At 48.7% G+C, this 60,948-nt stretch overlaps 2 protein-coding genes, 1 long non-coding RNA gene and 2 pseudogenes across 5 annotated transcripts; 3 read left to right on the top strand and 2 right to left on the bottom strand.

The window, feature by feature from the left end:
- The first annotated feature begins 18,448 nt into the window (after nucleotides 1-18,448).
- Nucleotides 18,449-22,281, top strand: APOBEC3A (apolipoprotein B mRNA editing enzyme catalytic subunit 3A). The gene is made up of 5 exons (XM_043441108.1): nucleotides 18,449-18,558; nucleotides 18,890-19,034; nucleotides 20,056-20,344; nucleotides 21,302-21,417; nucleotides 21,944-22,281. Exons 2-5 carry the CDS (start codon nucleotides 18,897-18,899, stop codon nucleotides 21,956-21,958), a joined length of 558 nt encoding a protein of 185 aa, XP_043297043.1. The 5' UTR covers nucleotides 18,449-18,558; nucleotides 18,890-18,896; the 3' UTR covers nucleotides 21,959-22,281.
- On the top strand, nucleotides 20,629-20,724 carry LOC122424110 (annotated as a pseudogene).
- A 4,169-nt stretch (nucleotides 22,282-26,450) lies between the features above and the next one.
- On the bottom strand, nucleotides 26,451-28,100 carry LOC122423759. The gene is made up of 2 exons (XR_006264212.1): nucleotides 27,895-28,100; nucleotides 26,451-27,097 (listed from the first exon to the last, which is right to left on the bottom strand). It is a non-coding gene; the product is annotated as an uncharacterized LOC122423759 (long non-coding RNA).
- Nucleotides 28,101-31,732: 3,632 nt separating this feature from the next.
- Nucleotides 31,733-32,255, bottom strand: LOC122423758 (annotated as a pseudogene).
- A 10,074-nt stretch (nucleotides 32,256-42,329) lies between these two features.
- On the top strand, nucleotides 42,330-56,759 carry APOBEC3B (apolipoprotein B mRNA editing enzyme catalytic subunit 3B). 3 transcript variants are annotated; one of them, XM_043441106.1, is made up of 9 exons: nucleotides 42,330-42,559; nucleotides 44,063-44,219; nucleotides 47,143-47,422; nucleotides 47,577-47,691; nucleotides 51,215-51,277; nucleotides 54,099-54,255; nucleotides 55,151-55,415; nucleotides 55,674-55,789; nucleotides 56,515-56,759. In XM_043441106.1, the coding sequence occupies exons 1-9, from the start codon at nucleotides 42,483-42,485 to the stop codon at nucleotides 56,524-56,526; spliced, it is 1,242 nt and encodes a 413-aa protein (XP_043297041.1). In that variant the 5' UTR covers nucleotides 42,330-42,482; the 3' UTR covers nucleotides 56,527-56,759. The 3 variants fall into 3 exon arrangements, with proteins under 3 accessions (XP_043297041.1, XP_043297040.1, XP_043297042.1); XM_043441105.1 differs by having other exon boundaries at nucleotides 55,148-55,415; XM_043441107.1 differs by lacking the exon at nucleotides 51,215-51,277 and having other exon boundaries at nucleotides 55,148-55,415.
- The last annotated feature ends 4,189 nt before the right edge of the window (nucleotides 56,760-60,948 follow it).

Here is a 60,948-nt window from a genome sequence, read left to right as displayed (position 1 = left end):
TTTTTTTTTTTAAAGACTGTAAGCTGCTTGGTAACAACCTAGAGGGGTGGGATGGGGAGGAAGGTGGGAAGGATGTTCAAGTGGGAGGGGACCCGAGTAAACCTATGGCTGATTCATGTTGATGTTTGGTAGAAACCAATACAATACTGTAAAGCAATTATCCTTCAATTAAAAATAAATAAATTTTAAAAAAGAAAAACGGAATGTAAGCTGCTAATTGGTATTTTTCATTTATTTTTGGCTGCGCTAGGTCTTCGTTGCTGTGTGAGGGCTTTCTCTAGTTGTGGCGAGTGGGGGCTACTCTCTAGTTGCGGTGCGGGGGCTTCTCATAGCAGTGGCTTCTCTTGTTGCGGAGCATGGGCTGTAGAGCCCTTTGGCTTCAGTAGTTGGGATGGGACATGTGGGCTTAACTGCTCCATGGTATGTGGAATCTTCCCAGACCAGGGACTGAACCGGCGTCCCCTGCCTTGGCAGGCAGATTCTTAACCACTGGACCACCAGGGAAGTCCCTCTGCAGTGACTTCCTGAGTACAATTTTCTCTTCTCATTCTTTTTATTTGGCTCGTTTTCTATTTTATCAGATATTGAATGCGTCGTTTTAAAGTTATGATATTTTAAGCATTGCTCACATAGGCTGCAATTATAATACAAATAATTAGTAAGTAGGACTTAAGAGCGAAGAAGATGCTCTTACAATTGACAGTGTCCACACAGGTACCAGTGTAACCTTGCCTGGCTACATGACTTTTGGGTCATAAGACCCGAAACAAGGATATTCTTTCTGCACATGTTGTGAACTTCTAAATCCATCTCGACATAGTTTCAGCTCCATCTCAGTCAATGCTCTGAGAGGTCCAAGACTTTCTGCAAGCCCTGAAATCTGGTTACGGAGTTAGAAGGTGAGCACACATCTGTCCAATAGTCACGGAGATACCAGAGGCCCCAGAGCCTTTGCAAAGCCAGGAATGACAGGGTTTGGCACCAAAGGCAGAAAAGGATCCAGACCAGGAGCCTAGAGGGGGTTGGGCTGGAGAAGCCGGTTTGGGGGCCTCAGCAGAGCTGGCCCCTAGGGGACAGAGCCCATTCCTGGAGGGGGGCAGAGGGAAGGCAGGTGGCCGTGGCTGTGTTAGCGAAGATCCAGGGAGAGGCCAGGAGAAGAGGAGCCCTCCAGGGAAGGAGACAGATTCATCACCTGGGAAATCCCCAGGATGCAGAGAAAAGATGACTCTGCCAGGAGAGGGTCCAGGTCGGGGTGGGGGAGTCCTGCCCTTCATCGTGGACTCCTCATCCTTGGTCACATCCTTGCACATAACTCCTATTTTCCTTTCTTTGCAGCTTCCTGCTCCCTGCCTCTCCTTGCCCAGGGGATCAGCCATGAGGGGAGTGGGGTGGGGAGTGTGGACTTGCTGATGTGGGAACACTCTCCAGAGCCCAGACTGAAATCTGGGTTTTACTGAAAACCCTTTGCTGGGACGGCTAACATATCCTGACTCGTCATCATTGGGGTCTAGTTTTCAGGGGCTCATCTTCAACTGCCTTGTCTCCTTTCACTGTGGGGTGGTGTGTTTTTCTTTTTAATTAATTTTTTTAAATTGGGGGACAATTACTTTACAGTATTGTGATGGTTTTTGCCATACATGAATATGAATTGGCCATAGGCATTCATGTGTCCCCTCCTCCACCCCCCCACCCCATCCTTCCAGGTTGTCACAGAGCACCGGCTTTGGCTTCCCTGTGTCACACATCAAACTCCCACTGGCGATCTATTTTACACATGGTAATGTACGTGTAATACGCTAACCTGGGTACAGGAGCGAGGTTTATTCTATCACAGCCGTGAAGCTCTGCTGTCCTGTTTCCCCTGTGGGCACTGCCAGTTGGCTCTGAACCAGAATTCCTCCTCCCAGCCATGTAATTACAGGTAGCATTTGATGCTTGGGTGGACTTTGGCCCTGGCAGCCTGAACCTGGCTCTCCCTATCTTTGTCAGCCTGCAAACCTCTTCTTCCGCAGTGACTTTATTAGCATTTAATGATTCACAAGGTGCTACATTAATGAAACAAGTCAAGTGATACAGAGATAGCTCACGGGAAAGTTTAAAGTCTCTCATCACTAACCCTCCTCCTCTCTAATCTCCCTCTTCCACAGAGGAAGAAAAACTTGTGTTTCGTTTCTGCATCATTTTATTTATTCATTTGTTTTCTTTTTTGTCTGTTCTTTTGACTAATACTGATTAAGCATCTACTGGGGGGAGGGTAGGTTTGGTCCAAGGTGTTCGGTACAAACTTGAGTAAGGTGGAGGGGACTCCAGACCTCAGGGGTAGGTGGAAGGAGACCCATGGTGGAAGGAGACCCAAAGGAAATAACAAAAAATGGGAATGGGTAAGATAATTCCAGATTGAGGCAATTGTTGGAAGGGATAAACAGGATGCTCTAATAGAGACTAATGGCTGGTGGTTCAGTTCAGTTCAGTTCAGTTCAGTCGCTCAGTCGTGTCCGACTCTTTGAGATCCCATGGACCGCAGCATTCCAGGCCTCCCTGTCCATCACCAGCTCCTGAAGTCTACCCAAACTCATGTCCATTGATTTGGTGATGCCATCCAACCCTCTCATCCTCAGTCGTCCCCTTCTCCTCCTGCCCTCAATCTTTCCCAACATCAGGGTCTTTTCAAATGAGTCAGCTCTTCGCATCAAGTGGCCAAAATATTGAAGTTTCAGCTTCAACATCTGTCCTTCCAATGAACACCCAGGACTAATCTCCTTTAGGATGGACTGGTTGGATCTCCTTACAGTCCAAGGGACTCTCAAGAGTCTTCTCAAACACCACAGTTCAAAAACATCAATTCTTCGGTGCTCAGCTTTCTTTGTAGTCCAACTCTCACATCCATACTTGACCACTGGAAAAAACATGGCCTTGACTAGATGGACCTTTGTTGACAAAGGGATATCTCTGCTTTTTAATATGCCGTCTAGGTTGGTCATAACTTTCCTTCCAAGGCAAGCATCTTTTAATTTTATGGCTGTAATCACCATCTACAGTGATTTTGGAGCCCAGAAAAATAAAGTCTGACACTGTTTCCACTGTTTCCCCATCTATTTGCCATGAAATGATGGGACTGGAAGCCATGATCTTAGTTTTCTGAATGTTGAGCTTTAAGCCAACTTTTTCACTCTCCTCTTTTACTTTCTTCAAGAGGCTCTTTAGTTCTTCTTCACTTTCTGCCATAAGGGTGGTGTCATCTGCATATCTGAGGTTTTTGATATTTCTCCCGGCAATCTTGATCCCAGCTTGTGCTTCCTCCAGCCCAGCATTTCTCATGATGCAACTGAACTGAACTGAACTCTTCGTATAAGTTAAATAAGCAGGGTGACAATATACAACCTTGACATACTTCTTTCCCTATTTGTAACCAGTCTGTTGTTCCATGTTCAGTTCTAACTGTTGCTTCTTGACCTGCATACAGATTTCTCAGGAGGCAGGTAAGATGGTCTAGTATTCCCATCTCTTTAAGAATTTCCCACAGTTGGTTGTGATGCACACAGTCAAAGGCATAGTCAATAAAGCAGAAGTAGATGTTTTTCTGGAACTCTCTTGCTTTTTTGATGATCCAACGAATGTTGACAATTTGATCTTTGGTTCCTCTGCCTTTTCTAAAACCAGCTTGAGCATCTGGAAGTTCACAGTTCACATATTGCTGAAGCCTGGCTTGGAGAATTTTGAGCATTGCTTTACTAGCGTGTGAGATGAGTGCAATTGTGCAGCAGTTTGAGCATTCTTTGGCATTGCCTTTCTTTGGGATTAGAATGAAAACTGACCTTTTCCAGTCCTGTGGCCACTGCTGAGTTTTCCAAATTTGCTGGCATATTGAGTGCAGCACTTTCACATTGTCATCTTTCAGGATTTGAAATTGCTCAACTGGAATTCCATCACCTCCACTAGCTTTGTTCATAGTGGTGCATCCTAAGGCCCACTTGACTTCACATTCCAGGATGTCTGGCTCTAGGTCAGTGATCACACCATCGTGATTATCTGGGTCATGAAGATCTTTTTTGTACAGTTCTTCTGTGTATTCTTGCCACCTCTTCTTAATGTCTTCTGCTTCTGTTAGGTCCCTACCATTTCTGTCCTTTATTGAGCCCATCTTTGCATGAAATGTTCCCTTGGTATCTCTAATTTTCTTGAAGAGATCTCTATTCTTTCCCATTCTATTGTTTTCCTCTATTTCTTTGCATTGATCGCTGAGGAAGGCTTTCTTATCTTTCCTTGCTATTCTTTGAAACTCTGCATTCAAATGGGTATATCTTTCCTTTTCTCCTTTGCTTTTCACTTCCCTTCTTTTCACAGCTCTTTGTAAGGCCTCCTCATAGAGCCATTTTGCTTTTTTGCATTTCTTTTTCTTGGGGGTGGTCTTGATCCCTGTCTCCTGTACAGTGACACAAACCTCCGTCCATAGTTCATCAGGCACTCTGTCTATCAGATCTAGTCCCTTAAATCTATTTCTCACTTCTACTGTATAATCACAAGAGATTTGATTTAGGTCATACCTGAATGGTCTAGTGGTTTCCCCCACTTTCTTCAATTTAAGTCTGAATTTGGCAATAAAGAGTTCATGATCTGAGCCATAGTCTGCTCCCGGTCTTGTTTTTGCTGACTGTATAGAGCTTCTCCATCTTTGGCTGCAAAGAATATAATCAATCTGATTTCGGTGTTGACCATCTGGTGATGTCCATGTGTAGAGTCTTCTCTTATGTGGTTGGAAGAGGGTGTTTGCTATGACCAGTGCATTCTCTTGGCAAAACTCTATTAGCCTTTGCCCTACTTCATTCTGTACTCCAAGGCCAAATTTGCCTGTTACTCCAGGTATTTCTTGACTTCCTACTTTTGCATTCCAGTCCCCTATAACGAAAAGGACATCTTTTTTGGGTGTTAGTTCTAAAAGATCTTGTAGGTCTTCATAGAACTGTTCAACTTCAGCTTCTTCACTGTTACTGGTCAGGGCATAGACTTGGATTACTGTGATATTGAATGGTTTGCCTTGGAAATGAACAGAGATCATTCTGTTGTTTTTGAGATTGCATCCAAATACTGCATTTCGGACTCTTTTGTTGACTATGATGCCTACTCCATTTCTTCTAAGGGATTCCTGCCCACAGTAGTAGATATAATGGTCATCTGAGTTAAATTCACCCATTCCAGTCCCTCTTAGTTCGCTGATTCCTAGAATGTCAACGTTCACTCTTGCCATCTCTTGTTTGACCACTTTCAATTTGCCTTGATTCATGGACCTGACATTCCAGGTTCCTGTGCAATATTGCTCTTTACAGCATCAGACCTTGCTTCTATCACCAGTCCCATCCACAACGGGGTGTTGTTTTTGCTTTGGCTCCATCCCTTCATTCTTTCTGGAGTTATTTCTCCACTGATCTCCAGTAGCATATTGGGCACCTACCGACCTGGGGAGTTCATCTTTCAGTGTCCTATCCTTTTGCCTTTTCATACTGCTCATGGGGTTCTCAAGGCAAGAATACTGAAGTGGTTTGCCATTCCCTTCTCCAGTGGAGAAGTGGAGGTCTGTCAGACCTCTCCACCATGACCCGCCCATCTTGGGTGGTCCCACGAGGCATGGGTTAGTTTCATTGAATTAGACAAGCTGTGGTGGGAAGCTGTTTAAATAGCTGGTACCTGCTGTACCGAGACAGAAAGGAGGAGGAAAAGTTAGCCCTGGGAGGACTTTGGGGGAAGGGCTTTCCAGGCAAAGATAAGTCAAGTGCAAAAGCCCTGAGGCAGGAAGAGAAAAGAAAATTGTGTCTGAGGAGCAAAGAGTTGGGGCAGGGAGGTTGTGGGAGCTGGTCATAAGCAGAAGTTTAGATCGTATACTAAGTACAAGACTGTGGGACTTGGTGGTCCAGCGGTTAAGACTCCACGCTTCCACTGCAGGGGGCATGAGTTCGATCCCTGGTCTAAGATCCCATACGCCGTGCAGTGTCGCAGGAAAAAAAAAAAAGACTATGTGTGTTTGTGTGTGTGTGTGTTGAAGGGGTAAGGAGCTGAATCAAGGTGCCTTGCCTCCTGTTTAAAGCCTCCCTCCAAGGGCTCTGAGGACGCTGATAGAGGGAGGAAGAGTGGAAGCCAGAGGTTGTCCAGTCAGCCCAGAGAGAGGTGACATTGGAGACCATGGGGGTGGAGATTGACAGGGTGAGTTTAGAGGTAACATGGATTAGCAGGACTTGGTTATGGGTTGGGCTTCCCAGGTGGCTCAGTGGGAAAGAATCTGCTTACCAATGCAGGAGATGAGGGTTCCATCCCTGGACTGGGAAGATCCCCTGAAGAGGGAAATGGCAACCCACTCCAGTATTTTTGCCTGGGAAATCCCGTGGACAGAGGAGCTTGGCAGACTACAGTCCATGGGGTCACAGAGTCAGACACGACTGAGGAACTGAGAATATACACTATGGGTTAGATGTTAGGAAAAGGAGGACTGAAGATAGGCCTTTGGGTTTCGGCGCAGTCTCACTGCTTGCTGGGTTAAGTGGTGACATCCTGTACAGAGCTGGGGAAATCTGAGAAAAGTGAGCTTTAGGGCGAAATACCCCACACAGAGTTCTACTGGGCAGGTTAAGTGTGCAGTGCCCATCAGATGTCCGAGGGCAGATATCCGGTAAGAGGCTGGTACCTGAGTGTCCAACTCGGGGGAGCAGCAGGACTGGAGATGTGGGCCGTGTGCCCGAGTGCAGGCTGTGTCTCCCAGAAAGATGGTGGGATGCATGGAGGATGGAGGATCCAGATCATCCAGGAGAAGAGGGGAACTGGGAAATAGAAGGAGGAGGAACACCATGGGACAGGATTGTTACTATAGCGGGTGAGGAGAGAGTTTCAAGAAGGCAGTGTGTTCAGCTGTGTCACTTGCTGCTGGGTGGAGGGGCAAGAAGGACAGTGAAATATACCCCCTTTCTTCCTCTTTTTCTCTTTGGGCCGTGCCGTGCGGTGTGTGGGATCTTAGTTCCCTGACCAGGGATCAAACCTGTGCCACCTGCAGTGGAAGCGCAGAGTCTTAGCCACTGGGCCACCAAGGAAGTCCTGAAATATCCCTTTCTTCTGGCAACATGGGGCTCATGGGTGACCTTGTCGAGAGCAGGCTCCCTGAAATGATGGGGGACAGGGACCGTCATTGGAGGAAAGCAGACAGGTGGCGGGAAGCAGAGCATACAGAACAGAACATGCAGAACACTCTTGGACAGGCATGTGTTTATTTACAGCTATTTTTCTCCATGAAGCAATGAAGAGAATGCAGGGAGACGTGACTCAAAGGAGATGTTTTGTTTTTCAAGGTGGGAGATATCTGAGCATGCGGTTTGCTGATGGGAATAATCCAGCAGTGCAGGGCACGATGCCAAAAACCATGGAAGAGAAATCCACTGGAAAAGGGAAGGCATGAGCCCCGGAGCACACATGGAAGGTTGGACTTTGAACGGGAAGACAGACTGTGGCCGACCACAGAGCCAGGATTCCTGTCTCTTTTTCTCAGTTAACCCCAGCCCCTAGAATAGTACATGGCGCTGGAAGGTGCTCAATAAAATTGGTGTTGGCTGAATGAATGAGGGTACCGAGGGAGGCAGGTGGGGAAGTGGGGAGGGGGCTTTCTGCTCCTGTTGGCTAAGGGAAGGTTGGAATGGGGAGGGGAGGGGGCTGACAGAGTCGAAGCGGAGCAATGGCATGGCAGAGGGGTCAGTCTCGCGTCACAGTGAAGATGCCATAAGAATTCATCTCCCGTCCAGTTGACAGCGTCAAATGAATGGTGCCCACCTTGCCCTTGGTGAATTGCCACTCCACTTTTGTCAACAACTAGGTTCCCAAACATCCTCCTTTGTGGTATATTCCTGCTCTCCATTTCTGGTCCTGGCTCACATCACATGCTTTTGATTACAGAGGCTTTATAGCTTTTCTGTTTTTTAGGATAGTGTAAGGATTACCTCATACCACTTCCCCATTTGTCCCTCACTTCTTCATTTTCAACCACATTTAGTCTGTCTTTTGGAGATAAATACCTCCCCTGCCTTCTTTTCTCATTGAAAACAAAACAAAACAAAACCCTAAGAGCTATCATGGTGATTCCGTTTGAATTTGTTTTGCATTCCTGTCTATCAGTTTATTTGGGATATTATATTTGAGTTTTTTAGTAAAACTTTTTCCTTGTTAAAAATGTAGGCTTTGTGAATTTTTTTCCTTTTTAAAAAAATTGGCGTATAATTTACAGTTAATTGCAAAATCGTAGGTTTCTAGGCAGTGCAACCACCAACCAGACTGAGGTGGGGCTGTTCCCAGAATCCCAAATGGGGGATCCCTCAGGTCCTCCCCCCAGCTGGGCCTTGTCCAGAGGGAACCCATATTGGGACTATCTATGATCATAGATTGACTTTGCCTGGTTTTGAACTTCATATAGATGGCATCAGTATGAACACCTTTATATGTGACATCTTTCATTCCATAATAAATTTGGGGGCTCATCTGATGCTCCCTGAAGGCTGGTGCTGCTGTGAGAAGTGAGGAAATCACTTTCCACAACCTGTTCCCCCTCCGGCAGCCATCCATCCACCCACGAGGACCACAGCCCCCAGCTCCGTGCCGCCTCTCACCCACATCAGCCAGGGATCCCCGCTCCCTTCAGTTTGGCCCATTCTCATATGAAGAGGTTTCCACCTCCCCATTTTGACAAAGGCCCTACCTGGATGCCCCCAGGCTGACCATGGACCAGTGAGGTCTGGGACAGCGCGGTCATCGGGGCAGCAGGGACCAGCCAGGCAGGCAGTGAGGGGACAGGCCAAAGGATAGGGTCTGTCTCCCAGAGGACAAGCTCCATGACAACCCATTGCTGAGCCTCCTGCAGCAGCCAGCATGGGCCATGGCCCGGCCCAGGCTCCCCAGGGCCCACGGGGCTGGTGGGCCTGGGGGATGAGCGGTGGGGAGGAGAGAAGCTGGTCCTATAGGCAGGCAGCCGACTTTATCCTTGGGGAAGAGAGGAGAAAGGACATCCATGGGCTGAGCTCTCCTTAGGAGCGCCCCCATGCAAGGTCAGCAGCTGGGACATGGAGATTTCCACCCCCCCCAACCAATACACAGAGGAGAGGAGAAAGGCCCCCAAAGGCACTGGGCTTGGCCGGAATGGCACAAGGACAGCTGGCTGTGGGACATATATCTGCCTCAGAGGCCCAGCCAACTATGCTCTTCCCGCCCCCTCCAGGCTTGAGGAATGTGGGGACTGTGTATTCCAGCCCCTAGCTGGCCCTGTTCGTCCCCAAGGGGCTGCCCCTTTGTCCTATTGACTTCCCATCCTGCTCCTCTCAGACCCCCAGGTCCTGGCCCTGCGCTCCCTCCCAGGGAGCTGGTTGCGCCCCGAATCCCAGCCTGGCCGCCCGCACTGAGAACCACGCTGCTCACCCCCATCCTCGGGGTGGACACTCAGCACAGCGTCGCCCTCCTCCTCGGGTGGGTGCTCCTCCTCCAGGAGGGTGCTCCTCCTCCAGGAGGGTGCCCTCCACCCCCACCCCACCCCTGGGCTGAGGCCCCTCTGTCCACTCTGTCCGCTAGACCTGGGCCCCTGGAGAACAGACGTGGTCCTCCGGGTGGTGGCTCAGCCCCCACTTTTGTGGCAGGTGGTTTCTGGGTGAGAACGGACCCGGGGAGTGGGGTGTCCTGAGCAGCACCCACGCTTGCCGGGTCACAGTCTGCACGCTGAGCAGACCCTGCGCACCCCGCGCCTCCAGTCCTTCTGAGCAGGAGATGGCATCTCTATGAGGACCCGGGTTGCAGAACCCAGGCTGGGTCCCTGAGAACAAGGTGGTCTAACAGGTTCTGAGAGCAGGACCTGGGAGGACTGGACCCTGGGAATGGGGACCCTGGGGAGATGCAGACAGGTCTGCCTGGGACCGGTGCTCTCACAGCCCGGGGTGGGGGCCCTTCTCCTAGTGTAAGCCCACCTAGTCTCCATCTGCGTGGCTCTCTTTGCCCAGAAGGACTACCCCTTGTGGATTGTTTTGGTCACTTGCTTCGAGGAATGGAGGAGGGCTGCTGTCAAGAGCCCAGGAATTGAAACCAAAGGAGATACCGGTGACGAAGTTCCCCCACCAAACATGCATGAGATGTGTCACAATCCTCTGATTTGGCTCAGAGCTGAGATAGTCTGGGTGTGCCTGGGGAACCCCAGGAAGTTTCTTTTTGTCAATTCCATGAGTAAGGGATTATGGGTGCTGTGTGTCTGAGCCAGGCGTGGCTGTGTCTCTTTACTCTGGCAAACTATGTGCAAGACCTGTTTTTCTTTTTTCTTTTCTTTTTTTGTCATTGTGTGGTTTCTGGTGTTCCAGGACATCGTGGGGGGCGGGACATGAGATGTCACCCCCAGGGATCACGGCCCAAAGATGGAGGCAAGGTGTCCAGCCTTGAGGTAGCTCGGAGGAAAGGCTGTCGGCTGATACAGGGTACATGCAGGGGTCCCGCTCTCTTTTCTGCACTGGCACATTCTCCCTCCTCAGGACCCTCCCTCTTGGCCACCCACCAGTATGTCTTCAGGGCCCCCTGTGACTCTGTCACATACCAGCAGGTGATCCTTAGAACTGAGCAAACACTTGACAAATGGCCTATATTATTGACCCTATACACTTTGCCAGTGTTCACCTGCTCCAGAGAGACACAGGAGGTCAGAGAGAGAGAAACCTGTGGATCCATCTAGCATACCTGGCTTCCTTTGCTTCTCAGAGGAGTCTGACCACACACACTCCACGTAGGAACCCCCCACCCCGCCACGCCCACCTGAGTCCTCTGAGGAAAGCACCCAGAGGCTGTTTCTTTTTCTCAGGCTCAGACAACCTGATGCTATTCCAGACAGCTGTGGCTGGCCCCCATCACTGGGCTCTAGGTGAGTGAGCACCACCTAGGGTAGAGATTGAGACCTCAGGTCCGTGAACTCTTGGATCGATTTTTGGATCCACTGCAGCTCCCTCTGCTGTGCATACAGCAGGTGCTCAGCATGTGTGCAAATTCAACACCTTGCAAAGGTTTTCAGGGGTGATGTACCAGTCAGGGTTGGTTAGCAGAAGTTGGCTTCCATCCCAGGCTCTGGGAAGGAGACGGCTGTCTGCTGATCATGACAGCGTGAGTGTACTGCACATTCACTCTGTGCCGCGCAAACGTTCTCTCTCAGGCTCTCTTCTTTGTGCCCAGAAATGTTCATTTCATACAGTCAGCAATGCTGTTGAGATTTCCAGGTCTTCCCGTGGTAAAGATTCTTCCTGCCAATGCAGAAGGCACAGGGCTTCGATCCCTGGATCGGAAAGGTCCCCTGGAGGAGGAAATGGCAACGCACTCCAGTATTCTTGCCTGGGAAATCCCATGGACCGAGGAGCCTGGTGGGCTACAGTCCAGGGGGTTGCAAGGAGTTGGACACGAGTGAGCGACTAAGCGCACACAGCAGCACGCAGTCCTGTTGGTATTCAGGTGTCCTCACCTGCTCCCCCAGCTCAGATCCCCAAGCCTAACCCCTTCTGCTGGTGTCATCAGGCTTCTGGATGACTCCCCACCTCCAGGCATCAGTCTCACCCCAGAGCAAAGCCCGGACCTTGGCACCTGTCCGTCCTTCTGAAGGATAACTGTCCTTATCTACTGTGAGGCAGCTGATGGGAAACCCATTGACTTACAGTTTCTATTCATTTTGACCCCTTCACAGATCACAGCCTTGTTATGGCGAAGGGGCTTGTGCAACTCAATGAAACTATGAGATATGCCATGCAAGGCCACCCAAGACGGATGGGTCACAGTGGAGAGTTCTGACAAAACATGGTCCACCGGAGAAGGCAATGGCAACCCACTCCAATATTCTTGCCACAAGAACCCCATGAACAGTATGATAAGGCAAAAAGATATGACACTGAAAGATGAGCCCCCCGTCTCGGAAGGGGTCCAATATGCTACTGGGGAAGAGTGAAAGGCAATTACTAACAGCTCCAGAAAGAAGTGGCTGGGCCCAAGTGGAAACAGCGCTCAGCTGTGGATGTGTCTGATGATGAAAGTAAAATCCGACACTATAAAGAACAGTATTGCATAGGAATCTGGAATGTCAGGTCCATGAATCAAGGTAAATTTGACGTGGTCAAGCAGGAGATGGCAAGAATGAACATTGACATTTTAGGAATCAGTGAACTAAAGTGGATGGGAATGGGTGAATTTAATTTAGATGATCATTATATCGACTGCTATGGGCAAGAACTCCTTAGAAGAAATGGAGTAGTCCTCATAGTCAACAGAAGAGTCCAAAATGCAGTACTTGGGTGCAGTCTCAAAAATGATAGAACAATCTCGGTTCGTTTCCAACGTAAACCATTCAACATCACAGTAATCCAAACCTATGCCCCAACCACTGATGCTGAAGAAACTGAAGCTGACTTGAAGCTTCTGACCTTGAAGACCTGCAAGACCTTCTAGATCTAACAACAAAACAAGACGACCTTTCAATCATAGGAGATTGGAATGCAAAAGTAGGAAGTCAAGAGATACCTGGAGGAACAGGCAAGTTTGGCCTTGGAGTACAAAATGAAGCAGAGCAAAGGTTAACAAGAGTTTTGTCAAGAGAACACATCGGTCACAGCAAACACCCGTTTCCAGCAACACAAGAGATGACTCTACATGTGGACATCACCAGATGGTCAATACTGAAATCAAATTGACTATATTTTTTACAGCTGAAGATGGAGAAGCTCTGCATGGTCAGCAAAAACAAGACCTGGAGTTGACTATGACTCAGATCATGAACTCCTTATTGCAAAATTCAGACTTAAATTAAAGAAAGTAGGGAAAACCAACAGACCATTCTGGTACGACCTAAATCAAATCTTTTATGATTATATAGTGGAGGTAACAAATAGATTCAAGGGATTAGATCCAGTAGAGTGCCTGAAGAACTATGGATGGAGGTTTGTAATATTTAACAAGAGGCAGTGACCAAAACTGTCCCAAAGAAATAGAAATGCAAGAAGGCAAAGTGGTTGTCTGAGGAAGCTTTACAAATAGCTAAGGAAAGAAGAGAAGCAAAAAGCAAGGGAGAAAGGGAAAGATACACCCAACTGAATCAGAGTTCCAGAGAATAGCAAGGAGAGATTAGAAGGCCTTCTTCAATGAACAACGCAAAGAAGTAAAGGAAAACAATAGAATGGGGAAGACTAGAGATCTGTTTAAGAAAATTAGAGATATCAAGGGAACATTTCATGCAAAGACGGACACAATAAAGGACAGAAATGGCAAGGACCTAACGGAGGCAGAAGAGATTAAGAAGAGGTGGCAAAGGGGGTTCAAGATGGGGGACACGTGTCCCCCCATAGCTGATTCGTGTTGATGTATGGTGAAAGCCACTACAATATCGTAAAGTAATTAGCCTCCAATTAAAATAAATTAATTACATTTTTAAAAAAAGAAAAGGTGGCAAGAATTCACAGAAGAACTACACAAAAAAGGTCTTAATGACCAGGATAACTATGATGGTGTGGTCATAACTAGAGCCAGATATCCTGGAGTGTGAAGTTAAGTGGGCCTTAGGAAGCATTACTAAAAACAAAGCTAATGGAAGTGATGGAATTCCAGCTGAATTATTTAAAATCCTAAAAAGATGATGCTGCTAAAGTTCTGCACTCAATATGACAGCAAATTTGGAAAACAGAGCAGTGACCACAGGACTGGAAAAGGTCAATTTTCATTACAATCCCAAAGAAGGGCAGTGCCAAAGAATGTTCAAACTCTGGACAATTGCACTCATTTCACATGCTAATAAGGTTATGCTCAAAATCCTTCAAGCTAGGCTTCAGCAGTATATGAACCAAGAACTTCCAGATGTTCAAGCTGGGTTTAGAAAAGGCAGAGGAACCAGAGGTCAAATTGCCAACGTTTTGTTGGATCATGGAGAAAGCAAGGGAATTCCAGAAAAATATCTGCTTCCACTTCACTGACTGTGCTAAAGACTTTGACTATATGGATCACAACAAATTGTGGAAAATTCTTAAAGAGATGGGAATACCAGACCACCTTACTTGTCTCCTGAGAAACCTGTAGGTGGGTCAAGAAACAACAGTTAGAACCTGACATGGAAAAACATACTGGTTCAAAATTAGGAAAAGAGAACTTTAATGCTATACACTGTCACCCTCCTTATTTAACTTATATGCAGAGTATATCATGTGAAATGCCAGGCTGGGAGAATCACAAACCTCAGGTATGCAAATGACACCACCCTAATGGCAGAAGGTAAAGAGGAACTGAAGAGCTTCCTGAAGAAAGTGAAAGAAGAGAGTGAAAAAGGTGGCTTAACACTTAACATACAGAAAACTAAGACCATGGCATGCAGTCCCATAACTTCATGGCAAATAAAAGGGGAAACAGTGACAGATTTTATTTGGGGGGAGCTCCAAAATCACTGTAGATGTTGAGTGTCACCATGAAATAAAAAGATGCTTGCTACTTGGAAGAAAAACTATGACGAACCTAGACAGTGTATTAAAAAGTGGAGACCACACTTTACCAACAAAGGCACATACAGTTAAAGCTATGGTTTTTCCAGGAGTCATGTATGGTTGTGAGAGTTGGACCATAAAGAAGGTTGAGCACTGAAAAATTGATGCTGGAGAAGGCTCTTGAGAGTCCCGTGGACAACAAGGAGACCAAACCAGTCAATCCTAAAGGAAACCAACCCTGAATATTCATTGGAAGGACTGATGCTGAAGCTGAAGCTCCAATACTTTGGTCACCTGATGCCAAGAGCCTCCTCACTGGAAAAGACCCTGATGCTGGGAAAGATTGAAGGCGGGAGGAGAAGGGGATGACAGAGGATGAGATGGTTGGATGGCATCACCGACTCAAAGGACATGAGTCTGAGCCAACTCCAAGAGATGGTGAGGGGCAGGAGGACTGGTTGCTACAGGCCACGGGGGTCGCAAAGAGTTGGACACGACTGAATGACTGAATAGCAGCAACACTCATTCTGAGACCCCACTTCTCCTCCCTCACTGAGGCCCGCCAGCCTGCCTGCCTCTCCCTCTAGGCATCCCCAGCACTCGCCCCCAGCCTGGTACTTCTCGCTAGGTCTGGTCCTGCTCTGGCCACACACCTCACCTGTAGCTCCCGCCCCCAGACTCCTGGGAAGACCCTCCTTCCCCTCCCACTCCCTCGGTGTCTGAGCAGCTGCATCAGCTTTCTATGGGGGATGCTTCAGAGTCAGAAGAACTTGACTCTGGGTCTGGCCCCCTTCATGCTCTGGGACCTTGGACAGGACTTCACCTCCAGCCCTTGAGATCCTTCCCTGAAACATAGAGACATGGACAGTGACCCACCATGGGGGCTCCTGTGACAGTTAGATGACCATGTGAATGGACACATTAGGACTGTGTAATATTGTTGATGTTATGTTGATTTTTTTTTTAACAAGTGGAGAGCGCCCTCCTCCAATATATCACTCAAACCACAAATAATCCACCTGAACTCCTACACTCTGGCTTATCCTGCATGCGGGGGGTGCACAGGGGACCTCAGCAGAAGGGGTGGGCTGAGACCCAGGACAGGGCCAGTTCCTGGGGAAGGAGCTGGGGAAGGGGCAGGTGTTCAAGGCTGTGCCCAGAGAGAGGGGCCGAGGAAGAGGAGCAGCCATCGAGAGGCAGAGTCCTCCCCCTGACCCTGCCCAGGGGGGAGTCCTGGAGCAGAAGTCTCAGGGAGCAGACGGACCACAGTGCTGGGCCCAGAGTGTCTGGTCTGGCTCGGGGGCCTGCCCCGGGGCCTTCTGCATTGCTTCCTGCCTGGAAGTAAAGTCGCCCAGTCGTGTCCGACTCTTTGCAACCCCATGGACTGTAGCCCGCCAGGTTCCTCCGTCCATGGGAATTTTCCAGGCAAGGATGCTGGAGTGGGTTGCCATTTCCTTCTCCAGGGGATCTTCCTGACCCAGGGATCGAACCTGCGTCTCCTGTACTGCAGGCAGATGCTTTACCGTCTGAGCCACTGGGGACGTGTAGCCAGTTTGCTTGACTACAGCTGAAGGGCCCACCTTAGGGTGTGCTGTGGGACCCCAGGAACTGCGTATATGATCAAGACCAGGCCTGGCACACAACTGTGCCTGAGCAAACAGCCCAACCACGGCCCTGACCCGAAAGGAAAACCTAAAGACACACAGAGTGACTTGACAAAAGGGAAACAGTGTCCGGTTTTCCCAGCGCTGACCAAGATCAGAGAATTTCGTCACTGCCCAAGGGTGGTTGGCAGACGGAAACTCCTTATCAGTTTCGGTTTTGGCTCCTGGGCTCTGACAACAGCCACCCCCTCCATTCTTGAAAATGACCCCCAAATCCAGAGGTGTAGTCCCTCGGGGCAAAGGGGGCAACAGGTGCACAGGTGGGCTGACACTGGGAGAAGGGCCCCCACCCTGTGCTGTCAAAGGGAGGGTTCCAAACAGACCCTCCCCACCTCCCCAGGGCCCCCTCTCCAGGGGCCCATCTCCCCAGGCTCTGGTCTCAGGGTTTCACCCACGACACAGGGACCCCGGAGGTGTTTGAGAACCCTGCTGAGACCCAGGCACAGGCAGCCCGTCCTCCATCCTGCTCCAGGGAGTGAAGGGCACCCACAGGAGGCCAGAGCTGGGAACTTTCACAGGGCAGCCTGGCTGGCACTGCCAGGGTCATCCACCCCAGTCCCAGGGCACTCAGGCTGAGCCACCCTGCCCCCTCCCTGGGGTCCTTTGGCCCAGTCTGTCTCTCCAGCCTCAATCTGGGCTCCCCCAGGGCATCTGGCCCTGTTCCCAGTTTTCCTGGTGGTGGAACCGGACAAAACCTTCGCCTGCCAGGGAGCTCATGCTCCTTGCATGCACCCACCCCTCTCCGGGGGGACCGAGGTCCTGCCTTCCCTTCTGGGATCTCCCCACACTTGGGTGGAGATCTCCAGCAGCATGGGGGAATGTTCCCACATTTTCACTCTATGTGATGGAGGCAGACATAGAGGAGGGGCTGTTGCGCCCCAGAAAGGACAGGACGTCTTTTCTTCCCTCTTCTCACCTCATGGAGGTGAGCTGCACATTTTCATCTCATCATCACATCAGTGGTGTCGGGCGCTATTTTGGGTCCGGATGTTCATCACTAGGTTCTACTAAGGCCTTTACCAAACCAGCATCTCCCTGGCCTCAGGGAGATGGCGAGGGGGTGTGCTGGTCCTGGGGCTCCTGCTGCCCCAAGGGCCTTGGGCTCCAGGGAGAGCATGTGAGAGGGTGCTGGCAGGCGCAGTGGGAGAAGAGAGGGGTGAGGCCCACCCAGATCTGAGTTAATAGCTCCTCATCCTCTTATCTCTTCTCTCTGTGACTCGGGTGACTCAAGACTGAAAATGTTGGCGAGAAAGTCAAACACTGCCACCTCTGATAACCCTCCAAACTTCACCAAACATGGATTCTCTTAGCTGCCTGTGCTGTGTGCTGGTCGGTCACTGGCACCTGGACCCCTCTCCCCCCACCCCCCAGATGTGGAAACAAGCTAGGTTGGCTTGTCTGCATTGGAGAGGGGCAGCTAGGCCTCAGCAGGGAACAGAAGGTCCAGGGATGCCTGGCTAGGCTGGGGTATGGAGGGTGAGGAAGGAGGCGGTGTTGGAGAACATTCTAGAAGAGACCTCAAAGCTACTGGATGAGGAGCTACACTTGCCGGGAGACCTCCCCTGGGGATGCGGGAGCCGGGTGCCCTCCCTGAGATGGACCCCTGCCTTGGTCTGCCCACAAGATGCTCCCGCCCAGCCTTGAGGGGCAATTGATGCTGGGCTGAGCTCAGAGAGATCCTGGCATCTGGCTGCTAGAGCCACCTGGGAAAGGGTGGGGCAGATTTGGGGGCTCAGTACTCTGAGGGTCCTCCAGGGCACAGGGGCTGAGCAACAGGAGCCCCAGACTCTTCAGGCCATCCTCTGCCCCCAGCACCAGCTTTCAGGCACCAGAGACCCTCCCTCAGAAACCTGGGGGTGAAGGTGGGAGAACAGGAGCACTTGGTGGATTGGGTGATGGGAGGAGACACTGGGGATGCGAGAGCAGGGCTGGGTTTGAATCAGGACCACATCTTCCGTCCCTGGAAGGCAAGAACTGGGGCACAGTGGTGGGGAGATTCTCGGGGACCCAGCCTAGTCTCTGCGACCCAGGTCCTCATGCAGATGCCATCTCCTACTCGGGAGTGTCCCCTCACTGCCTGCCTGATTGGCCGCTGCTTCCCAGATGACCTCCCACACACCCTCCCAGACCGCACTGGTCCATGGTCAGTCCCGGTGGCATCAGGTAGGGCCTTTGTCAGAACAGGGAAATGGAAACCGAAGCTGTCCACGAAGGTGTGACTCTGGGTGGGGAAGTTCACGGGTGGCATGAGTGGCCCGAGTTCAGGAAGGGGTGAGGCCCAACCCCGCTGACACAACAGCTTCCAGGCGCTCTGATGGTATATAAGGCTCCTGCCGCTTGGACACCTTCAAGGAGGAGGCCACAGGCTGTGACTGAGCATAGAATCAGAGGACTCGGAGCCAGGGACGGTAAAGAAGTTGATTCATGGGGCCCAGCAGAGCGGGGCCGGATACCATACGACAAGGGACCCAGGATGGGGGCAGAGTGGCACTGAGAGGCCGTGTCCAGTCAGACTCCAGGCGGAGGACTGGGTCATCATCGGGGCTCTGAGCACCCTGCACTGCTCCTGCGGGGAGACCCTGACTTCCCCAGGAGCCCCCAGCGGGGGCCAGAGAGGGAGGTCTAGTGGCTCCAGCAGAGATGTGGGGTGCAGGAGGAAGGGCTGTGGCAGGGAGGGGAGCCCTGGGCAGTCCCAGAGGAAGCCCCGTGTCTTGTGACTTCTCCCACCTTTGTCCTCAGACACCTGATGGACAGATACACCTTCATTGAGAACTTCAACAATCAACGATGGCCTTTCAAGACCTACCTGTGCTACGAGGTGGAGAGGCTGGATGGAGACACTGCGATCCCTCTGGATGAGTACAAGAGATTTGTGCGCAGCAAGGTGACCCACCCAGCCCGCCCGCAGCAGGCGGGCCCTCCCCGTGGTGGGACACGCAGGGTAGAGGGTTGTCAGTGGCACACGGGATGTCCCACAAGCTCTCTGCCAGGAATCAGGTGGGGACCCTTTCTGTGTGATTGACAGCTTTGAGCCACGTGTCAGAAGCCAGTCACAGCCACCCAGCGCCTGGCACCTCCAGTCCAGTGTCTTGGTTACTCCTCTCCTGCTCCGCCTCTGGGGAGGAGTTGGGATGGAGGGTGATGCATGTGGACAAGGGGCTGGGTTCTTCCCTGGACTCTGCCCAGGGCAGGCTCTTGCCAGAGAGCCCGATCCTCTCTCAATCACCACAGGCTTGGGCGGCCAGGCGAGATATCCGCCCACTGCCTGAGAGATTCTGGCAAGGGTACTGATCACCACAACCCCGCCGCTGCCAGCTGTGTGTAGTCCAGGGCTGCGCTGGGCCCAGCACAGGGCGATGCCCAGAGCAGAAGCTTGTAAAAGTTTGGGCACACACTTGGGTTTAGTGGGGTAGGGTCGTAGAGGAGCTGGAGAGCAGAGTGAATCACTCCAGGGAGGAAATGCCCACTTCCATGGCAAGAGGCCAGTGTCGGAGCTCCCCTGGCCTCCTCCCTCCCGGCACAGCTGGACTAGGCCCTATCACGGGCACAAGATAAGAGGGACTCCAGCAAACTCAGAAATCAAGATGAGTCATGCTTAAACTCAATAGTTTAAAAATCAAAATTAACGCAATTCTGTGATGCAGGAAACAGCAACATCTGCCTGAAGACTGATCAGTTTCAGAGCTTTGCAGAGCCATAGGGATACAGCGTCTCTCAAGGGGTTTGGCATTCCTTTGATCGTGTAAATCCTGCATTGAAATAGCATTTCACTGGGTGCTGAGGCTTGCCCCCACTAACTTCGTGCTGGGGGCCAGTGCCTCACCCGCCTTCCTTCCATGGTCGTTCCCTCCGTGCTGGCCTGTACACAGCAAAGGACAGGACGCGTGTCTTCCTCTTTTTTGTAGGGTCCTGATCAACCGCAGGGACCCCACCATGCGGAGTTCTACTTCCTGGAACAGATCCGTTCTAGGAATCTGGACCAGAATCAGCACTACAGGCTCACCTGTTTCATCTCCTGGAGTCCCTGTTACTCTTGTGCCCACAACCTGACTACGTTCCTGAAGGAGAACCCCCACATAAGCCTGCACATCTTTGCCTCCCGCCTCTATACCCGCAACCGTTTTGGGAGCTATCAGAGAGGCCTGCGCGAACTGCAAGCGGCTGGGGCCCAAATCACCATCATGACCTTTCAGGGTCGGCAGGGGTCTCCTGGGGGTGGGGCAGTGGCAGGGATAGGCCTGTGGGAAGTTGCCAGAAAGAGGTGGGCAGGGTGGGAATCCCTGGTACAGAGGCCTTTGTGTGCTGCCTGAGAAGGGAGGCTAGACTCTGGAAAGAGCCTGTGGGAAGAGAGAGTTCAGAGGGGCAGAGGGGGTTCAGGAGGGGCCGGTGGGTGGGTGAATGTGCGTGGACTAGCGGGTTTCCAGAAAGAAGGAGAACGGGCTGGCTCAGATTCCACTAGCAAGAAGGAATCTGAGGGCTTGCTTCAGCTGCACATATGCAAACACTGGAACGATGCAGAGATTAGCATGGCCCCTGGGCAAGGATGACACAGGTGAAAAAAGGAACATGTTGACTCAGTTCTAGAACCTATTATACAGAGCGAAGTAAGTCAGAAAGAGAAAGACAAATATCATACATTAACGCATATATATGGAATCTAGAAAGATGGTACTGATGAACCCGTTCACACGGAGGCAAAGGAGACGCAAACATAAAGGACAGAATTTTGGACACAGAGGAGAAAGAAGAGGGTGGGATGATTTGACAGAGTAGCATTGAAACATGTACATTACCATATGGAAAATAGATAGCCACTGGAAATTTGCTATGTGACGCAAGGGATCCAAAGCCAGGACTCCGTGACAACTGAGGAGGATGGGATTGGGGAGGGAGATGGGAGGAAAGGTCCAGAGGGAGGGGACATGTGTATACCTATGGCTGATTCATGTTGGTGTATGGCAGAAACCATCACAACATTGTAAAGCAATTACCCTTCAATTAAAAATAAAATGAAAAAAATTTTTAAAGAAGAAAGAATTTGAGGGGTAAACTAAGTCCTTGAAAGGAAAAGAGAGAGGAGGCAGCGAAATGATGATGGGGAAGTCCACCCCGAGACTGGAGCTCACCTTTCTCTCCCTCGTTCCATTTCAGACTTTGAGTACTGCTGGGAAACCTTCGTGGACCACCGGGGAAATCCCTTTCAGCCCTGGGAGGGGCTGGAGGCAAAGAGCCAGGAGCTCTGTGAGGAACTGCAGGCCATTCTCAGGGTGAGGGTTCCTCCCGGCTGCTTCCCTGGACCTCCCCCCTCCTCTCCTCTTCTCTCCCTGGGCCTTTATCTATGTCTGGGCCACTCAAGGTCTTCATTGCAGCATGCAGGGGCTTCTCTCTAGTTTCGGGGCGGGGGGGGGGGGCCACAGGCTTCTCTTGTTGCTAAGCAACGGCTCCAGGGTGGGCTGCGCACTTCTCTGGTTGTGGCGTGCGCTTAACTGCCCTGAGGCCCATGGGATCTTCATTCCCAGACCAGGGGTGGAACCCGTGTCCCCTGCCTTGGAAGGCAGTTTCTTAAACCACCAGGGGCATCCCTGCCTGGGCCTGTCCCCTCTTTTTGGAGCCTCCTCCAGGGTGATCTGCTCCCTCCTGGGACACCGGCTCCATCCCTCTTTCCTTTCCCCAGGGGTCCCTCTGCTTCCTCACAGGCTTGTGTCCCTCCCTCCTTCCCCATCTGTGTGACACTCCCCAGACCTCCTCTCTGTGTTTCCTCTTCCAACGTTCTCATTCCCTGCTTCGTCCTAGACTCAGCAAAACTGAAGGATGGACGCCAGCCTCTCTAAAGAACAGGAGACCTCTATTGAACAACAGAACAAAACACCTTCTTTTAAGAAATATAAACATGCCATTTGCTACTGTCTCCAGACTGATCCAAACAGACCAGCAAAAAACAAATGGCTCAAAAGAAATAGCTTTTTTAAAATAAAAATCTGAGTAGATTTACTTTTCATTCAAACCTATGTTGTGTTTCAATCTACGTCAGTAAGATTCCATTCAATACTATCAGAATAGTTTCCGATTTTTAGATAAGTGAATATTGTAATTGATTTTAAATGCAAAGCAATAAAATGAAATATTAAGTATCTCTCATTCGATTTTTTCCCTTAGTAAATATATCATGAACTATAAATAGTTTATTAAAAGTTGCAAAGATGCAGATGCCTTTTTATTTTGTAGTGGATCTGATTCATGGTGGGGTGGAGGTATAGTGGTCACACTAATTTCTGCTGGTATGAGTAAAAATCAGCTAAACTTTCTAGAAGGGAAACCTAGGATTCAAAAATCTGCAGCCATCAACAACCTATCACACTGCTAACACTACTGTTTTTGAAATGACAGACCATGCGATAAGAGAAGAAAAGAATGAGTCTCAATATTGAAAGAGAATTTTCAAATCCGCAGCTAGATAACTCCAGGAATTACCCCAGTCCCCCCACCACTGCGACTTCTACTGCCCTGGAGAGGAAGCCAGAGGGAAAGGCTGTTGTGCACAGATGATGAACTGGCCCCTGCACAGTACATGGACCCAAGCAGGACTGGTCTCAGGCACTAGATTTCTCTCCTGTCATTCGCTCTGTGGGGACTGAATTGAGCTGAGCCAGCCTTGCACAAGGCGTCCAGACAGCAAAGTCTCCCCAGGTCTCTCCCCTCAGACTTCTGATCCTGTGTCAAGGGCCCCAAATGTGTCTCAACCTCACACAAGGGGCCCAAACTGTGTCACAACCTCACACAAACATGTGACTCTAAGAAGCTGGGAGCAGAACCATTCGGTGTGAGACCTGAAGCAATAGAAAATGAGGGACAGATGATGATGATGGTTGAGAAGGGAGGAAGGGACTAAATCAGGGAGGGTTGGTGCATGTGAGGGAAGGAAGGACAGGTAGAAGAAGGTAACCTGGGAGGGAGGGGGGAGGGAAGAGGTAAGGAGAGGAGCAGGGCTGAGACCCAACAATGGGAAGACAAGGGGCCTAAGGAAAGGATGCTAGGATGAAGGAGGGTGGACAGGGTCAGAGCTGTCTGGAAAAGCTGGAAGTAGGGCTCATTTCATAAAATAAACCATGTGGGCCAGGTAGATTGGTCCAGGCCTGGCTTGGCGACTCAGTGATGCTGTCAAGACATGGCCCACTATTGCTGTTCCCTCAGCTCAGCTCTCAGTACTTGCCTCCTCAGGGCCTCGAATGGCTGCCTAACTCCAGACATCACATCTCATTCCAGAGGGGAAGAAAGAAGATAGGACAAACCCCAGAACTTCAGAGCCCATATGTTCTTTTACTGGACACTAGTAGTGTCTTACCGTGAGAGGCGGCTGGTGGGAAAAACTCTGTTGGCGTTTCACTTGACCCAGTTTGGGCCGCAGAGGGAACAAGATTGGCTCTTGAGCTCCTCACCTGTAATATATGGAGAATAATAGTGACTGACAACCTAGATAGCATATTAAAAAGCAGAGACATTACTTTGCCAACAAAGGTCTGTCTAGTCAAGGCTATGGTTTTTCCAGTGGTCATGTATGGATATGAGAGTTGGACTGTGAAGAAAGCTGAGTGCTGAAGAATTGATGCTTTTGAACTGTGGTGTTTGAGAAGACTCTTGAGAGTCCCTTGGACTGCAAGGAGATCCAACCAGTCTATCCTAAAAGGAGATCAGTCCTGGATGTTCATTGGAAGGACTGATGCTGAAGCTGAAACTCCATACTTTGGCCACCTTATGAGAAGAGTTGACTCATTGGAAAAGACCCTGATGCTGGGAGGGATTGGGGGCAGGAGGAGAAGGGGACGACAGAGGATGAGATGGCTGGATGGCATCACCGACTCAATGGACATGAGTTTGAGTAAACTCCGGGAGTTGTTGATGGATAGCTAGGCCTGGCGTGCTGTGATTCACGGGGTCGCAGAGAGTCAGACATGACTGAGCGACTGAACTGAGCTGAGCTGAACTGAGGGCCATTGGGCAGTTAAACATCAAGTACTTAGGACGATGTTGACATAGTTATTCTTCAACCGATGATGTCACTATTTAAAAAAGGGGGAGAGATCACCCATTTAATAAATCACTCAGTCTACAATAAACCATCAGCCCTCCAGCTCACTCTGGCTCACACCACGTGCAGCAGGTGCCAGGGAAGATGTGGGTGACAAGTGGCATCTGGGGCCTTGGCAGCAGAGTCATTATGGCCCAGACCCAGGCCAGGCCTGTTTCCCTCCTCTCAGCGTTGCTGATGGGGCCTCACCTCCTCCCTCCTGGGGGCTCCTTCTCTGACCCCTGGGGGCTCCTCCTGCACTCCTGACCCTGGGCCTGGCCTCTTCCCATGGGTCCCAACCATGTTCTCCACTGAGGCCCTCATTTCTGTGTCCCTTCCTCCTCCTCCTGCAGGTGTTTCAGGGGGCCTGCAAGTCCCCAGAGACGCTGGAGTCATGCCCACGGGAGGGAAGATGCACCAAGAGGGGGCCCCTTTCACTTGTCTTCAACACCCACCTTTGGTTACAAACACCATGTCTCCCAGCTTTGATCAAGCCCTTTTCACACCCAAGCTCATCCTGGCTTTACCAAATCTCAGGGAGTCACTGCTTAGCACCACTTGGCTATGAAGCAAAGTCCTCTTTCTCTCTTCCCAAGGTCTCACAGGTAGGTCGAGGCCACATTCACACCTGGGTCCCTGCCAACCCCCAGCCAACCCTGAGAGACCTTCCTAAGGGCTGTGAGTTATATCAGGATACACACAGGGAGGCTGAAGAAGGCTGCAAGCAAAGCTGGGGTTTGCAGTGCTGGAGTCTGGAGTTGACCTGGTTAGACCCGAGAGCGCACGAGGGAGACTTCAGAGCACGGGGGAGGGACTGAGACGGGACCCGATCCCTGGGGAGACCTGGGGAGAGGGCGAAGGAGGGGCAGGGCTGAGGCCTGGAGGGGGCCCGGCGTGAGGGGACAAGGCCATTTGTCACCTAGGGAGCTGGAGGGGTGGTCTCTCATCACCCTGGACCCCCGTGAAGACACGAGGCTCTGTGTGGTGTCCGGAGTCCAGACACAGCACTGTATCAGAGGACTGCCAGGGGCTGAGTGCACAGCCGGTTTACTCTGAATTTCAGATGAACAATAAATAATTTGGAATTTACTTAACCAAAAATGTATTCACATTTAACTGGGGTCCTATATTTTTGTCGCCTAAATCTGGCTGCTCTTTTTATTTTTGTCTGTGCTGGGTCTCCATTGCTGCGAGGGCTTTTTCTCTAGTTGCACCAAGTGGGGGCTACTCTCTGATTGCGGCGTGCGGACTTCTCATTACAGTGGCTTTTCTTATTGAGGAGCACAGGCTCTAGGGTGCTTGGGTTGTAGTAGTTGCAGCTCACAGGCACAGTAGTTGTGGCCTCCGGGCTCTGGGCACAGGCTCGGTAGTTGTGGTGTCCAGGCTTAGTGGCTCTGCGGCATGAGGGATCTTCCCAGACTAGTAGAGATCAGTCTTGAGTCTCCTTCACTGGCGGGTGGATTCTTTACCACTGAGCCCCCAGGGAAGCCCTGGCTGCTCTTTTCATGCAGGAGACATTTACAGGAGCTCCCATCCTGGTCGAAGCCCTGCTTGGGCAGAGTGGGTCCTGCACCCTCGCTGGGGGTCCTTTGGCTCCAATCTTCCCTCCCATGAGATCCCTGGAGCACCCCACCCTTCGCCCACGATGGCTGCTGAGAGGCTCCAAATAAGATGCCAGTTAACAAGGGCATGCTTCCTGCCTGGTTGTGGAATATCAAAAAGGGGAAATCCTTTGAACGTGACACCAAGAGACTTTCCTTTGAGCTGCAGGAGGGTCATTGCACAAGCAACATTGCAGCACTGTGGAAGGAAGGATAACTGCTCATTCAGCAACAAATGTTTGCACACCCTTTTTAAAAAAATGTTACTACTGGAGTATAATTGCTTTTTCAATGTTACTACTGGAGTGTAACTGCTTTATAAAGTTGTGCTAGTTTCTGCCGTGTAACAAAGTGAATCAGGCATATGTATACCTATATCCCCTTCCTCTTGAGCCTCCCTCTCGCCCACCCACTCCCATCCCACCCATCTAGGTTATCACAGAGTACAGCGCTGAGCTCCTGTGCTACACAGAGGTTTTCCACCGGCCATCTATCATACACACAGATGTCATACATGCCGTTGTTACTCTCCCAGTTCGCCCCACTCCCCCTTCCCCACTGTGTCCACATGTTCATTCTCTACGACTGTGTCTCTATTCCTGTCCTGCAAAGAGGTTCACTTGTATCCTTTTTCTAGATTCCGTATATATTTATTAATATATTTGTTTTTCTCTTTCTGACTTACTTCACTCTGTATAACAGACTCTAGGTCCGCTCATATCACTGTAGATTGTACAATTTCTTTCCTTTTTCTGGCTGAGTCATATTCCACTGTACATTGCAGGAAGTGGTGGGTGTTTAAACCGCAGAATATTTGCTCTGAAACGTAAAATGAAAATCTGGACCTTCAGGGCAGGTGGTCCGGCGGGGAGAAACACAGGGGAGGTTGAGTCCTCCTTTTATAAACATGGGAGCCAAGGGAGATATTCAGGGTTGGCAGAGTGAAAAAGGGAATTAAAGCTGAAGGTGGATTCGAGTTGAGGGTCTGAGAACAGTGATATCACTTCCAAGGCAGACAAGAGTGATGGGAAGATGGAGCCGTGTATATTCTCCCCAATCAGAAGTGACGTCAAAAGATGATGGATCAAGACCCAGAAGCACAAACACATGATGTAACCGTAAGGAATGACGGTGGAAGTTAGAGAGGTGGCAGGCCTGGAGTCAACAAGAATGATGACACAACTTTGTTATTGGTTTGGTGCTTCCTTGTCATTTTGATTTTGTCATGGTGTGTGTCCTTACATGAATATCTTCTCATTTCATTTGCAGCAGGGACAAGACCTGTAGAAAATGTTTTGTAATAAAATTAATAAGAAATGAATAAGACTAAATTAATACGTAAATTTAATAAAAGTCCATAGAAAAACACAATAATGCTTTTGCTTCTTTTTGAACCTAAAAATCTACCACTTAGGTAAAAATAGTAAAAGAAAGAAGTTAGATTTAGAAAGCATGTGATGGAGGGCAATACAGCCAAAAATCTCATGGGCCCGAAAGCACAGCAGGGGTCCAACCATGAGCCCACGGGGAAGGGAGTTTGAACTTGGAGCTGTCCCTCCCCCTGCTCTGGGTGAAACAGGCCATCAGAAAGCCCCAAGGAACCATGGCTGCGATAGTCTAGCTCCTGGGCTCTCTCCTGGTCTGCAAGAGGCTCAGGTTAAGAATTTGCATGTCTTGGGGCTTCCCTGGTGGCTCAGTGGTAAAGAAGCCACCTGCCAATGCGGGGGATATACGTCTGACCCCTGATCTGGGAAGATCCCGTGTGCTGCAGGACAACTAAGCCTGTGCGCCACAACTACTGAAGCCTGAATGCCTCAGAGCCTTTGTTCCGAAGCAAGAGAAGCCCCCATAATGAGAAGCCTGTGCGCCACAACTAGAGAGTAGCCCCTGCGGTCACCCTTGATTCTCCCGTCCCCTCCTCTACATTCTGCCTTTGGTTTTTGTCTTTGGTGCTGTTGGCCCTTAAGTATGTGCAACCATACATCCTGGGAAGTGACCCCTGGTCCTCACAACACTCTTGTACTGTAAACTAAGGACTTAAACTGAAGCAGAAATACGTGAAAATAAGCAACACTTACTGCGTACTGAATGTCCACCACATTCTTGTCCTCATGTCTGAACCAGAGTGAGTGGCTCACTTAAACCTCCGCCCAGCCCAGCGGTGAGGATCAATCCCTTACTTCACTGCACAGGTGAGGAAACTGATGCTCTCGGGGTCAGAGGTCGCAAAGCAGAGCCAGTCTGAACCAGTCAGCACCTCTCATCCACGTGGTCCTTGAACCCTTTGCCTGGGATGATTGAAGAAGGTCTGAAATTAATTGCCAAGATTGTTTTTTAATGTAAAGGTTTACATAATTTTATAAGCAAACTCCTAATCTAGATACAATTAAAAAAAAAAAAAAAAGCTTCCTGGTAGAGGAAGAAGTGGTTATGCAGTTTCCTATCAGGAAACTATTACTTTTCAGAAAGGAAGTCAACTTGTTCTTTAATGTCACAGAGAAAATGTTCCCAGATCTACAATCAAAATCACTCTTTTTACAAAGTGTAAGTGCACCCCTAAAACTTTTTTTTTTTGGTTGTGGTTAGAGTTTTTTTTTTTTTTTCCTTTTGATGTGGACCATTTTTTTAAAGTCTTTATTGAATTTGTTACAATTTTGCCTCCGTTTTATGTTTTGTTTCTTCAGCCCTGAGGCATGTGGGATCTTAGCTTCCGGACCAGGGACTGAACCTGCACCCCCTGCGTTGGAAGGCAAAATCTTAACCACTGGTCCACCAGGAAAGTCTCAATATTTTAAATAAGTTTAATTACATATTCAATACAGATATTCTTTTCTTTGTAAGACTTAAATATGACACTATGTGAACACCAAGCATTCACTTCACTCACCAGCTTAAGATACAGACAGGAAACAGCACATCAGGGCTCTTCCCCACCCCCATCTCCCTTCAACTTTTAAGATTCAGGAAAAATAATCATGCTTGACTTCTAGCTCAGAAGTAAGTCTAGGAACAGTCTCATATTTCTTCTGCCTAATTTTTTTTTTTTCCTGCCCAATATGTTCACAAGAAAGAAGACAGAATGTAGCCATGATCTGTGGGTATAGATTTCTGGGTTTCAACTCCCAGCAACTCTTCCTCCTACCTGTGTAACCTCAGCTGTGCCTCAGCAGTAAGTGCAGGGTAGAAAAAGGATTAACGGGATGAGGACAGACACAGTCCTGGGAACAGAGCAGGCCTCCAGGTCATGAACTGCGCTGCGCTTGACACCACACAGCACCCTCAAGTTGGAGTCCTGCTTTTCCTTCATAGCACGTCATAAACACTTCCTCAAGTTATAAAGATTCATTATACGTGCATAACAATCAAATATAGAAATGAATGCATCATTACTCAAAAGGCCATATGTTGGTCTATGTCTGGGTATTTCCTGATTGATTTGATACAATCAACCTCTCACTGGAGTGCATTTAGTTTCCAAATTTTCAGTATTGCCAATAAGGCAGTGACACTGAGTTTAAAAATCTCTGGCATTTTGGACAATTGGGGCTAAGAAATTTCCTAAGAGCTGGACACCAAGCTTTTGGTGCATTTAGACACACTTTCCTATGAAAATCTTCGTGGAACTCCTCTGCCAGCGGGAAAGCATAAGAGGGCCCTGTGGGACCACTGTCTCCTGGCTCCTCTGCGTCTGGGGTTGTCCCTGGTCAGGTAAAGAATAGGAGTCAACCCACAGGCTGAGAGGAGCTCAGCCTCAAACCAGGTCCCAGCCACGATTCTGGAACAAAGTCCCAGTGTTACTGCAATTCCATCACTCTGAATAAAGACTAGACCTTACACACCCGGGCTCAGCATTCACCCAGTTAGAGCCCCATGTCGGCTGACCACTGCACCCTAAAAGAGGAGAGGTCCAGGGGGACCTGTAGGGACAGAGGTGCCTGTAGGGTGGGCAGGGGGAGAAACCCAGTAAACAGGAGGCCAGAGAGTCGGTGGGAGAGGTCATCACACAGAGAGGTCAGCCCTGGGTCTTCAGGGTGACCATGACCCCAACGACGTATAGCAAAGGATGAGAGGTGGTCACATGCTGTTGTAGTTCAGTTGCTCAGTCATGTCTGACTCTGCAACACCATGGACTGTAGCCCGCCAGGCTCCTCTGTCCATGGGATTCTCCAGGCAAGAATACTGGAGTGGGTTGCCATGCCCTCCTCCAGTATCCCAACCCATAGGGTTGCAAAGAGTTGGAAATGACTTAATGACCAAACAACAACAACAACTCTTGTGTATTAAAAAAAATACTTTATACAGATAAACCAAATTATGGCCTTCTAATAAAACACTCAAGCACTTATTTTTTATATTTATTTTTATTTATTTATTTACTTGACTGCCTGGTCTTAGTTGCAGTGCACAGGATCTTTAGTTGCAACATGTGGGATCTAGTTCCCTGACCAGGGATTGAACCCCCGACCCCTTGTATTGGGAGCATGGAGTCTTAGCCACTGGACTATGAGGGAACTCCCTCAAACAACTTATGATCAAGAGAATTAGGAAGAAAATCTCCTCTTCTTCCATCCCCTGTGCCCACCCTACCCAACCCCTCCAGACACAAGCTTTGGTACGTCTGCGTGTGCCTGTCCAGACCTTTCTCCATGAACTAAGGACAGATGTGTATGCAAACACATCTATAGTGGTGTTCTGCATGCATCTACCATGTTATAATGTTGTACAGTTGCCCAGTGATGTCCGACTCTTTGCAACCCTATGGACTGCAACATGCCAGGCCTCCCTGTCCCTCACCATCTCCTGGAGTTTGCCCAGGTTTATGTTCATTGCATGAGTGATGTCATCCAGACATCTCATCCTCTGATGAGAGGATCCTCTTCTCCTTCTGCCCTCAATCTTTCCCAGCACTGGGGACTTTTCAAATGTGTCATCTGTTCACATCAGATGACCAAAATACTGGAGCTTCAGTTTCATCATCAGTCCTTCCAGTAGATAATCAGGGTTGCTCTCCCTTAAGATCAACTGGTTTGATCTCCTTGCAGTCCAAGGGACGTTCAGGAGTCTTCTCCAGCACCACAGTCCAAAGGCACCAATTCTTTGGCGTTCTGCTTTCTTTATGGTCCAGCTCTCACAACCGTACATGACCGCTGGGAAGACCATAGCCTTGACTACACGGACCTTTGTCAGCAGAGTAATGTCTCTGCTTTTCAGCACACTGTCGAGGTTTGTCAATAGCTTTCCTTCCAAGAAGCAAATCGTCTTCTGATTTCATGGCTGCAGCCACTGTCTGCAGTGATTTTTGGAGCCCAAGAAAAAAAATTTCTCACTATTTCCACATTTTCCCCTTCTATTTGCCATGAAGTAATGGAGCCAGATGCCATGATCTCAGCTTTTTTAATGTTTAATCTTAAGCAGGCTCCTTGACTCTCCTCCTTCACTCTCAACAAGAGGCTCTTTGGTTCCTCTTCACTTTCTGCCATTAGAGTGGTGTCATCCACATATCTGAGGCTGTTGATGTTTTCTCCTGCCTGTCTTGATTCTGGCTTGTAACTCATTCAGCCTGGTATTTCTCATGACGTGCTCTGTAGATGAAACAACGGAGACAGCAGACAGCCCTGTCATGCTCCTTTCTCAGTCTTGAACCAATCAGTATGTGGTGGATTGTGCTATAACACCATGCATTATTTCTGAAATGTGGGATTGTAAGGAAATTTCTAATCACGGTATGTTTCCCCAAATAAATGCCCCAGGCAGATCATAAAAGAAAAGTCCAGCCACCTCAGGGGCCCCCTCTGTCCCATCTTACTCCCTCTCCTTGCCTCCCCAAGGATAACCACTCTCCTGATTTCTAACACAAGTTAGATCATCTTTTTTTGCTGTTTGTTTTTGTTCCAAACTAGTTTAAGAGTTCCACTTTCACTCCTCAATAGATTTTATGTATTCCCCATATGCTGCTTCTCTCATTATTTCATCTAGTTCTGAAGGGTCATTGAGCCTCATCTTCATCAGCCAACCATCTTCATACCAAGATCTGTTGACAAGTCCTGGATTTTCTGCTAGAGTTTCATTCATTTCAGTTACTTCTCCTGCAAGAGGAGAACAGAGTTCACTAGCAGCTTTCACACTTGTCAAAGCACCGAATTCCTCTTGTTTGTCCAATTCCAATTTGGTCTCAACTTCAAGCAGACTACAGTAAACAACAACAACAAACCCATCTCTCAAAGCTTCCTGTGCAAAATTGCTGATTCCCCCTGTTCCAACACCCTTTTCAGTTACCCATTCATGCTTGTCTGTGAATGTACACACCCAACAGCAGAGAGGGGCCTCATGGCGGCGCCCGTCGCCGCCAGGGCCACGGTGGGCTGGGCGCCTTGGGTGCCGAGATGACGCCAAGGCTGCAGACCCCGGCCTGTAAGCTCCGCGCCGCTCACAGCGCCATCTGTTGGTGTTATTCAGTCGCTAAGTCATGTCCGGCCCTTTGCGACCCCCACAGACAGCAGCACACCAGGCTTCCCCTTCCTTCACTATCTGGTTCGTCTTCTTTCTGTGCTTTGTATAAACACATGCCCCCCAGAACCTTTGGAGTCTGGCTTCTGTCACTCAACGATGTTTGAGGTTCATCCATTCTGCTTACCATCAGTTCTCATTGCTGGAGAGAATCCCACCAGGTTCTTCATCATCAGTGAGATTGATGGTCGTTGGCTAGGGGCACAGTGACTGTGGCAGAGCTAAAGAGACCATGAGGAGCCCGAGGGGAACAGAGAATGCCCGAGCCCAGAAAGAACCGTGTTCTTTCCCCACCCTGAACATTGTTCATGTGTCTGTACAACCAATCCCATCAACCCTTTCCAATCCTATATGGGGATAAGCTCTCATGTTGGTTCTAATTTGTACTTTCCTGAGGTTACTGAAGCAAACTTGAGTCCACGAACCCACCCTCAGTGAAGCCAATCTACTGACACCAGGTTGTGTTGAAGGAAAGAGCAGTGCTTATTGCAGATGCCAAGCAAGGAGCCCAGACAGCCAGTGCTCAAAACACTCCAACTCTCCGATGACCTTCAAAGAAAAATTTTTCAGAGACAGGGTGAGGGAGGGGGTCATGAAGTGCGTGATCAGCTCGTGGACATTCTTCTGAATGGTGGGTGGTGAGGTAACGGGGAATCAGCATCATTGACCTTCTGGTTCCAGTTGATCTGGGGTCTACGTGCTCGTGGGCAACATACAGTTAAGTTCTTTCACTTGCTGGGGGTTTCAGTTTCTGCAAAACAGCTCAGAGGACATGGCTCAGAATATTATCCATAGCCCTTGGGGGGACTCTAAATGCCCTTGATTTTGTTTAATGGCTAAACTATTATATTATTTTGTCTTGCTTGACTATTGTCCTTTGTTTTTGCATTTTCTCACTTTTCCAATTAAATTTATTCTTTGGAACTCAGGGAAGACCTAGAAGACTAAAGATTTTCTACAGATGAGAAAGAAGTGGGTGGAAGACACTGGGAGGGAGCTGGGGGATCCTGCTTGGTTACACTAAGGACAAGATGAAAACGGTGTGTTTGTTCACTCTCTTGAAGGGAAATCCTATCCCTCTCACTCTCTTTCTTCCTGTAAAATTTGACTTGACCAGCTTGCTACTGGCTTTCGTATTACAGATGAAGTTCCATGGACTTGCTCAAAAATATTTGCTAATCTTCATAAACACAGAACAATGTAAGACAGAGATGAGTGTCCCCTCGCCCCACAGCAGTTATGAGAGATCTTGCTGTGTCATAGAAGTAGTTCAAAGCACCAGTTCAGAGACTCTGAACATCATCAGATGGAATCTTATATTCACAGAGCGTCAGTGTTGATTTCGGGGCTGGTGGACTCTTGTGTGAATGCTGTAGCTACTACCAAGTAGAATAGGGTAATATTGGGAGTAGCTGGAGTCAGCTGCCTGGGTTCCAATCCCGTCTCCACCACCTGCTGGATTATAACACTTGACAAGTTACTTGCTTCCCTGCTAGCTCAGCTGGTAAAGTATCCGCCTGCAATGCAGGAGATTCCTGGGTCAGGAAGATCTGCTGGAGAAGGGTCCCCTCTGTGCTTCAGTCCTCTATTGTAAAATGGAGACAGTAATAGAACTTCCTCATAGGTGGCTGTGAGGTATTATGAAGAGTGCCTGACCCATTGTAAGCAGTATACATGTGTTTTCTCTTATCCATTACTAGAAACCTGTCTCTGAAAACAGAGCATTAAACATTGTCACGAAAATGTTGTGTAAGGCCCATACAGGGAGAGCATCTCTAAGACAAGGTATGTGTGTGTGTCTGACTCTTTGCAGCCCCTTGGATTGTAGCCTGACAGGTTCCTCTGTCTGTGGAATTTTCCAGGCAATAGTACTGAAGCAGATTGCCATTTCCTACTCTGGGATATCCTCCTGACCCAGGGATCGAACTGAATCTCTTGTTTCTTCTACATTGGCAAGCAGATTCTTTACCGCTAGCACCACCTGGGAAGCCCCAAGAGAAATTCAGTGAAAGTTGCTCAGTCATGTCTGACTCTTTGCGATCCCATGGACTATATGGTTCATGGAATTCTCCAGGCCAGAATACTGGAGTGGGTATTCTTTCCCTTCTCCAGGGGATCTTCCCAACCCAGGGGTCAAACCCAGGTCTCCTGCATTGCAGGTGGATTCTTTACTGTCTGAGCCGCCAGGGAAGCCCAAGAGAAGGGAAAGGAGACCTAAATACACAGAGGTACCATGTTTGTGGATGGGAGGGTTCACTATTGTTCACTGGTGTCAATCCTGTAGTTTCCATGCAATCCCAATCCTGCCCCCTTGTGGTAGCTTTGCAATGTGTGGGCTTGGCCAGGCCAAAAGGACATCTCCAAGTTCCATTCCCAGTAGTTTTGGCCCAGTCCCTGAGAGGACTATCCTGGCTGGTTTCGAGGGAGGACGTGAAAGGGAGCACTTTTTCTAGGTGCTCTCGTGTTGATGTGCTGACCAGACTCAGCATGCTGGTGTGAAGCAGTAACTGTGCCTGCGGCTGCCAGGACTTTCCCACATCCCCCTTGTCACATCTTTATCTTGCTGAAGAAGGGCCCCAGCGGGACACCCAGACCACTAAAATCAGAGGCAGGAATGACTGTAGGGGTCTCTGTTCACCCTCGAGTGCTCCACAGCTCATACTGAGGGTCCCGCTTGTTCTCATTCACCTATACTTACATCCATCTTCCCTTGCCAGCTGCTTTCTTGCAGACTTCAGCGTCAGACACGAAGACAGCATCTTACAAAGACTACTTAACCAGCCCCCACAATTCCAGAAAGTGGGAGTTCTGTAGGAAACCCTTATATGTGCCACGTGATCCAGGAGTCCCACCTCTGGGTATACATTGGAAGGAAATGAAATCAGGGTGTCAGAGAGAAGGCTTTGTGAGGCATTCCATGTTCACTGCACCATTGCTCACAACAGCCAGGACAAGAAAACAACCAAAGTGCCCATCAGAGGGTGAGTGGGTAAAGGGGATACTGCAAACACACTCACACATATCCTGAAATATTATTCAGTCATAAAAAGAAGAAAATCTTGCCATTTGTGACAATGTGGGTGAAACTGGATGACGTTATACTACATGAAATAAGCCAGAGAAAGACAAAACAAAGTATGTTATCATCTATATGTGAAACTTTTTAAAAGTCAGACTCATAGAAACAGACAGTATAATGGTGGTTGCCAGGGGAGGTGGGGGAAATGGGGAGACGCTGGTCATCAGGTACAAATTTTCAGTTATGAGTAAGTTCTGAGGATCTAACATACATAATGGTGACTATAGTTAATAATCCTGTATTGGAAACTTGTAATTTGCTGAAAGTAGATCTTACGAGTTCTCACCATACAAAAGGTGACCCTGGATGTGTTAACTTGAATGTGGTCATCATTTTACAATGATTATGTCTATCAAATTATAATGTAGTATATTCTAAGTACATACAACCGTATTTTGTCAATTATACCTCAATAAAACTGGGAAAAAAGAGAAGTCCTTATATGAAATGTATATATCACAGATGTTCTGACTCTTGGTTAAACCTTGACTAATGAATGCATCCCTGAAGTGTTACCCTCCTCCATCAACTATCCAAGAACATTAGTAAAATTTTAATGCTCATTCTACTTTGTGTGAGATGTATTTGCTTCTTGGGGGATTGATGAAGGCTGAGCCCTGAGTGTCCCTGGTACCAATGGACAGTTGGATATTGATTTCCAGTGGGTTCAAGCTAGGGCATCAGGATCTGAATTGGATCCCTGCTTTCACCTAAACCAGCACGTTGCTAAATAATTCATGTGTTAAAGACATATTTAGAACTCACTGATCATTTAAAACAATAGAGAGCAAATTTGTGGAATATAATTGAACAGTACTTAAGATAAAATTTTTCTCATAATATGCATGTATTAGAAAAGAAAAAAAATTGATATTTGAAGCTTAAGTGATCGGTTCAAGAAAAGGGAATAGCAAAAGGATTAACATCAAAACCTAGTACACTGAAGCTGACAAAGCTGAAAAATCTCTTCAAAAAAGAGAAAAAGCAAAAATAAACTACATTATAAAAATAAATAAATAAACTACATTATGAGTAAAATGGAGTCATAGTTATAGACACCATAAAAAGTCTCTGTACCTTTTATAGAAGTTAAAAAGTCAGAAGAGAATACTATGAACACACACCAATAGATCTGAAAAATGAGGCAGAATGAACAACTTTCTAGAAAAAAATGATAGAAATTATGCCAAAAGAAAAAGAACACATGAGTTAACCCTAAACCATTTAAAGAAATGCAATTATTAGTTAAAAAGGTCACAAAAGCAATCATATCATGTTACCAGCCCAGAAAGTTTTATGCTGAGTTCAATCAACCCTGTAAGGATCAGAACTAAACTTTCTAAAGAAATAAGAAAAAAAAGTTAAACTTCCCCCAATTGATTTTGAACAGTTACAATAATCTTGATTTTAAAACTGAGTAAGAAAAATGTGAGAAAGAAAAGCTATACCCATATTTCTTTATAAACATAGATGCGAAAAGTCATAACTAAATTGTTAACAAATATTCACGCCAAGGAAGACTTAAAGAATATAGGACTTATGGACTTCCCTGGTGGCTCAGTGGTTAAGAATCTGCCTGTCAATGGAGGGGACACAGGTTCGATCCCTGATCCAGAAAGTTGCCTCAGAGCAACTAAGCCCATGTGCCACAACTCTTGATTGAGCCTGTGCTCTCGAGTCTGGGAGTTGCAACTACTGAGCCCACATGCTGCAACTTCTGGAGCCTGCGTGCCTTAGAGCCTGTGCTCTGCAACCAGGGAAACTACCACAACGAGAAGCCCTTGCAATGCAGCTAGAAAGTAGCCCCTACCCCCTACTACTAGAAAAAAGCCCATGCATCAACGAAGAACCAGCACAGCCCAAAATAAAGAATACAGGATGTATAATATTTATTTCCCTATCTTAGAAGAATTTTCTTGGGACCTCTCTGGCAGTCCAGTGGTTAAGACTCTGAGCTTCCACTGCGTGGGGCACAGGTTTGATCCCTGGTCAGGGAATTAAGATCCTGCATGCCATGCAGCATGGCCAAGAAATGAAATTTTTTTAAAAAATTAGATATCTGCCTCATGTCATACACATGCATGGAAAAACTGATATATTTGAAAACATTAAAAATTAAAACATCTACCTATGGAAAGACTTCATGAACTAAGAGCCTAGTCACAGATTGGAAGAGAGTATCTGCAATGTGTGTAACTGACAAAGGATTACTATGCAGAATATTAAAAAATTCTTATAATGCAATAAGGAAAGACAAACTTCCTACTAGGAAACAGACAAAGGATGCAGCCAACAATTCTAGAAAGGGGCAGAAAATTATGAAAAGACACTTGATCTCCCTAGAAATCTGGAAAATATAAAATAAAACCTCAATGAGATAGCTTTTCACATTCCATCAGGTTGGGGAAATGAGAGGTCTCATAACACCAGTATTGGTGAAGATAGAGGGAATTGAAAGGTTGCTGCTGACCCATGAAAAGACGCCGTGACTCTTGGCCTCCGGAAGAGAAGAATTCAATCTGGGGCCAGAGATGAGGCTTGATCGCTCAGAGCTTTTGTGCAATAGAGTTTTATTAAAGTATAAAAGGGATAGAGAAAGCTTCTGACACAGACATCAGAAAGGGGCAGAAAGAGTACCCCCTTGCTTGTGTTAGCAATGAAGTTATATAACTTCTAATTAGTTATTACAATGAATCAAAAGAATGTCTCAAGTTTGTGAAAATTTTACCAGATCGACTCCCACAATTTACATTTTAGGATAACAAGATTAGAATTTAACAATAGAAAGATCCTCCAGACCCACTCCCATAATATACATTCTAAAATATCAGGATTAGTCAGAAGGTTTTCAGGAAGAAGAAACTGTCCTCCAGACGGATACATTGTTGTTGTATAATCCCTGGTTGCCGGAGCCGGCACAGGAGATCCCACCCATGACAAGGTCACGAGGAGAAAACCTGACAGGCAAGGCGGATCAGGTTTTCAGGGATTCCGAAAAGCTGCCCCCGGTGCTCACCTTAAAGATGATATCTGTCTTTCTGATGCTTGCTTCAATAGGCTACTCCCTAATTTCTATGACACAGGCAGAAGGCCTTCCCCGATCTCTTTCCAAATAAGAATCAATTTAGAACTTTAATCATTAAGTTTCCTGGGTGGTGGTATTTTATGAGATTATCCAGGGTGAAAGGAGTGTTTTAATTTAAACTCCTTTGCTGGTATGATAGTTTGTTTGGCAAATGCGTTTATGCCCTTGGTACTAATACGCATGATTGCTTATAATACCCTAATCATAAAATAACATAAAGAACCTGATCATACAAAGGCCCTAATAGACATAGAGCCCTTCGGGGGGTGAGGAAGCCCTATTAGAAAACACAAGAAAAATTATTCTAAAAGTAGCTATTGGGTTAACATTTACTTGCTGTGTTTTTGCTCTTAATGTGCTAAGGTTGTGTTATAGAAACCATTGTTAATACAGTTATAGATCTAGAAAAATAAAGGCTTAGCCCTAGTGTGGTAACAGTGAGATGGTTGTCAATTGTCACCCAGGAGTGCTAAGCAGAGGCTGCCTCACCAAAGTCGCAGAGTCAGTGTGGGGTAAACTTCTTAGATAACCTCAACTGACAACTTCTGCAGAAGGATTAATTTTTATGTTAATAAGGTTATACTTCTACTCTGTACTGTTGCCCTATGAGACCGCTACCTTTCACTTAAGGTCACCACAGAAACGGAAAATAGGTTTACATTCACCTGACCTGCATAAAATGTTAATGGGCCCCAAGGCCAGAAGATAATGTACAAGACCCTCATAAACAAAGAAGTATGCAGAAAACTCCCTGGTTTCATGAAGAACAAGCTGATGTAATGTTAAACTGTCTTCCCCTTAGAGATGTACTAACTTAGGGTATAAAAGCTACGGTAAAAAATAAGCATTGCCAGACTCTGCCAGACTCGGCTGCACCCCCGTCTGGTCACTCTCTCTCTCTTTCTCTCTTTCTCTCTCTCTCCCTCGCAGACTTGGCCCTATCAAGGCTGGTCTCACGTGTCTTCTCTCTCTCTCTCCGACGCTGTTCATCCTGAGGGTACCCCCTGGATCCTGCCGAGGCTGGACCCCGGCACCTGGTACAGAGTTTAAACTGAGTTGTGTAATTGACTAAGACTAAGGAATGGAGAGGGCAAAAAAGTTTGTCCTTTTCTCCTCCTTGATAATTCCAGACCCCCAATCTCTGCTTCGAGAGCCCCAGACCCCTTTCTCCTCCTTGGGGACCTTGGACTTGTTATCAATCTGCCTAGGAATTGACTCTCCCAGAATGGTAACATTTTTTACCATTTCTATTACCATTTTTTACTGTTTCTCCTGGAGATGTCTGCTGGCAGAGAGCTTTAGAAAACAACTTGGGAACTTCCCTGATGGTCCAGTGGTTAAGACTGTGAACTTGCAAGGCAGGGGGCCCAGGTTCCATCCCTGGTTGGGGACTAGATCCCGCATGCTGCAACCAAGACGTCTCCCAGCCAAATAAATAGGTAAATCTTTTTTTTTTTTTTTTTAAGCAGTTTGGCAGTGAGTGCCAAGTAAGGCATTTTATTCCCACAAGGAGATGTCGAGCCTGTAAAGGCAGCAGGACCCCAGCTAAAACGAGCCATGTTCCAGGCCTCCGGGTGAGGTATTGTAGCAGTGAACGCGACCTCTGGGAAGACAGGTGCACCACAGTTTCAGCTCTGGGTGTAAAGCAGTAACTAGCATACTGAGAGCGATATTACACCATCATTGTCCAGGAGGCAACCAAAGCAATCCTGTGGGTCACGGGCTGGTCTGGGCTAAAAATCTGTGTCGCTTGTGCACAGTGAATATCTGTGTGCAAATCTGTATGTTGAAACCCTGTTTTGAAATCCAAACTCATATTGCTCTCCACAGTACATGCCAATAAATTGAGAGGAGAGGTGTCAGGGCAAGGAATAGTGACTGTGTCAGGAAAGCCAGCAGACCAAGAACACGGTGGACTAGCGTCCCAAAGAACCACCTTATCTGACTTAGAATTCAGGCTTCTTTAACCCTACAAGGGGAGGGGGTGTTGCTGGTTGTTGTGGGAATCCCTTGTTCTTGCAGCTGTCCAGATAAATCTGGTCACCATGTTCCTGTAAACCTCCAATAAGACAACTGTTACTTTCTGTCCTGCAACTTTTAATCTCTATGTGAATGGGAAAGTGCCTTTAAAGGTCAGAGGCTGGCTGGAGAATGGTCTGTCACATATATTCCTGGCTCTAGGCAGCATTCTTATATATGCGTGTGTGTGTGTGTCTGTGTGTGTGTGTGTGTGTTTGAAGTAATCTTTATTGAATGATTTTCCCTTTTTTTAGTTTTGGCTGTGCTGCAAGGCATGTGAAGATCTTAGATTCCCGATCACGGATTGAATGCTACCATGGTGGTGAAAGTGCCAAATCCTAACCACTAGACCACCAGGGAGCTCCTTGATTTCCCCCTTTTTAAAAGTGCCAATAAGCTGTTATTTACAAAAAAAATCATGTGGTTAGCCTGGGGCCAGCGTCTACTACCCCTGTTAGAGTGGGACCCAGAACCTGAATCCGTGGGAAATTCCAAGCAACATTGGTTTATAAGGCTGCAGAGCAGCATGACTGAGCAGAGGCCACAGAGCACAAAGGTCAGAGCTAAAGGAACAGATTCAACATGGAGTCAGATTTGTTCTTCTGAACCCCAAGCAGGCTGGAACTTGGAGGTAGGAATGATTTTGGATGCGGTCAGGAGCAAAAGGGCAGCAACGGGCAACTGGAAGCAAGATCTTCATTTCCCAGACCAGGAGCCCTAACCCCTGGACCACAGGAGTCTGCAGGTAAGACTAAGGTTTCTAGTCTCGCCTGCCTAATCAAGAATGAATTCAGGCAAGGAGGCAGAAAGTAAAGAGTAAAGTAAAAAGTTTATTGAAAAGAAAAAGTACATTCAGAAAGGCACAGGGGAGAGCTCGGAGAGAGAGAAAATCGCACCTTTGGGAAGTTTAAATCCTTTATAATAAATCCTTCAAAAAGAGCAGTTTTCTGGGTCTATGTCTTCCATCAAGCCAGTCACCTTACTTTGTCCTCCCTGGTTAATTTGTCTCGGGACCCTCCCCTGGGGTGCACACGCACACCCTAGCCAAGTTGGATCTTGAAGTGAAGGCTTCTGGGAGGAGCAAGACTCATTATGGCCTGGAATTATCCTCTGACTTTTGATTCCAAGGCTTACCTGGTGGCCCTGGGTTGGAAAGATCTCCTGGCGAAGGAAATGGCAACCCACTCCAGTATTCTTGCCTGGAGAATTCCATGGACAGAGGAGCCTGGCGGGCTACCGTCCATGGGGTCGCTAAGAGTCAGGCACGACTGAGTGACTAATTCTTTTCTACTTTCTCTCTTGACTCCAAGGAGACTTTCTGCACGTGTGTAGGGTCTCCTCTGTCAGACAGTGTTTTTTCCTTTCGTTGTCCTTGCCGTGATTATTCCTTTGAGGTAAGAGACAAAGACTGGCTATTGACCCTGTCAATTCCTTAACTGGAGTCCACCTATCTCTTATCTCAGGAAATGCAAACAGAAGGGTGGCTTATTGTAAATTTCCAACCTGGAGCCCACTTGTCTCCTACCTCATAAGGGCCACACTCCCCCATGGCGTCCATTCATTCAACAGGCAGGTGTAGAGCTAGGTGCAGGCTTGGGCTGGGTGAGCGGGTAGGGTGGAGAGGGATCCAGCCTGCCCTCCCCCAGGGGGAGCAGGCCTCGGTCTGCTCTCCTCAGCCAGGGTCTGGCCCATCCCCCTCTCGGGCATCTTTACTTTCTCTTTCCCTTTGCAGTAACGTCAGGTCCTACCCCATGGAGGGGCCTGGCCCCATCAGAGGCTGAGCTCAGCCAAGAGGGAGGGCCCAGGGGAAGGTGGGTCTGAGCCTGAGGAAGCAAAGCACCCCGGGGCCCTCCCCCCAAGGGCCCTCCTCCCACCCCCGGTGCCAAAGCAGGAAGGAGGGCGGGCTTCCGCAGAGCCGGCCTGGGAGGTCACTCACAGATAAGGGGTTTTTCTACCCGAGAGTCCTGGGAGAGGAAATGGAGCCCCCGCACTCAAGACAAAGTCCAGGGCTACAATCAGCCTACCGGGGCTACAACCAGATGCCCTGGATCAGGTACCGCTGTCCGCCCGCTCTGGCCACTGGGCCCCCTCTCCTGAGGTCCCTAGGGCTGTGTCCCGTCCCTCAGCCTCCTTCTCCCTGAAGTCTGCAGCTCTAGCCCCGTTCCTTTTTCCCCCTCTGGCACCTTTTCCGAAAGGCTCCTCTCCCACTTGGAGTCTTTGCCCTGTTCCGGGGAGGGGGCGCCCCCTCTTGCTTCTGAACTGGCCCCTCCCACACCTCCACGCCTCTCTAAGGGTCCTCTGGCCCAGCTCTCAGCCTGAAATGCTGTCGGGCCAGTTCCCTTCCCGCCTGCACCCTCTATGAACACTTAGAATTTGGCCAAAGGATGGCTGAAGCAGCTGGTGGATCGTGTTTACAGCACTCCGATCCATTTTCTCTACTGTTTAGACCACTCTAAGTGTGAGAATACTTCTCTGAGGCAAGTAGAGACATCCCCTCTTCCAAGGATACCTCAGCTCCGAGCAGAAAAATAAATGGTTTTATTTACAACCATTGGTTTAAATAAAACCATTAAATGGTTTGCAACCTGGCCACAACCTAGGTGACCACACTTCACGTTTATAACTGTACCGAGAGCCTAGAATCGAGGAAAGATAAGGGGAAATGCTCCTGTTTTAAAACTGAGTAGGAAAGAAAGCCACATCCAAGACTTTACACGGCTGCAAGGTCACAGGATGGCACAGCTGGAAATGGCCTGGTCCGGTCAGGGCCCCGGCTCCATCACTCACTGCTGTGTGACTTGGACCGGCTACTTGCCCGCTCTGTGTCCCCGCTTCCTCCTCTATAAAATGGGCTTGGCTCCTGTGGGATTTTGGGGAGGAGCTGATGAGTTCAGATACAGAAATCACTTGAAACAGTAGCCTGAGCCGGTGAATTTAGGTGTTAACCTCACATTAAAAAACTGAAACAACTATTGATACCATGTATAAAATAGATAACCAGTGAGAACCTACTGCATAGCTCAGGGAACTCTAATCAGTATGCTGTGATGGGATAGGAAATCCAAAAAGAGGGGATGCATGTGTGTGTAGAGCTGATTCACTTTGCCAGACCATAGAAACTAACACAGTGTTATAAAGTAACTTTACTCCAATAAAAATTAATACAAACAAATGCACAAGTGAAAAGTCAGGAATGAATGGAACTGAGTCAAAGGCTATTATTTTGTAGTGGAGAGGTTTTTATTACTTTTTTATGTTTTACTAACGGCAGGCAGGAAAACTGGAGTGGGGATTAGGGTGCTATAGGAAGGAGCAGAGCCTGGGCCCCAGGGGGAGACGTCACCCACTCTGCTGACCCAGCACCATCTCCTCTTCCCCAGTCTTCCTTCCTGCCTGCAAAGGCTGCAGGAAATCCCCCAGGCCCAGGAGGGTTGCTGGGAAGCAGAGCACCAAGGGCGGCCAGGGCGTTGCGCTCAGGAGACCCCAGGAGGAATGCCGGGGTGGGGGTGGAGGCGGGGAGCTCTCTGCATTTTCTCTTTTCTCTCTTTTGCTTCAGGAACCACGTGTGGAGGTTAGATCCTGATACCTTTTACTTCCAGTTTCACAACCTGCTCTACGCCAATGGGCGGAACTGCTCCTACATCTGCTACCGGGTGGAAAGAAGGAAACACCGCTCATATGTTGCCTTCGACTGGGGGGTCTTTCATAACCAGGTACGGGCCCCAGGAAACTCTCATTGCATTTATTTGGTGCCTTAGAATTGCAGTGCAGGCAGCACTGTGTCCCACCAAGGGGGAAAAAGCCCGGGAGCGGGGAGTGGATGGGCAAACTGCTGAAGTTTTAGGATCCTTGCACAAGATGTTTTCCCAAAGTTATGACTGGGGGATATAATTACAACTGTCATTCATTGGTTTTCAGACTGTGTTATGTCAGATATTAGGAAAATTCCTTTTGCAGGGCGTCCAGTTTTCATAAAAAATGCAGTTATAGGGACTTCCCTGGCAGTCCAATGGTTAAGATGCAGTGCTCCCAGTGCAGGGGGCATGGAAAACTAAGATCCCACAAGCAGTTTGGTGGGGCCTAGATAAATAAAAGAATGCAGATATAGCAGTGATGGGGCTTCCTGGATGACTCAAGTGGTAAAGAATCTGCCTGCAGTGCAGAAGACGCAGGACACACGGGTTCGTTCCCTGGGTCGGGAAGATCACCTGGAGAAGGAAATGGCAACCCACTCCAGTATTCTTGCCTGGAAATTCCATGGACAGAGGAGCCTGGTGGGCTACAGTCCACGGGGTCACAAAAAAGTCGGACACAACTTAGTGACTTAACAACAACAAGGACCTGTTTAGGAAGTCTGGTCTATTGTGTTCCAGTGCCTATCAGACCCTAGCAACTGCTCTGCCGGTTAGGGCCTTGCCTGCCACACCCATTCCTCTTCTGTGCCTAGGGCTTGGGATCTCACAGGGGAGACCCACACCCTTCATTCTGCCTGCCCCCTAGCTGCCTCTGAGTGCATGGCCAGATCTCCTGGATGACCACTGCAGCATCAGCAGTGCCTAACAAGTCCACTGCCCTGCGGCTCCTGTGTCAACCTCTCACCACTCCTGCAAAATGTCCCCCACCCGCCTGCAGCCTTTTCAGAACTTACCTGAGCAGCTGTCATGGGCTGGGTGGGGTGGGAATGTGTGCTGTAGCAATATTACCCCATCAAAATACAATCCGAGTCACACATGTCATCTGACTTTTTCTACTACCCAGTATTCAAAAAGTTAAGAGAAACCAATGAAATTAATATTGATAAGGTATTGGGCAATGCAGTCATCCCTCTATATGGAGCGGGAGGTTGGTTCTGAGACCCCTGGTAACTCCAAAATCTGCAGATACTGAATTCCATATGTAAGATGGCACAGCATTTGCATATAACCCACACACATTTCTCCCATATGCTTTAGATCACCTCTAGTTTACTTGTGATATCTGATACAATGTAAATGCTACATAAATATTTGTAAATACAATGTAGATGTAAGTGAAAGAAGAGAGTGAAAAAGCTGGCTTAAAACTCAACTTTCAAAAAACTAAGATTATGGCATCCAGTCCCATCACTTGATGGCAAATAGATGGGGAAAAAGTGGAAACAGTGACAGGTTTTATTTTCCTGGGCTCCCAAACCAGTGTGGATGGTGACTGCAGCCAGGAAATTAAAAGACGCTTGCTGCTTGGAAGAAAGCATATGACAAACCTAGACAGTGTATTAAAAAGCAGACATCACTTTGCTAACAAAGGTCCGTATAGTTAAAGTTAGTTAACCGTATAGTTAACCGTATAGTTAAAATAACTACGGTTTTTCCAGTAGTCATGTATGGATATGAGAGCTGGATTATAAAGAAGGCTGAGCACCAAAAATTGATGCTTTGGAATTGTGCTGGAGAAGACTCTTGAGAGTCCCTTGGACAGCAAGGAGATCCAACCAGTCAATCCTAAAAGAAATCAAACCTGAATATTCATTGAAAGGACTGAGGCTGACGCTGAAGCTCCAATACTTTGGCCACTTGATGCAAAGAGCCGACTCACTGGAAAAGACCCTGATGCTGAGAAAGATTGAGGGCAGGAGGAGAAGGGAACTATAGAGGATGAGCTGGTTGGATGACATCACCGACACAATGGACATGAGTCTGAGCAAACTCTGGGAGATGGTGAAGGACAGGGAAGCCTGGAGTGCTGTTGTCCATGGGGTCATAAAGAGTCGGATATAACTTAGCAAATGAACAAGATGTTGTATAAATTGTTGCCAGTCGGGCAAATTCAAGTTTTGCCTTTTGAAACTTTCTGGAATTTCCTTCTTCTGAATAACTTCAATAGGTGGTTGGTTGAATCCGCAGATGAGCAGCCCTCAGATACAGAGAATTGACTGTATATCTAAGCTATAGATTTATATGTATTTTCTAATGCATAACTAATATAAAACTTCATGAGATAGTTGGCATTCTTTTTTTGTTCATACTAAGTCACTGAAATGAGCTGTGTTTTTTATTTTTAATATTTATTTATTTGGCTGTTCCAGGCCTTAGTTGTGGCATGTTCTTTTAGTTGCAGCATACAGGATCTGTTTTAGTTGCGGCCTGTGGGGTCTAGTTCCCTGATCAGGGATCAAACCCTGGTTCCCTGCATTGAGAGCAGAGACTTAGCCACTGGACAACCAGGGAAGGCCCTGAACTTTGTATTTTCACACCTGCCACACATCTCCCTTCACTCGAGCCACACGTCAGGTGTAGAGGTGTGTGGCTGGTGGGCTCCCCGAGGTGCAGGGCAGTTCTGTGAGCCTCCCAGCAGATAGCATCCAGGGAACCAAGCTGGACCCAAGAGGACCTGGCCCAAAGCTGGCACTCAGGATACTTGAAGAATGAATGCTTAAGAGGATGGATGTTGGAGTGAATGGATGAGCGGATGACTGTGTGAAGGGACATCTAAGGAAGAAAAGAAGGGAGGGGACAGATGGAAAGAAGGGGTAACTAGGAAGCCACCTGCCTCTGAGACACGAGCCCCTGACCCCTCCTCTCCCCCACCATCTGCCCCAGGCACGTGGCCCGCTCTGCCGCCAAGAACAACCCCGCTTTCCTCCTCTGTCTCGCCCAGGTCAATGCTGGGACTCGCTGCCACACCGAACTCCACTTTCTGACTTGGTTCTGCAAAATGAAGCTGCACCCTGACGAGTGTTACCACATCACCTGGTACATGTCGTGGAGCCCCTGCGTGAAGTGCGCGAAGCAGGTGGCTAACTTCCTGGCGAGGTACCGGAATGTGAAGCTCAGCATCTTCGCGGCCCGCCTCTACTACTTCCAAGACATGGCGTACAGGCAGGGGCTGCTTGGGCTGAGCCAGCAGGGGGCCAGGGTGGACATTATGTCCTACCGAGGTGAGAGCAGGGGGGCCTCGGGGGCTGGGCGAGGGGAGGGATGGGGGGCGGGGGAGGGGAGCCTGGGGAGCGGGGAGGAAGGCCCAGGGCACCGGGAGAGGGTCAGCAGAGGGCAGGCCCAGCTCTGACAGCTCTGCTTTCCTCTTCATCTCAGAATTCAAATACTGTTGGAAAAAGTTTGTAGACAGTCAGAGGAGGCGCTTCAAGCCTTGGAAGAAACTGGACATAAATTATCAGCGGCTGGTTGCAGAGCTCGACGACATTCTCGGGTGAGGGCTTCCTAGCCTCTCCCTGACCCCGACCCATGGCCTCCCCCTCACCTCTGCCCACCCTCACCTCCCTTCTCAGCCTCCTCTTTTCCCCTGGCCCTGCCGGGCCCCTGCCCTTGAACCATCCTGCCTTTCCTCGGTTCCTCTCTCTTTTCTTCCCCCAGCATCTCCCTCTCCCCCAGCAAGGGGCCCCCCGCCTCCTCCCATCTCGCGCGCTGACCCAACCTTGTTACTGAACTGAACATAAGTGGGTGTGAACATGTATACGTGTGAAAATGAGATTTGAAAAAACAACCTTGAAGATGGACCTGACGAATCAGAGAATGAGGATTCCTGATGGGAGTGACTGTATTTATTCGCTAGGGCGTCAGCAGCAAAACTCCGCAGACTGGGTGGCTTAACAAGAGGCATTTATTACTCTTGCTGTCATGGAGGCTAGAAGTCCAAGACCAAGGTGCTGGCAGGCTGGGTTTTCCTGTGGCCTCTTTCCTCGGCTGCAGGTGGCTGCCTTCTCGCTGTGTCCTCAGATGGTCTTTCTTCTGTGCGTGACCCCTGGGGAGCCCCTGGTGTCCCTCTGTGGGTCCCAATCTCCTCTTCTTATAAGGATGTCGGGCTTCCCAGGTGGCGTTAGTGGTAAAGAACCCGCCTGCCAATGCAGGAGACGTTGGATGCAGGTTCAATCCCTGGGTCAGGAAGATCCCCTGGAGAAAGGCATGGCAACCCATTCCAGTGTTCTTGCCTAAAGAATCCTAGGGCCAGAGGAGCCCGGCAGGCTACAGACCATATGGTTGCAAAGAGTCGGACATGACTGAAGCAACTTAGCATACATAAGGACATCAGTCAGATTGGATTAAGAGTCACCCTAAGACTGTGGTCCCCAACCTTTTTGACACCAGGAACCAGCTTCATGGAAGACAATGTTTTTCCACAGACTGGAGGGTTGGGAAGAGGATGGTTTGGGGATGACTCTCATAAAGAGCATACAACCTAGGTTCCTTGATTGCACAGTTCACAGTAGGGTTTGCGCTCCTGTATGTGCGAGCTAAGTTGCTTCAGTCATTTCCAACTCTTTGCCATTCCATGAACTGTAGCCCACCGGGCTCCTCTGTCCATGGGATTCTCCAAGCAAGAATACTGGAGTGGATTGCCAAGCCCTCCCGCAGGAGATCTTCCCGACCCAGGGAGTGAACCTGAGTCTCTTCTGGCTCCTGCATTGGCAGGTGGGTTCTTTACCACTGATGCCACCTGGGAAGCCCTATTTATGCTTCTGTGAGAATCTAATGCCGCCCCTGACCTGACGGGAGGCAGAGCTCAGGCAGTAATGTGAACGATGGGAAGTGGCTGTAAATACAGATAAAGCTTTGCTTGCTTGCCCACCGCTCACCTCCTGCTGTGCAGCCCAGTTACTAACAGACCACAGACAGGTACCAGTCCATGGCCCCGAGGTTGGGGACCCCCGCCCTAAGAGCTTGCTCTTAATTCAATTACTGCCTTCAAGGTCCTATCTCAGTTACGGTCACGTTCTGAGGAAGTGGAGGTGGGAACTTCGGAATATGGATTTGGGGCTCACAGTTCAGCCCCTACAATGGCCAAGGGCATCTTTGAGCTGAGCGGGCGCAGTGGCGGCGGGATCCTGGTCCTGTGTGCCTCTCTCCAGATCATGCCCCCACCCCTTGACCCTGACTCGTTGGCTTCCATTCTAGACCTGGGTGCCCCCACAACCCCACTCTCACCCCACCTTCACTCGACATCGTCACAGCCCGAGCTCACTCTGCTCATTCCTGGTCCCGTCCCCACATTGCTGCCAGTGATGAGGCTCTGAGGATGGTGATGGAGAGTGAGTGGGAGAGGGGGAAAGTTAATGGTTAAGTTTACATTTAAATAAGCCTTTAGGGGAAAAAGTAGGATTGGGCACATGAGGATTGAGATGATGGGAGATTTTCCCAAAAGCAGAACAGAAAGTGGAAGGGCCGCCAGGAGTCAGGTCAGAGACCACAGCTCAGCTGCTCAAGGTAGATCAGAACTCAAGTGTCTGGCCCTGTGATTGCAGAGCCAGTGCCACGTAAATGCACCGAGGAAGAACTCAGTGGAGATTCCAGAAAGGGTGGTGGGGACTGTGGCGAGGGGTAAAAGGAGTAAGCTCCTGATGAGCTGGGTTTCTGGGCCACCAGAGGTACAGGAAGGACTAGCAAGTGGGAAGCCATCGGTTTGGAATCTGTCATAAAGCCCTCGTGGAGAAGGTCGGGGGTCCCACTCCTCTTGGCGTCTGGCTGTGAATTGTCAGTAGCAGCAAATGCTTGCCCATTCGCTCTCCCCTCCTGTTTGCACTGCTGCCTGGGGGTCCTCAGCAGAGTCCCGGGGGTCCCTGGCTGCTTCAGCTCATCTGCCTCGATGCCTTCCCTGTCGGTGTTTCCTTCAAGGAGGGAGGTACACCTGTGGATGGCACACCTCCTGATTGTCTCCAGCATTAAGAGGGCCACAGTGGCCAGCTCAAAATGTCCCGCTCCCAGCACGCCTGCATCTCGGCCCATCTCAGGCAGCTCACGGGGATCTCTAGGGCCGGGGCTAGAGGATTGCTGTCATCAGGCAAAGGCCAGCAAAGGGTTTCAACCTTCTTGTCCATCCTTCCTGCTTCTCAGGCCAGGGGTGACTTAGTTCACTGAGTCTGACCAACACTTCAGTATGCAGATCTGATCAGTCTTCCCAGAAGGACCCAGATCGTTCTAGAATTTTCCATTGACTTTGACCCTGGGCATTAGGACAAAGGGAGGTAAAGGGGACACCATTCTTACAGATCCTCTAACTTCCTGCCCAAGCTCTTGTTACCCCCAAGGCCACACCGGGGCCTGTGGGGCAGAAGGGGGTACATGCAGGTTCTGAGAGCAGTGAGATGATAAGCTGGGAAAAATTGACTTAGGAGTCGAATCTGTGTGCAGTCTGGACCGGAGATGGCCGTGACTGCTCTAAGACCTCCTCCCTAGGTTTCCCCTTTCCCCAGAGCTACTTTTCTTCTGGAGGTCTTGACATGACAAGGGTAAGCAAGCAGCTTACCCTTTCTTTTGTACCCACCCTCCGCCCACTCCTTTTCATGGAACAATGGGGAAGCAGCGGGAGGGAGCCGGGCCAGGCTTCCTGGACAGCTTTCCAGCTCTTCCGTTTATTTGCTGTGTGACCTCAAGAGAGTGTTTTAGCCTCGCTGTGCTAGGACCTCATCTAAAATGTCAGGATAACGGTCCTCCCTGCTCGAGGCTGTTGGGGCGCTAGGGTGACTGATGGCGCACAGATCTGCCCAACACAGGGCTGGAGATGAAGATCTGGAGTGCTGACCCCCAGCCCTCCTTTTCCATCCTTCCCAGAGTCTTGCCAGGATACTGAATGACGACAAAGTACCAAGCCGGGGTGGGGTGGAGAGAGCACCAGCCTGCCCCTCCCCCAGTGGGAGCAGCCTCTGTCCTGCTCTCTACAGCCAGGGTCTGGCCCATCCCCCTTGCTGGCATCTTCACTTTCTGTTTCCCCTCTGCAGTACTGTCGGTCCTGCCCATCCATCAGAGGCTGAGCTCTGCCAAGAGGGAGGGCCCCAGAGAAGGTGGGTCTGAGCCCAAGGAAGCAAAGCACCCCGGGGCCCTCCCACCCCTGGTGCCAAAACAGGAAGGGGGCGGGGCCTTGGCTGAGCTGGCTGGGAGGTTGCTTTCAGATCAGGGGCTGTCCTAAAAGCAAGGGTCCTGGGAGAGGAAACGGAGGCAGAGTGTCTATGACAGAGGGCTGGGCTGGGTCAGGCCTTCCTGGGCAAGGAGATTGCGTTTGGACCCCCGGGACCAGGTAAGTCAAGAGCCCGGGAGGAGGAAGAGGATGGAGAAAAAGAAAACCAGCCTAGGACCTCCCGCCTCGGCTTCCCCAGGCCAGAAGGGCATCTGCCACTTGGAAAGCTGTGGGGGAACATTCTCAGATAAGGGACTCTCCCAAGGCCAAGGGCAGCCTGCTGAGAGGAAGGTGGAGCCAGAGAGCCCAGTGCCAGGGCAAGCCGAGATGAGTCTGCCAAGGGGGCTGGAGCAAGGCTGCAGGGACCAGGTGTCGATGCCAGTTCTCCTCTCAGCCTCGGGCTCTGCCACCATCCACTCCCAGGCCTGGGTTCTCTCTCTGGCTCCTTCCCTGCAGGACTCCACTTCTGTTCCTCCTCTTGCCTCAGGCCTCCCAGCCCCGCCTCTGCCACAGCCTGTCTGTCTGTACCCCTGGCCATCTGTCTGTCTGCCCCTGGCCATATTCCATAGACATGGCCCCCAAGTCTTTCTGAAGCTTTCTGTGCACCCTCAATCCTAGACGTTAGGTTCAAGGATGATTGAAACAATGTCTGGAGTCAGCTACAAAAGCATTTTTGTAAAACTTTATTTTAAAGGCACAATTTTGCAAAAGAATACTCTCATTTCTGCTCTGTGGGGGGAATACTCTCCAAGATAAGAAGATAGCTCATTTCCCATGAAGACACTATCAAGTGTGGAAAATTCAATTGGTCTTTAAATACTTCTTAAAGGTTGTTTCTGTCACACCTACAGTTTTAGCTATTCAAGGTCAAGGTGCAACATATGTGCTATGAAGATAAGTCCTCTTATCTGAAATCTGAAGGGTCTCAGCCTTGAGTTGTCTGTGTGTCCCCAGGACTGGGGAGTTTCCCAGAACATGGGGGACTTCAGGGCTAAAATCAGGAAGACTCCGGGCAGATGGGGCAGTGGTTGTCTTAGATGTGCTGCAAATGGGATTTCCCTTCTGATCTGGCCACCTGTTCCCCTCCCCGGGAGTATGAACTTCAGGGGAGGTCAGTGGCTGGTAACGAAAGGTCACAGTCCAGAGATGGTCTCTTTAGCAGTTGTTCTCCAAATCCACCTAAAGTTTTCCTGATTAACATGAGGGATGTTAGGTTTCCATTGATGAGACAGGTTTCCACTGGTGAAATCTGTGGCTTTGCTAATTAGCATAACAGATACCAGAAATGGTTTTTCATTGGTGGAACTGGTGGTATTTCAGTGAGTCAGCTGGAAATATGGCGAAGCTTTTCCGGCCTTGTAGGCACAGATTGTTGCAACCCGGGGTCTGGGCTGTGAGGGCACGCTTGGTTTGGTTCCTGAGTCCAGATGCCTGTTCTGATGCTCTGAGATCACCTGTGTCTGATGCAATGATAGGCCAAGTGACATTACCTTGGGTGGAGGGTCCAAAAGGACCACCGGTCTGAGGCCATCAAGCCTCCCAAGCTTGTTCAGACTGGCATCTGCTTGGTCTTGAGTGTGCACGTTCAGTGGGGCTCCGGCCAGAGCATGCCTTCACGCACCTCCCTGGGGTCTGGCAGGAAGGCTCCCGGTTGTGTCCACCTGCTTCAATCTGTGCAGAGCCAGCAGCATTTATTGAAAAGAAATGGGATTTATTTATTGAAATTCCTTGGACAGAGGAGCCTGGCAGGCTACAGTCCATGGGGTCACAAAGAATCAGATACGACTTAGTAGCTAAACAACTATGAAGCCCTGGGGGTGTCTGGTCTACAACCCAACTGCTCTGGCCTCAGGGGCCCTGATTGGATTCTGATCAAGATATAGATGCTTGAGGAGTGTGGGATTAATGGATGAGAGAGTGAGTGAAGGAATACATAATGAAGGAAAGAAGGAGGTTCTTTCCTTGTGCTGTAGGCAAGCTCACATACTAGAACCTGGTGGTTCTGCATTCCCACATGGGCTGGGCCACTTTGCAATGTATTACATGAAAGAAAGCAAGATACAAAACGAAATACTTTACAGAGTACAAGCATAATGGGTGGGGGGAAAAAAGCTAAGTGAGTGCTTTTGCCAAAAGTGTCTGTTACAACACACCCTTGGTGACAGCAGTTTTTCCTGGTCATGTGCCTCTGTGCTCTTTCTACAGACAAAAGCGTGATACACATAGCTCAGCCAGGAGCACAAAGAGTTAAAGGAAAAAATGACAGCTTCCATCCCCCAACTCCCCAAAGAGAAGGGGTTCTGAATGCGATTGAGGTGCTTGTGGTACCTACACAGAGGGCTCTGGGGCTCAGGACAAAGGTGTGAGAGCCGAGGAAGGACATGCCATGTTCAATTCTCGGGGCACCCCCGCCCCATCCCAGCCCAGGCATCCTGCCTGCAGAGTCCTCTAGTGTGGGCTGGAGTGGGGCGGGGGGTCTCTTTCAGGCCAGAGGTGGGAGGTGGTCTCTGAGGTGGGAGAACTCACATTCTTCCGTCTCCCTCCCTGGTCCCCTTGGTCAGCCAAGAAGGAAGAGACCCTCCCATACCTCCCCTTAAGGGCCCAGGCGAGCCCAAGGAATTGGGTTCAGAATGAGGTTCAGAGCCTAGGGTGACGCCAGAGAAAGAATGCTCTCTGCATCTTGGGTTTTCTCCTTCCTTATTGCACAGAAACACAATGAATCTGCTAAGAGAAACTCTGTTCAAGCATCAGTTTGGCAACCAGCCCCGGGTCCCACCACCTCACTACCGGAGGAAAACCTACCTGTGTTACCAGCTGAAGCAGCGTGACGACTCAACGCTTGACAGAGGCTGCTTCCGAAACAAGGTGCCAAATGGGTCCTCCAGGTACAGGGCAGGCAGGGGCTAACCCCATTCATGCAGGGAACATCCCAAGGCTTAGCAGAGTCTGAGTTAACCCAGCTTCCTGGGAACTCTCCTCCTTCTTCCCCATCCCCAGGCCACCACAGAAGCCCTTCCCTCCGGCACAATGTCTTCCTGCTCCTCTTTGCGAAGTTCATGTTTTCTCATCTTCCAGGTCTCAGCTCAGTCATCACTCCAGCAAGCCAACCACTCTTCCAAGGACTGAGCACCTAACCTCACCTGCAAGATCTCCATCACGTTTCTGTCTTTCTGCTCATCTTTCTACCTGTCTGTTCTTCCTCTCTCCCTCCCTGACCTGCTCCTTGGTATCCTCAGGTTCAAACATCTCCAGACAACCTCCTGATTGTATCCAACTACCAGGTCACACTCTACCTGGTGGCTCAGTGGTAAAGAATCCGCCTGCCAATACTGGAGACGTGGGTTTGATCCCTGGGTCAGGGAGATCCCCTGGAGAAGAGAATGGCAACCCACTCCAATATCCTTGCCTGGGAAATCCCATGGACAGAGGCGACTTGTGGGCTACAGTCCATGGGGTTGCAAAGAGTTAGACACGACTTAGTGACTAAATAACCACGAAGCTCTGGGGCTGTCTGGTCTACAACCCGTCTCCTCTGGTCACAAGGACCCTGATCAGATTCCGATCAAAATACAGATGTGTGGAATTAATGGATGAGTGAGTGAAGGAATCCATAATGAACGAAAGGAGGTTCTTTCCTTGTGCTATAGGCAAGTTCACAGGATAGAGCCCCTCATCCCCAACTTCACCCTCCATGTGTGACCTCTGGCCTCTGCCTTCTAACCAGCCCTTCCTGCTCTCTGTCTGGAACCCTCTCCAGAAGCAGCGGCATGCAGAAATTCGCTTTATTGACAAGATCAACTCACTGAATCTGGACCCGAGGCAGAGCTACAAAATCATCTGCTATATCACATGGAGCCCTTGCCCGCAATGTGCCAGTGAGCTGGTCAATTTCATCAAGGGAAAAGACCACCTGAACCTGCAGATCTTTGCCTCCCGCCTGTACTTTCACTGGAAAAAGCCATTCCAGAAGGGGCTGCAGCAACTGCAGGCAGCCGGGATCTCAGTGGCTGTCATGACCCACACAGGTAGGAAGAGAGACAGAGCTGTTGGTGGCCTGGAGGGTCTGCAAGTTCCAAGAGAGAAAGCCACTGAGTGGGAGAGGGGAAGAGGGGAGGCTGGGCAGGAAGGATGGAGGCCCAGCTGAGACACAAGGTGTGATACCACCTGGAAGGGGAAATTCCAGGGAGAGGAAGAGAAAAAAGGGGGAAGGAAGGAGGGAACCTGGGTTGCTTGCTGCTCCCCCGCCCTCAGGGCCTGACTCCGTTTCTCTCTCTCATCTCAAGAGTTTGAAGACTGCTGGGAACAGTTTGTGGACAACCAGTCAAGGCCCTTCCAGCCCTGGGAGAAGCTGCAGCAATACAGTGCGAGCATAACACGAAGGCTCCAGAGGATCCTGATGGTGAGAAGCTGGCCCCGAGGCAGGTCCCTGGCCTCTCCCCCGCTCCCTTCCCAGCTTCAGCCTCCCCGCTTCTGTCATCTGTCATCTCCTTGCTGTCTCCCACTGCCCACTCCTTTCTCTTCTCTCATGACACCTCCTTTTGGGCCCCTCTCCCAGGCGTTGGCAGTTCCTTCCATCTCTCTCTTGATAGACCCTTTTTGTTTGTTTGTTTGCTTCAGATCTTCTTTGTGGCTTCCCTGGTGGCTCAGATGGTAAAGAATCTGCTTGCAATGCAGGAGATCTGGATTTGATCCCTGGATCAGGAAGATCCCCTGGAGAAGGGAATGTCTAGCCACTCCCACGTTCTTGCCTGGAGAAGTCCATGGACAGAGGAGCCTGGTGGGCTACTGTGGTCTATAGTCCATGGGGCTGCAAAGAGTCAGACATGACTGAGTGACGGACACTTCTTTGTGGCACGCAGCCTCTTAGATGCCCTGCAGCATGTGGGATATTAGTTCCTCTACCAGGATTCGAACTCGAGTCCCCTACATTGGAAGGCAGACTCTTTATCACTGGACCACCAGGGAAGTCCCTTAATAAATTCTCGTTAGCTCTCTGTTTCTCTCCAGGCCTCCATGGCACACCGTGACTCGGTTCCAGTCCCTGCATTTTCAGTATCACCTCTCCTCCCCTACCTCCCTCACAGTTTCCTGACAATCAAAGCTTTCTCATTCCTCTCTCAACAGGCCCCAACTTAGAAAAGATCTTCAGAGGCTTGAGCATCAGACTTTCATCCCCTTTGTTATTAAGAAGTGACTCAAGATGACAGTTTCTGGGGCATCTTAATGCTTCGTAAACTGCTGACTCTCAGGATCAAGTAACAAGCTCCATGGGCATGCCTGACCCTCACCCAAGCCCAGGGACCTTTCTTCTGTTTTCTAAGTGGGAAAATATTTTTAATTGAAAAAAAAATAAAGACAATTTGAAAGTCTGTAAAACTTGGGTTACTTTCTAAAAGGGTTAGGTTAGGATTTGTCTTTTCTTCATTAAAAGATGACTACAAAGAACTTTAGTGTTACAGCACTAAGGAAAAATTTGCTTTAGAATTCCTAGTAGAGTCTGAAATAGTGGGATTATTTTGTGGTTCAACTATGCTCTATTCCTTCTCTGTATCTAACATTTGTCTAAATAAATAAGATAAGGACTTCCCTCGTGGTTCAGTGGCTAAGACTCCTTGCTCCAATGCAAGGGACCAGGGTTTGAGCCCTGGTCAGGGGACGACAAGATCCCACATGCCACAACTAAAGATCCTGCAAACCAAAACCAAAAGACCCCACAGGTTACAACTATGACCTGGCACAGCCAAGTAAAATAATAAGTCAAATATTTTTAATAGGTAAAGTAAAACTTTATCGCATGAAGTTGACCACAGACTTGACTGGGGAAAGAACACACTTGAAACTGTGTTTTCCAGTGTTCTTGGTTGAAGCAACAGGCATCCCTGGCTAACTGAAACAAAAAACATTCAATAGAAAGATGTTGGATGGTTCATGGAATCTCTAGGAAAGACAAGGAACTGGATTTGGAGGCTTCACTGCCAGGAAGCCTCCAGACTATGCTGCTAGCTGCTCTAGTGACCAGGACTGCTGGTGACAGCTTCATCCACAGCAGCTGGATCCTAACAAAGAACCCCTGCCCCCACTGCCAACAGTCCCATCAGGATGGAGGAAAGGGGACAGGAAACAGTTACAGTAAATAATGAACAAGCATAAGATGAGAAGAGTAAAATCTAATGTATCACACTGAATATGAACAGAGGGACTCCCCTGGTGACTTAGATGCTCAAGAATCTGACCATAATGCGGGAAGCCTGGGTTCAGTTCCTGGGTTGGGAAGATCCCCTGAAGAAGGGAATGGCAACCTGCTTCCAGTATTCTTGCCTGGAAAATTCCATGGGCAGAGGAGACTGGTGGACTACTGTCCATGGGGTCCCAAGGAATCGGACATGATTGAGTGACTAACACAACACAAAATGTGAACAGAATAAATACTCCCATGCTGCTTACAAAAAAAAATACTCTCTGTCGTCCCTTTCTCCTCCTGCCCTCAATCTTTCCCAGCATCAGGGTATTTTCAAATGAGTCAGCTCTCCAAATCAGGTGGCCAAAGGATTGGAGTTTCAGCTTCAATCAGTGTCTTACAGTTTTCCAAGTATATGTCTTTTGCCTCCTTAGGTAGATTCATTCCTAAGTATTTTATTCTTTTTGATGTGATGGTAAATGGGATTGTTTCCTCAATTTCTGTTTCTTTTTTTTTTTTTAATTATTTATTTGGCTGCATTGAGTCTTAGTTGCACCACGTGGGATCTTTAGTTGCAGCTTGTGGGAACCAGTTCCCTGACCAGGAACCAAGACCCGGGCCTTGGTCCCCTGCATTGGAAAATTCTGAAAGGTCTGAGAATACCAGACCGTTTGACCTGTCTCTTGAGAAACCTTTATGCAGGTCAGGAAGCAACAGTTAGAACTGGACATGGAACAACCGACTGGTTTCAAATAGGAAAAAGAGTACGTCAAGGCTGCATATTGTCACCCTTCTTATTTAACTTCTATGCAGAGGACATCATGAGAAACGCTGGACTGGAAGAAGCACAAGCTGGAATCGAGATTGCCAGGAGAAATATAAAAAACCTCAGATATGCAGATGACACCACCCTTAATGGCAGAAAGTGAAGAACTAAAGAGCCTCTTGATGAAAGTGAAAGAGGAGAGTGAAAAAGTTGGCTTAAAGCTCAACATTCAGAAAACTAAGATCATGACATCCGGTCCCATCACTTCATGGCAAATAGATGGGGAAACAATGGAAACAGTGGCTGACTTTATTTTTTGGGGCTCCCAAATCACTGCAGATGGTGATTGCAGCCATGAAATTAAAAGACGCTTACTCCTTGGAAGGAAAGTTATGACCAACCTAGACAGCATATTAAAAAGCAGAGACATTACTTTGCCAACAAAGGTCCGTCTAGTCAAGGTTATGGTTTTTCCAGTGGTCATGTATGGATGTGAGAGTTGGTCTATAAAGAAAGCTGAGCACCGAAGAATTGATGCTTTTGAACTGTGGTGCTGGAGAAGACTCTTGAGAGTCCCTTGGACTGCAAGGAGATCCAGTCCATACTAAAGGAGATCAGTCCTGGGTTTTCATTGGAAGGACTGATGTTGAAGCTGAAACTCCAATACTTTGGCCACCCGATGGGAAGCGCTGACTCATATGAAAAGACCCTGATGCTGGGAGAGATTGAGGGCAGGAGGAGAAGGGGATGACAGCGGATGAGATGGTTGGATGGCATCACCAACTCAATGGGCATGAGTTTGAGTAAACTCCGGGAGTTGGTGATGGACAGGGAGGCCTGGCATGCTGTGGTTAATGGGGTCTCAAAAGAGTTGGAGACAACTGAGAGACTGAACTAACTGAACTGAACTGGGATGAGTGCCATTGTGCCGTAGTTTGAGCATTCTTTGGCACTGCCTTTCTTAGGGATTGGAATGAAAACCGACCTTTTCCAGTCCTGTGGCCACTGCAGAGTTTTCCAAATTTGCTGGCATATTGAGTGCAACACTTTCACAGCATCATCTTTTAGGATTTGAAATAGCTCAACTGGAATTCCATCACCTCCACTAGCTTAGGCCCACTTGACTTCACATTCCAGGATGTCTGGCTCTAGGTCAGTGATCACACCATCGTGATTATCTGGGTCATGAAGGTCTTTTTTGTACTGTTCTTCAGTCTATTCTTGCCACCTCTTCTTAATATCTTTTGCTTCTGTTAGGTCCCTACCATTTCTGTCCTTTATTGAGCCCATCTTTGCATGAAATGTTCCCTTGGTATCTCTAATTTTCTTGAAGAGATCTCTATTTTTTCCTATTCTATTGTTTTCCTCTATTTCTTTGCATTGATCGCTGAGGAAGGCTTTCTTATCTCTCCTTGCTATTCTTTGGAATTCTGCATTGAAATGGGTATATCTTTCCTTTTCTCCTTTGCTTTTTACTTCTCTTCTTTTCACAGCTATTTGTAAGGCCTCCTCAGATGGCCATTTTGCTTTTTTGCATTTCTTTTTCTTGGGGATGGTCTTGATCCCTGTGTCCTGTACAATGTCATGAACCTCCGTCCATTGTTCATCAGGCACTCTATCAGATTTAGTCTCTTAAATCTATTTTTCACTTCCACTGTATAATCACGAGGGATTTGATTTAGGTCATACCTGAATGGTCTGGTGGTTTTCCCTACTTTCTTCAGTTTAAGTCTGAATTTGGCAATAAGGAGTTCGTGATCTAAGCCACAATCAGCTCCCAGTCTTGTCTTTGCTGACTGTATAGAGCTTCTCCATCTTTGGCTGCAAAGAACAAAATCAATCTGATTTCAGTGTTGACCATGTGGTGATATCCATGTGTAAAGTCTTCTCTTGTGTGGTTGGAAGAGGGTGACCAGTGCGTCCTCTTGGCAAAACTCTATTAGCCTTTGCCCTGCTTCATTCTGTACTCCAAGGCCAAATTTGCCTGTTACTCCAGGTATTTCTTGACCTCCTACTTTTGCATTCCAGTGCTCTATAACGAAAAGGACATCTTTTTTGGGTGTTAATTCTAGAAGGTCTTATAGGTCTTCATAGAACCTTTCAACTTGAGCTTCTTCAGCATTACTGGTCAGGGCATAGACTAGGATTACTGTGATATTGAGTGGTTTGCCTTGGAAATGAACAGAGATCATTCTGTTGTTTTTGAGATTGCATCCAAGTACAGCATTTCAGACTCTTGTTGACTATGATGCCTACTCCATCTCTTCTAAGGCATTCTTACCCATAGCAGTAGATATAATTGTCATCTGAGTTAAATTCACCCATTCCACTCCATTTTAATTCGCTGATTCCTAAAATGTCAAAGTTCACTCTTGCCATCTCCTGTTTGACCACTTCCAATTTGCGTTGATTCATGGACCTAACATTCCAGGTTCCTATGCATTATTTCTCTTTATAGCATTGGACCTTGCTTCTGTTACCAGTCACATCCACAACGGGGTGTTGTTTTTGCTTTGGCTCCATCCCTTCATTCTTTCTGGAGTTATTTCTCCACTGATCTCCAGTAGTATATTGGGCACCTACCGACCTGGGGAGTTCATCTTTCAGTGTCCTA

This window comes from Cervus canadensis, chromosome 21, assembly GCF_019320065.1.
Source record: "Cervus canadensis isolate Bull #8, Minnesota chromosome 21, ASM1932006v1, whole genome shotgun sequence".
Taxonomy (NCBI): domain Eukaryota; kingdom Metazoa; phylum Chordata; class Mammalia; order Artiodactyla; family Cervidae; genus Cervus; species Cervus canadensis.
Note: the sequence above shows the minus strand (reverse complement) of the source record. Positions and strands in the feature narration are given on the sequence as shown.

What these genes read in the sequence shown, in the direction of transcription:
- APOBEC3B (XM_043441105.1), top strand. Translation starts at nt 42,483, where the DNA reads ATGGAGCCCCCGCACTCAAGACAAAGTCCAGGGCTACAATCAGCCTAC. An exon ending in GGGGGGTCTTTCATAACCAG is followed by an intron (nt 44,220 to 47,142) that starts GTACGGGCCCCA and finishes TGTCTCGCCCAG; the next exon opens with GTCAATGCTGGGACTCGCTG. An exon ending in GGACATTATGTCCTACCGAG is followed by an intron (nt 47,423 to 47,576) that starts GTGAGAGCAGGG and finishes TCTTCATCTCAG; the next exon opens with AATTCAAATACTGTTGGAAA.
- APOBEC3A (XM_043441108.1), top strand. Translation starts at nt 18,897, where the DNA reads ATGGACAGATACACCTTCATTGAGAACTTCAACAATCAACGATGGCCT. An exon ending in AGAGATTTGTGCGCAGCAAG is followed by an intron (nt 19,035 to 20,055) that starts GTGACCCACCCA and finishes TCTTTTTTGTAG; the next exon opens with GGTCCTGATCAACCGCAGGG. An exon ending in CACCATCATGACCTTTCAGG is followed by an intron (nt 20,345 to 21,301) that starts GTCGGCAGGGGT and finishes GTTCCATTTCAG; the next exon opens with ACTTTGAGTACTGCTGGGAA.